The sequence below is a fragment of the Candoia aspera genome, chromosome 9 (genome assembly GCF_035149785.1).
Source record: "Candoia aspera isolate rCanAsp1 chromosome 9, rCanAsp1.hap2, whole genome shotgun sequence".
NCBI lineage: Eukaryota > Metazoa > Chordata > Lepidosauria > Squamata > Boidae > Candoia > Candoia aspera.
In genome coordinates this window covers 9,299,520-9,371,608 of record NC_086161.1, presented here as the reverse complement: position 1 = coordinate 9,371,608, position 72,089 = coordinate 9,299,520, and positions in this window count along the sequence as shown.

Sequence of the window (72,089 nt, the reverse complement as noted above, 5' to 3'; positions counted from 1 at the left end):
AAGGAAGGAAGGAGAAAGCAGATTGCTACTTTAATTTGTCTTTGAGAGAAGGTTTAATATTTTGGGATGATCTTTTGAAGTATCTGCCTGTTGCATGAAGGTTGAAGGCTGGGCAATCACGCTGGATCCTCTGTGCCCTTCTTATTTCTAAGAGATTAATTCTTCAACATTAGAGAGATGAATTTATAAGTTATTCAGTGAATTAAAGATGTGTCATGATTGCCGTTGCGATGTTTGTGACATCGTAATGGCTCGCATGACAAACCGCGGATGCGTGTCAATGGCTGGAGAGGTGCGGGCGATAAACCGGACAAAGAAGGTAATGGGGTTGGGAGATCTACTGAACAAACAAGGTCCCATCGCCCGGTAATTGGCCATTGGTGCCCCTGATAAAGAAAGGATCAGGGCGAGGTTCGGAAAGGCACGTCTGGGCTTTCGAGGAATATCGAGGTCTAATCGCCCGGTAATGGACCATTACCTTGCAGGAAGATAAACAGGGCGATGCCCGGGGCGAATGGGGCTGGACAACCTCTCACCTATCAAGTCTTGATGGCCTGTCACCCCGTGGAACTCGTGGGGCATACCTGGGGAGTGTGGGGGTGGAGCGCTGTTTGGCGCGAGACTGTTTAATTCAACTTTTGGCGTGCTTCCCTCACTCTCAGCTTTTTACTGGTGTGCATTCTATTGTCATGTTCACTGTTTCAATGTGCCTGGTACATCGTAACACTTCACATGTCATTTGCTAACCACGTATTTGATTTGTAACACTTCACATGTCAGTTGTTAATTGTGTGGTTGATTTGCAGGAAAGGGAGGCTGCCTTAGCCCGGACTATCTCTTGGTTGAGGGACTGGAATGTGTTTGGGTTTTCTCAAATGCTCAAGGTTGCTTTCCCAGGACTGGTGAAGACAGTTACTGGCACCTGGGAGGGGGGCGGTTAGAACGGCTGGGTGGGGGGAGGTCTTACATTTTGAGCCTAGGGTTCTTAATTTGTATTTGGTGCGCTTTTGCTCATTCTCAGCTTTCTCTGTACTTGCATACTAATCCTTCAATAAACCAGATTTCCTAGAGCCCACTTGTGAGTCTGGCTTTGTTAGGTTAGGCAACCATTACATCTATTCTAAATAAAAGCCAGAGCTTAAACTTGATTTAGAGTCTGAGTCTTTTATTTGGTCTTAGGCATTCCTTACATAAAGTTGAGAGTCTTTTAAGAACGAACTTCACTAGCCTCTACCAGGAATTTTTTTTTTGCGAGAGAAGCAACTAGCAATGACTGAACTGGGGAAGATCCTGGAGTCGGCGCTTCAGAGCAGAGATGCGAAGGACTCAACGTGAGTGGGGGAGGCGACCAGACAGCTTCTGGAATCGGCACTCCCGAGATGGGACACGAGCCCCCTCCCTACCCACACCACACCCCAGTTTGGAGCCTGGAGCCCCAGCCCGGAGTGGAGGGCCCCGATGGAAGAGGGAGTCATGAGTCAACAACACTTCAGGTGGGATGGCGTAGCGGACCCCCGGCCGGGGACATCCCACACCACTTGGAGACTCCAATACCCCTAGATGCCCGAGAGGGAATTCGCAGGACTGCTGATCGGGCAACAACCGGAAGCACCGAGGATGGACAATCCCATCACACCGGACAGGATCAGGGCTCTGGAGTCCAAGGTGCAATCATTACAACACATGCTGCGATCCATGTCAACTGTGGTGAGTGAGTTCACGAAGAGTGCTGCTGCGCAGGGCACAGGGAGGGGTCTCGGCATCCCACCCACCCTATCGCCGGCCCCGAGAGGAAGGGGCCAGGTGTGGGACTTTTTCCCAGGGCCCCGTGGTTTTATTCCGGTGGGGGTTACCCCTACTCACTCACAGGTTGGGGTTTCTCCAGTTGGTGGGATCGCTAAAGACTTTCCAGTAAAATTTGATGGCGACCCCACGAACCTGTCATTTTTTTTAACCAACGCAACAAATTACGTACAGCAATACGGACATTGTTTTGCATCAGAAGGGGCTAAAATCTCGGCTATTGCCACAAAACTTAAGGGCAGAGCCACGGACTGGTACGTACAAATGTCAGAGTCTGGAGCCCCAGCCCTGGCTACCTTCCACACCTTCCTGGCCGCCTTGAAGCGGTACTTTGAAGACCCCCTGGTGAAGGAGAGAGCTAAAGGCGCTCTTAAAGAACTCAATCAGGGGCAGAAATCGGTCGCAGATTACGCTCTAGAATTTAAGGTCTTGGCAGGGAAGGCCCCTGAATGGTCGGAGGCCACCCTGATCAATATGTTTAAGGATGGCATCAATCGAGAGGTGTTGCGATGGGCGCTGTACAGAGACGATCCAGACTCACTGCATGACTGGATCTGTCTTGCCAGGAAGGCTGAACACGCCCAGCGCACCTTCATGCTGGCGACTAAGAGAGACAGGCGCCCTCCCAGCAGGAAAGGGCCAGTGCCACAGTCGGCCCGACATGGGATGCCAAAAGACAACATCGCTTTGCCCGTGGGCAATGCATCAAGTGCGGTAAGGCAGGTCACCGTGCGGTAGAATGCCACAAGGCTAGGACGGCGGATCACCCACCTAGACCGACGCAGAAGGCTCCGCAGAAACCACCCAACCCTCCCCGATGGCTGACAGGGGCACTAGCAACCCCGGATGAAGAAGAGGACGTCTACCTCGCAGGGGACGGGTTGGCCACCCCGGAGCAGCCAGCGGAAAATGCCTTCCACCTGTCCTAAACAGCGCTGCTGGGCAGGTGGTGGAGAATGGGCGCGATACCACCAGGGTGAGTGCGGACTGTCCCATCCTGGCCATAAAAATTGAACTGAGCTACTGCTCCAAGTCCATTGAAGTCAGGGTTTTGGTGGACTCTGGGTGTTCCAGATGCCTGATCCACCCCAACCTAGTCACTGCACTAAATTTACCCTGTTTCCCTCTCCCAAAGCCGCTGATCTTCCAGCAACTCAATGGTTCCACGGCAGGGGGCGGGGGGACGGCCACCCAGGGTACAGGGAATGTTACCCTACAAATAGGCACGCACGGGGAAACCATAGAATTCGTGGTCACCCCAGTGGGCAAGCCTATAGTGGTTCTGGGAATCCCCTGGCTAACTCGCCACAATCCCTACATTAACTGGAGGACCCGTACGATAACGTTTGAGGATGGGTTCTACCAGGCCAGGAGCCTGCTAAGGGGAAATCCCTCACTTTGACTGTGGGGAGGGCTGAGATTGTCGACCCTCAAGTTCAGGCTTCCCCCATGGAGGAGTTGCCGGAACAATATGCAGACTTCACTGACATCTTCGGGGAGGAGGAGGCGGACCAGTTATCCCCCCCCCCATCGCAAGATGGACTGTGCCATTGAACTGCTCCCTCATGTCCCATTGCCTAAGCCAAAAGTTTACCCAATGACACAAAAGGAATTGGCAGCGTTGCGGGACTTCCTCGATAAAAACCTCGCTCGGGGCTTCATCGAACTGGCAAACTCGCTGGTTGGAGTGCCCGTTCTGTTCCGTGAGAAGAAGGATGGTACCCTAAGACTGTGTACAGACTTTTGCGGGTTAAATTCAGCCTCCTTGTCAAACAAGTACCCCCTCCCCCTTGTGAAAGATATGTTGGCACACTTGTCGACTGGAAAGGTTTTTTCCAAACTTGACCTCTGCGAGGCATATTACCGCATTCACATCAGGGAGGGGGATGAATGGAAAACAGCTTTTAACTGTCCCTTGGGCTCCTTCCAGTATAAGGTACTGCCTTTTGGTCTTGCAGGGGCCCCGGGGGTTTTCATGCAACTAATTAATGAGGTTCTGCATGACCATTTGTTTAAAGGAGTACTGGTTTATCTGGACGATGTCCTGATATACTCCAAAACTGAGAGAGAACATGAAAGATTGGTAAGACAGGTTCTCACCAAGCTCTGGCACACTAAACTTTATGCTAAGCTTTCCAAGTGCGAATTCCATAAGTCGCGCCTGGATTACTTAGGTTACAGGATTTCAGATAAGGGCATCGAAATGGATCCTGCAAAGGTTCAGGCTGTTTTGAGCTGGGAGTGCCCACGCACCCGGCACCAGCTCCAAAGTTTCCTGGGATTCGCAAATTTCTACAGATCCTTCACAAAAGGGTTCGCGGAGATTGCCCTGCCCTTGACTGATTTGTTGCAGACCAAAGGCATCAGGGAAACATGCAAGGTAAAAAACCCAGGGGCCGTGCTCAATTGGACTCCTGCCTGTCAGGCTGCTTTCGACCGGTTGAAAGCTCTCTTTACAGTGGAGCCAATTTTATCCCATCCCGACCCCGAACGGCCTTTTGTCGTTCAGGCTGATGCCTCTGATTTTTCAATTGGGGGTATCCTATTACAAAAGGATTCTGCCGGACTCTTGAAGCCCTGTGCCTATCTCTCCCAGAAATTTTCCAAGACGGAAAGGCGCTGGCATGTCTGGGAAAAAGAGGCATTTGCAGTGAAAGCGGCACTGGAGCCTTGGCATCACCTTTTAGAAGGGGCGACTTGCCCTTTTGAGGTCTGGACAGACCACCGCAACCTTGAGGCGCTCCGCACGCCCAGGTGCCTCAGCCCTAAGCAGATTCGCTGGGCTCAATTTTTCAGCCGTTTTAACTTTCAGCTGAAGTTTATTCCAGGGAAGAAGAATTTTTTGGCAGATGCACTTTCCCGACTGCCCCAGGATGCGGAGCCTGTCTCCGACATCGTGGGGACTGTGCTCTCTGAATCTCAATTGGGTTTGGCCGCTGTCACCCGGAGCCACGCTCAGGAACAGCCTCCCCCCCCCCCCCCCCGCGAAAGACTCTGGCGCAGCCCGCTCCGGGCCACAGGCAACCACAGATGCCGGGTGGGTTGCGTGCAGATTTTGCCCTCGCATTAAAGCCTGATCCCTGGCTCCTTGCTAACCCTGACAAGGTTTCCATGGAACAAGACCTCGCCTGGGTGGAGGGACATTTATACATCCCTGACTCGCAACAATCAACTATCCTCAGCTGGTCTCATGACAGCAAACAGGCTGGTCATTTCGGGTTTCTCAAATCCCTCCACTTGACCCGACACCAATTTTGGTGGCCGTCTCTGAGAAAGGATGTCAAAACGCATGTGGCATCCTGCCCTGTTTGCGCAATGTCTACGCGACCATCCGGTAAACCCCAGGGGCTGCTGCAGCCTGTGGCTAACCCTTCACGCCCTTGGGATGAAATCTCTATGGATTTCATCATGGATTTACCACCCAGTCAAAAGAAAACAGTCATTTGGGTAGTCAAAGACTATTTTTCCAAACAGGCTCATTTTGTCCCCTGTGCCTCTATCCCATCGGCGCAACAGCTGGCGAAGCTCTTTTTGGTGCACGTGTACCGCCTTCACGGCTGCCCCTCTCACTTGGTGACCGATAGGGCACACAATTTACCTCACAGTTTTGGTGGGCTTTTTTGAAATTAATTGGCACCGAGCAAGCATTGTCAACCTCCTGGCATCCCCAGACTGACGGATCTACTGAGATTGTTCAATGCCACCCTTGAACAATTCCTCCGCTCCTACATCAACTACCACCAGGACGACTGGGTGGATTTGCTTCCTTTCGCAGAGGTTGCATACAATAACACTGTGCATCAAAGCACGGGGCAACCCCCCTTCAGGGTGGTATTGGGTCGGGACTTCGTCCCCATTCCCGAGCTCCCACAGCCCCCGTCTCCAGTAGTGGTGGCCTGTGATTGGGGTTCTAAACTTGCAGACTCCTGGCCTGTCATTAAGGACGCCCTCAATGAGGCACAGACCTCATACAAACTTCAGGTTGACAAGCACAGGCACCAACAGCCACCTTTTCGAGTAGGGGACCTGGTTTATCTCTCCACTAAATTTATCAAGTCACCTCAGCCTTCCAAGAAACTGGCCCCCAAATTTATTGGCCCCTTTCAGGTTACACAAATTGTGAACCCGGTCACGGTGCGTTTGGATCTACCTCATAATTTGAAGCGGCTGCACCCTGTGTTCCACTGCAACTTACTCAAGCCACCCAGTGACCCCTCCTGGTGGCATCCACGCACTCCCCCCCCTCCACCCGTCATGATCAATGGACAGCAGCACTTCGAAGTCAAGGAGGTTCTCGACTCCCGCAAGCTTCGTGGCTCTCTCCAATACTTAGTGCGCTGGAAACACTTTCCCCACCCCGAGTGGGTCACTGCCCATGACATTCAGGCCCCCGAGCTAGTCCGCAACTTCCACATTGCATATCCCTCCAAGCCCTCGGCTTGATTTTCTTCAGGGGGTGGTATGTCATGATAGCCATTGTGATGTTTGCGACATCGTAATGGCTCGCATGACAAAGCGTGGATGCGTGTCAATGGCTGGAGAGGTGCGGGCAATAAACTGGACAAAGAAGGTAATGGGTTGGGAGATCTACTGAACAAACAAGGTCCCATCGCCCGGTAATCGGCCATTGATGCCCCTAATAAAGAAAGGATCAGGGTGAGGTTCGGAAAGGTGCATCTGGGCTTTCGAGGAATATCGAGGTCTAATTGCCCGGTAATGGACCATTACCTCGCAGGAAGATAGACAGGGCGATGCCCGGGGTGAATGGGGCTGGACAACCTCTCACCTATCAAGTCTTGATGGCCTGTCACTCTGTGGAACTCATGGGGCACACCCGGGGAGTGTGGGGGTGGAGCACTGTTTGGCGCGAGACTATTTAATTCAACTTTTGGCATGCTTCTCTCATTCTCAGCTTTTTACTGGTGTGCATTCTATTCTAAATAAAAGCCAGAGCTTAAACTTGATTTAGAGTCTGAGTCTTTTATTTGGTCTTAGGCATTCCTTACAAGATGGTACTTGCAACTTATAAATCAATTGCTTACAGACATAGATTATGCATGGATAATTATAGTGGAAAGGGACGTGGTGGCGCTGCGGGTTAAATCGCTGAGCTGCTGAGCTTGCTGATTGGAAGGTTGGCGGTTCGAATCTGCGTGATGGGGTGAGCTCCCATTGCTAGTCCCAGCTCCTGCCAACCTAGCAGTTCGAAAACATGCCAATGTGAGTAGATTAATAGGTACCGCTTTGGCAGGCAGGTAACTGTGTTCCGTGTAGTCATGCCAGCCACATGACCACGGAAGTGTCTACAGACAAACGCCGGCTCTTCGGCTTTGAAACGGAGATGAGCACCGCCCCCTAGAGTCGGACACGACTGGATTTAATGTCAAGGGAAACCTTTACCTTTACTAATTATAGTGGAATATGGTCCTTCAATAAGACTATTGTGAAAAACGTTGCTTATAAGAGAAGCCCTTTGCCATTGCAGCTTATTCAAGAAACAATGATTAAACAAACTAAGGCTTTGCATGATGTGGCAACCCAGTCACAGAAACATGAGTAATACTTTGTGGACACACTTACTGTATTTATGACCATATGGCAACGACTTCAATGAGAGGGATTGTTATCATGACATCCAGAGTGCTATCTTTACTAAGGCTCAGAGCTTCAGTATTTAAAAGAAAGTGCATTGAAGCACAGACAGATGTTTATCTCTTATCACTGTATAAACACTTCTCTTCTATGATAGGTAATTACAAAATGTACCCAAGACTACATGGCAAACTGATTTTGCAGACCATGTTGAAATTAAAGTAATGAGCACTCCAGGGTCATTCAGGGTCAGGTTGCTATGGCAGGAAGGGGTTGATCCATTATCGTCATATTGGTCTAATTGTCACCCTCCAAAGTTTCTACATTGGGGAAAACAAATGGATAAACACGATGTGCATGGGTTGGTTGGTTTTTGTTTTCCCCTTTTGGTGCAGGAATTACCCTCCACACACACACACACACACACACACACACACACACACACACACACACACAGAGTGCTTGTATGCATCTATATCTGTTGGTGTGGTGATGGGAAAAATTCTTCCTTTAGGAATCTCTTTTCTGATTCAACTTTTCTGTTCCCAGAAACTCTTTAGAGAGATGTCTGCTATTCACCCAAAGATATTTTAAGGAGGAATTTGCAAAGCCGCTCTGGGTATGTTTTCTTTGTAAATTGCCCTGAGTTTACAAGGTTTGATAAATAAAATAAAATAAAATAAAATGATAAGGTACGTAATACTGAATTGATCCTCTGTATTTCTGAGATCAGCCAAAGTTACATCACCTGCTTATTAGAGATACAGGAAGAACACAACGAGAAATTCCAGCAGTAGTAAGTTGAATGAACATGCTACTTTTTTAATACTGTCCCCAGATTGCACAAATATCCTTTCCCCAACTTTGACGCAGGTACATCAGTTTCCTAAGGGATTTCTCCTGTATCCCCCTCGCACAAGGCAAGATGTCAGATTAGATGTAATCGCTGTAAAAATCAAATTGGATTCATGAACTGCAACTATAGCATGCAACCAAGCAGAGGGCAGCATGGAGGAATCCAAACTTCACAAAAAGCGAATAGAAATGGACCCGATCTACACCTTGTGAACTACTGTGAATATGCTTATACTCATCTGGTTTTGTATTTCTAAAATGTCTTGATGCAATTCTTTGGATCAGCAACGTGTCCAAAATATATTTTAAAATCTGTGGAAATACTTTAGAAAGGTGCTAAATTCGGACTTACTTTTCATTCACATGCATGCAGCTGAATTAGTGGAAATGTCATTCTTGGCTGAACTGTCCCGGTTAGCCTGATTCATAAAGGAACTGAGGATATTTGAAACCGGGCAATACTAAAACTAGCTTGAACATGAAGAATAGACAGTAGCAATTGTGGAGATGCCACGTTAGAGGTGGCCATCAGCACTACCTGCCAAGTCCAATGAATTCTTTAGTGCTTAACATTTGATTGGAAATAAAAGTTACTGATTCACTCCCTGATAGCCATAGAAGTATGTGCCATTCAGTGCTGAAGATTGACAAACACTGGGGTCACATCCCCATAAAAAATACTGAAGGGAAGCCAGACTTGGAAATCATAGGCATTTTATAAGGATAAAACTCTTATTTCTCTGAGCTAAGACAGAGGTATTTTATCCAGTTCTGACTGCCTGAGTCCCATTTCTTTTATGTAGCTGTTTGGAGACTTGAGAATTTTCCTTTTATCCTAAGTTTGTTAGGATGAAGGCAACACATTGAATCATTTTAATCAGAGGCACACACATCTTCTAAAGTATATTTAATGAAACGGGTTAATTCTCAGCCAACCCCACCCATCCTTCATCAAATGATAGAGAACGTGATGGTGATCCCCATCATGCTGGAAAGGAGCTTTTCAGAAGTTTGAGAGCCGGTATGGAGTTTGGTAAACAAAACCCATCTCAAGTTGTTATCTTCAGCACTCGTCTACTCAATTAAATGGCACTTAATGGAATAATGAGCAGCTGGGAGCAACGTACAAGGAAAGTTCATTAAACCTAGTTAAAAATGAATATAATTCAGAATCAATTCCCATTAGCAAATGCACAGCTTTGCACATCTCTTTAGGAGTTTTATTATAAATCTGTGCATAGTCTGGACATAACGATCTTCGCTTTTGTTTAAACCCATTTTATGCCCTTCCTATTAAATAAATAAATAAACCAACAAACAAGGAGGATCCTGTCTCCCTTGACCCCTCCTCCTCTTTTCCTTCTTCCTCTTCCTCTTTCAGGTGCTGTATAAAATATTTAAATGATATAATTTGCTTCTTGTGGCTGTGCCCTTATTGTGTCAAGTCAAATTAGTTAAGTAGACAAATGGGAGTAAACAAAGGTGACAGATAAGTGAAACACAGGGGTTTGAAAGTGTCAGGAGTAGCTTTTGCAAATGATCTGTACATCAGCTCCTTGATGGTGGATCTGTACTTGCCATGCAAGGAAGCCAAGGAAGAGCATCAGACCTTCAGACATAATTGCTTTTTATACAACCAGACACGTTCCCTCCCTCTCCTCCTCTCCCCACTCTGTCACATAGGTTGCTGATCTTTCCTCCTCTCTTACAAACTTTCTAGTCTTATTTAAGAAGGCAGCCAGTGTTACCTGAAATTGAATAAGCGGTGGAAATACTAGCACAGATCTGATCTTTGACTCATTAGCAGTAGTGTTTGGAATACAAAACAAGATGGATTCATTAAGGGTTTTGTGGAAATCCCCAAAGAGATTGTTTGGGCTCATTGAAATATCCTTGGGCTTCTCAGCTTTCCAGAAATCTCCACCTTTTTCTGAAAATGCTGCTTCAGGCCAGATATGGTGTCACTGAAGAATACTTTAAGAATTCTGATACAAACTGATCCGCATCTTCCAGAGGAATGTGCTGGTCAGAACTTAGTTATCCATCAGCTTTGGCATTTCCCATTTGTTTTGACACAGTCCTTTGCACAGATTAAGTACATTTAATAGCATACGTATTGAGAGAAAGTATGTTTTAAAATATGCCTGTGAATGGAAATTTTCCTGAGGATGTATTAAAAATTGCTGATAAACGCATAAAAAAGATGGTGAAGAGAATATCTGAAAGTGATCCAGACTGGATGTCTCATACATAAAATGCACCATTTTATACATTTTACCTAAAATATGCAGTTTATCACAAAGTACACATTTCCGATATAGTTTAGCCTAAACACGTGCATATTTATGTGCATGTTAGCACACTTCAAAAACTATAAAAAAGCTGAGGGCTATATCATAAAACTTGGGGAAATGGAAAAACTGAAATGTAAGTGCTTTCTTTTAGTCTGAAAAGATCGATTCAGCTTGCTTTCACTTAAAAATGCAGACTGAACCAATATTTGTGTTTCTAAATAATAGAATAGAATCAGATCTTTTGCTGCTTCCAGGCTGGTTCCAGTTCAGTCCACTGATGATGAAGATCTTAACCCAGAAGACTGAGATATTATGTCCTTAATCTATCCTTTGACAGCCAGTTTGGTGTAGTTGTTAAGGCGCCAGGTTAGAAACCAGGAGACTGTGAGTTCTAGTCCCACCTTAGGCACAAAGCCAGCTGGGTAACCTTGGGCCAGTCACTCTTTCTCAGCCCTAGGAAGGAGGCAATGGCAAACCATTTCAGAAAAACCTTGCCAAGAAAACTGCAGGGACTTGTCCAGGCAGTCTCTGAGAAGTGGACACAATTGAATGGATTAAAAAAAAATCTATCCTTACACCAATAAACAACTAGGAGGACTAAAAAGATAGTCCTTTTAGGAAAGATACTAAAAAATACAGTTGGACTCCTATACCCACTTGTTCCTGGATCTTGCTCCTGAATAAACATGTCCTGGACAGAATTCAAAGGGAGTTCAGCAAAAATCCTTTGGTTCATAAATAAATCCATGCTGGGAAGATGGTGAAGAAGTATACATTATTCTTTCCAAAGGTCTCCAGGGAAATACTGGAATGATGTGATTTGTCTATCAGATCATAGTGGTAAGAAATAAAGATCTCTGAATGAAAACCATTATCCTTTCTGAAAGTAACATCCAAACTATAATTTACCATCACTTTCTCCTTCCTCTTCCCACCACTGCTTGCTGGTCCCTCTCATTGAGGTTGGGGATTGAGGCAGAGGGCTAAAAGAGATCATTCTGGAAAAAATGCCTTTGATCAAACTTGTATAGCCATTACACTTTAAAGTACAGTTACCAGTTGGGCTGTGTGGCTCTGAATTGAGAGAAACCTTACTTTCTTTGATGAATAATGTTTGTCAACAGCAATAGATAAAATAAAATACCTTATCTCAACAGATGAAAGGGTGATGGATCTATCCTTGCTCTGGAGCCTGTCCATGTATTATATAGAGGTAGCAAATGATAAATGGGAGGATTGAGCAATTGATTATAAGCACATTTATACTGACCCACTTGGATCTTTTTATTTTTTATTTATTTATCAAATTTGTCACCGCCCATCTCCTCCCATCAGATATTTACATGTTAAAAACTAGATTAAAAAATAATACACTGTTATATACAGATGGTTGCCTGATCAGACAACAAACCACTTTGTCTTCGAATGCCTGCTAGAAGAGCACCATCTTAACTTCCTTGTAGAGGGCTGATAGGGAGGGTGCCAGGTAAGCAAGTTTTCCAAAGCATGGGGGATAAAACAAGGAAGGCCTTTCTTCAGGTTCATGTCCCTTGAATTCTCACAAGGATAGACTCTTAGCATCCTCCCTCTGCAGGAACACACAGGCCCGGCAGACTGAACTTCGAGAAGACAGTTGGAGGAGAACAGCTCCTATTTTTCCTGCATAAACAGGGGAAGGTGCATGTGTAAAAAATGAAAACTAAGTCAGCAAGTTTTATAAAACAGAGACATGTGCATGAGAGTTTGCAACAAGTAGAGCAGCACTTGACCTTGAAGGGTAAGCAGGTTCAGATCTGGTTGGTTCTTGGATGATGAAAAGTTTTGAAGAAAACCCAAGGCGGTAGACTAGGCTGGAAGGGTGGAAAGGCAAAGAATGCTGATGGCAGGGAAAAACAACTTCAGTGTTGTTGCTAGGCTAACTACATGAATGTGTCCAGTTCAGATCCAGGGACTTTTTACTTTTACTTCCAGGGTGCCCAAAGTGATGCTTCTTTCTCCAATCTTCATACTGAGTCGATTTCAGAACAATAGCTGAGAGTTTTTATGAAGTCAAATCACAGTGAGCGCAGGAGAAAAAAAGTCTCCACTCTGAAATCTTCTGACTAAGAAGTGCTAAGGAAATGATTCTAGGTAACAATGGATGATTGAGAACTATCAGTGCCGCTGCTGCCAGGACTGTAGAAACAGGCGACCACAAAACAAAACAAAAACCTCTCAACTAACTTTTTGTACAAAGCCTTGGCTTCCAACTGTAAAAAACATTTTCAAATGAATGCTGAGAACTGCTTTAGCTTAGGAAGCAGATGGGTTTCACCATGGATCGATGGGCAAGGAGGTGACATCTCCATAATTTATTATCAAATTATGCCTGAAAGGAAATTAATTTGATGCAGCTTTGAAGATCCCTCCCTATCCAAAGCATCTGAATATTTCTTTTTAGCTTAACAACAGCAACAAAATTCAAGGCAGCATGGCATATCTTTATCCACACATCATCTATCTAACCTATGGCCTGCATCCCATACAAGATCCAATCAAGATCAGATCAAGGCTTCACTTTACTTTTCTGAGATCTTTTCTTCAGTATTACATTCAAATTTGCAATACAACGACACTGTAAGCAATTTGAAATCAGGGTATCTAGAAGAGGACTTCTCTTGTGGGTTTATTTATAGGCTGTAAACCGCATTATGTCCCTTATGGTGGAGGAGAAAAAGGCTTCTTATGTAATAGTGGTGGTTGAGTCAGTTTTCCATGGAGACCAGATGTATTTGTCCATCCCTGTCTTCTGGGAAGAGGAAAGCTTTGTTACTTCAAATACACTTATAAAGAAAACCATATTAGACTGATCTAGGAGGAAAACCTGGCTGTGATTTGCTTTAGGGATTGGTTCTGCTAACTGTTGTTTCACTGTGTCTTTGATGGCAATGATTGTTTTAAGGTCACAGGTTGGAATGGTCAGATATAAATATTTTGATAACTAAATATCAACCCTTTGGAGGTTGTGATCCTGGTTTATCCATTGAAGTCTGACTTTAAATCCTACTTTTGGGGTGCTGAATTTCAGTTGCCACTTGGACTTTTTCTTTTTCCCAGACAGACTCCACACCTTTAAAATCTACAAGGCAGGCAGGCATAAGATGTTCTCCCTCGATAGCAAAATCTGTATCAACTTAAATTGGCCAGGGCAGATGCATGAGGATTTTCTTCTTCTTTTCAAATAAGACTACCTTAGTAAAATGTGAGATTTTAAAACACTGCAACAGGGAGAAAGCAAAATATTCATCCCTGAATCCTTTTTTAGCAGTTTTCATGACAGTTTACTGAAGTGGTTTTGGACTTTCTAGTAAGTCACCTGAACATATATATCTTACTTATTTATCAGAAGCATTTTACTATACTCTTAAGGACAGCCTTTCTCATCTTTCCCTGGAGGAATCCTTGAAATATTTTTCAGGCCTTGGGGAACCCCTGCACATTCAGGCTCAAATATTGGCCAGAAGTTACAAAATTATTATATTCATTCCATATGTAGCCCTGTATATATGCATTAACAGTGTTCTTAAACTGAAAATAAAGAATGAAACTTACTTCTTTAATGTAAAGTTGCCTGAATTTGAAATATTTTTTAAAATAAACCATGATTTTCCTAGGAATTCACAGTGACCTCTCACAGAACCCTAGGGTTCCAGGGAAACCTGGTTGAGAAACTCTGCTTAAGGACAATTTACAAAGATCACCCAAGATTTTGAAGGCGCCTGGACCTAAAGTTACCAGACAAACCCTGGCATGTCTGACCTGTGGATTTCCAAGCTCCTCAGACTAGAATCTTGGATTTGCCCCTAGCCAGGGCCCAATTCCTCAAACCAACCTACCCCAATCTTAACACTGCCCAGACAGGGGAGAGCTGAAAGTGGTGATGGCAAGGGTGAGCAAGTGATGAAAGCAACATTATGCCATAATGCTGTAAGCTTTGCCCTTTTTGTATATGAATTATAACTTTGCAAGAATGTGCAAAAGGGAGGGAGCTTATGTTGTGATGGCATGTTGTGAAGCCTTTGCTTCCAGATGTGTAGATGTGAACTGATACACTTCCTGAACCATTCTGGGAATTGAAGTACATGTGCCTGAAAAGTGCCCACATTGGGGAAATCTCCTCACCCTGCCTCTTCAATAATCCCAGGTCATTATTATAGTATAAAGTCTTAAAATTAGGCACCATCCTATTCTTTCCCCTACTTACAAAAGTTGTAGAGGGATCTGTTCACAAGTTAGGGAAGAAGAAGGTATTGAAATGGGTTGGTTGCAGAAGAGTTGATTGTACATTTTTACCTCTGACTTGTCCCAGTGATTCTTCAAATGAAGATACAAAAATCCTCCAACATATTTTGATGATTGTAACATCAACCTCACTCAGAAAAGGTTTATCCTTCTTGATAATGCTGGCCTCTCTCTATGAGAAAGTTTCTTATGGTTCTCTCTGCAGTCCTTTCCTTTGGCCAGAGATCAAGGTTGACACACCGGTTCATTAGGAGTGGATATGAAGTGTATAAACAGAGAATGGTAATGGATGTGGTGAAATGAAATTGCTACATCCATTAGTATGAAGCTTTGCCAATATTTCCTAGCTTCCAGACTGGTTTTATAGGACAAAATAAAATATTTGTATTTTTTTAAAATCAAATTTAAAACAATCAATGAAACATGATCTTCTTTCTTGAACTATATCCATGATTAAAACATTAGCTCAAGTGTGGCTGCCTGGCATTTTTCTTCTATTGGGTTGATATTTGGGGGTGTCTGTGTCTGTGCAAGAATCAGATCAGAAACAATTTATCTCTAAATACCAACTTCAGGAGGGGGGTCTGCCATCAAGCTTTGCTTTGGGGTTTTCCAAAACTAAATGACTGATAGGCTGTGCAAATCTGTCAAAAGAGTGCTTTGCTTTAATGGTTCATATAAAGCATCCATCTGAAGTTGCTTTGTGAAGCAATTAACACACATGCCCCATGTTAACAGTGGAATAGCCATGGAGCATCATTTTACAAGAATAACAGTTTTTCGCTGTGTGCTGCCAACGCACAATACCTCCAACTAAGGAAGAACTGGAAGAGGTGCTTCACAAATCATTGTTCTGATTTCTCAAGATTTGGAGGTTCCATTTAAAATTATATCTATTACGATTAAGAGATATAATTGTTAAATGGAACCTCCAAAGCTTGACTTGCATTCTCTAAGCCCAAGAAAAGTGCTTTCTTCATGTCATGAGTTTGGAGATTATGTTCCTCCAGGTTCTTCAGCTAAAATAATGCCATAATCTCAAACTTGAGAAAAGGTCAAGGTCTTTAAAACCAACATCTTAATGTACTGATTCTATTGACTACCCATTACTGAGAATGTTTAATGAGAATTCAGAAGGATGACTACAATCTCAAGGATACTGTAGCATATCTACCAATGTTTTTAGGATGCAACTCCCATTGTTCTTCACCATTGGGCATCTAGGCTGAGTTAATGGGAGTTGAACATCAAAAGAGATATTTGTTAGTAATCTTATATAGAATCCTATGTATTGGATTCTAAATGCAGCCCTATGTATTGGGTCCAATTCTCTTTAAAGTAAGTATAGAATAGCAAAGTTAAGAGATTTTCTAAACCCTGAAAGTCATTCTTACTTGGTGGCCTAAAATGGAAGTATTATGCCTGCTTTAATATCACTTGTGACACAGCTTATTGGGAGGGGTGATGTTGCAACTTGCATCTTGATCTTGGGTAATGCTCAACGTGAAAAGCCTTTTCTAAACATTCAGCACCTCTTATAACAAAGTAAACATTGGAAACCAATGAGCAGTATAACCATGCCTCTAGCTGGCTGCTGTTTTTGTACACCAATGACCTGTTGGGATAAAGTCCAGTGAGTACAATGTAAAATAAAGGCCTTTAGAAAAGCGAACAATGATTCACTCTAATCTAAGAGCTTTATATGCACAGCCCTACTTAACCTACTGGCAAAAAATCATTATAGAGACTTGTTGGCACCTGGCTAGTAATTACAGTGATCAGAAGAATCAAAGTGTGTCTCTATCCCCTGCCCCATTGCTTTGTGCTCTTTATAACAAACAGCTACAAAATGGAATGATGTGACCACTGCCTTTGCCTTTAACATAGCTAGCGGTTCATTCTTAAAGTAAGCCAGCATGGGGAGTGTGCTACTTGCATTTCAGCAGGAATCTGGTTCTCTTTGGCTTCTCTATAGACTACTGACAGGCAGCTGAGCCAGATGCCAATATGCCTGAGTGAGTAGGAAATGGCATGAGCTCAATAGGCAATGCATTGGTAATTGTAACTGTGGGTTGTCAGTATACCAAAACCCTTTCAGGCACAAAAGGAAGAGGAAGGGAGCAGAAACTTGGCTCTGGAGATAAAGAGGCAGCCTAAAGCTTAGGCATTGCCTTGCCCTGTTAATGAGCAAATGCTGGGCTAGAAGGTGCATGGAGGAAGCTGTTATTAAGAGAGACACCCCCAAACTGAATAAAGGAATGAAAATAATTGGGGAAAAAAGCATCATTATCACCTCTTACTTTCTCTTCCATCTGCCAAGGTCACTGCATTTGCTGTCATTGAATTTACATACGATTCATGAAAACTAATAAGGAAACATGAAAGGTGGGGACCTCCAAACATCTAATAAAAGCTTGTAGTGCTGGGTAATAATTGCTTCTACTAGGGTGTTAAAGAGAGACTGCATCAGAAGAATGGGTAGAAGTTAGATGAATATTATTGAGAAACTGGTTATAATTTACCAAATTTCTGTGTTGCCTACAGGGTGGGAGTTGGATGGTGGGCCCATTCTGCTTCCACAGGTTGCTTTTCCTCTCATTATGTCAACTAGAAATGAGAGCTTGTGTGTATGATAAAAATAAATGAGACTATTAGGAACTGCAAACTTGCAAGAATATAATGTTAACGATTGCTTGTTTTTCCCCTCACCCCAACTCTCTCTTTTTCAATTGACTTTCACCATAATAAGTTACTGAATATGTAGAATTGTCACAAGACTGTTTTTGGAGGGAGGGGGGAGACCTGTGCAGGTGTGTCTGTGTACACACAAAGACACAGACATTTTTCTGCAAACCTTCTGTGCATGTGGTTATCCTCTCTGTATTTCTCAGGGCTCAGCAGTCTGAGGTTGGCTCCCTTCCAAGGGACATTCACCACCTGAGCTTACTATTAAAGGAAGAAATTTGAAACACTGGACAGCCTGGCTTTCCATCTGTGTCTTCTTCCAGATGTGCTTTTTTGCAAGCAACTTCAGTATCTAATAATGGTTTAAAGACTCTCGGGTGTTGTATGAGGGAAGCGGTATGGTGTGCATAAAACAGAATGATTTCAAAACTAGCCTCCCATCTTTTGGGGGGAAAGCATTGATGGTCCTTTAGTGTGCATTATTGTTTCCTGCCTAACTTCACTTGCAGATATTTTAATGATTACTCAGAACTTCCAGTCATTAAACATTATGGAAAGGATGAACAAGTCTCTGACTGGCTTGGATGAAACTGAGTTGGCACACAAGTGTACTTTGTCCTCCTTATTGATATAGGCATGGCTTTGTTTTTGCTTTGCTCAAAAGTTACTTAGGGAGAAAAGGCTTAAAAAGAATCACTTCTGGTCCTTAAGTAACAAATACAGTGTGAATGCAGCAGCTCCCTTCAAACTGATGACTCATTTACTACTTGAAATGAATTGAGGATTGTTAAAGGCTTTATAGAAAATTTCATTAAACATGTATTGAGCCAGCTTAAGATGGAAATTGTTATAAAAACTGGCAACAGTTCAAGCAGCCCAATGTTTTGGGGCTTTATTACAGAAATATTTATTCCTGCCTACAATTGGCCTTCTATTGAAATATGTAAGTCCAGAATAATCTGTACTGTATAGCTATAATTGCTGTAACTATGTGTGTGTGTGGCTCCATCTGGAGCTGAGGAAAATGTTGCCTGGCACTTTCACAGGAACACATGACAGGCACTACCATCTCAGGTTGAAAGTGGGCAGCCTACTCAGAAACCTGCTCAGCTTCATCCTGGTCTAGGAGAATGGATGGATGGATATAGAGCTGTGGGTAGGATACCGTTTCAGAATGAAAGTCAGGTGGGACAACGTAATTTCTCTAGACAGGTGCCAAAAATTCCTCTCTCCCCTGCTTCAATATTATAAGGTGCTAAGAAATAGTTCTCTTGGCAGTCTATTCTAGTACTTTATCTCACATTAAATAGCCATTGCAAATCTACAAGCTGAGTTTGTTTTGAAGTACACCCTTGCCAGAACATTGAGTCAGTTGACTCTCCTAAGGCTAATCTGTGTTCACCAGACCCTATAAAGCTTTAGCACAGAGGTAAGCAATGTGCCCAATAGGACTCCAGATCCCTCTTTAGTGCCCACCAGGACCCCTTCCCCACTGCTTTTTTTTAAATCAGTAATACTAATAATAAATAAATAGGAAGCTAGCATTCTACAGTGCAAAGCAAAGTGTCTTTAGCATCATATATATTTGCAGAAATGCCGAAAGTTAGATAGGAGACAACATGCTGGAGGGACAATTTTGTGGTAATGACTTTATGAATTGGCAAGTCTCCCATAATAGTTACTTTGTGGAGTGCTTATTTCATGCTATCAAAATGCCAAATGTGCCCCTAATCCAAAAAAATCTTGCCTACTCTGTTAGCATCAGAGGTTACATTTTAGTTTGCTCTCTTCAGATAGGAGGACATTGTCCGTGACTCTATTATGGCATGTGTTTCACTGAAGTATTCATCTCCTTTAAGAACCAGAAAATATAAAGCAATTCTTTTTCCATTAGAGTAGAGAATGGTAAAAAGTGTAGGTACAGTTGACCCATAATTTTCCTTATTTGCCTGAAGTCAATCCAAAAAGGAACCAACTGAGACGTTTAGAACTCTTAATAAATCAACTTGTAAAAATGAGTCTATTGTTGACTCTGAATGTTGGGGTCCCTTGGAGAATAGATTGACAAGATACCTTTCATGGTGCTTGCTCTTTGAAGTGACCACCAACTCTGCTTCCTTACTACTGTCTCTGCTGCCCATTCATTTATCTTTTCCATCAAGTTCTTACCTGCTAACAAGAAGATGGTTGAGCAAATGGAAGAAGCTGTTTCACCATTTTACTCTTTACATTGCATGTGCATTCCAAGAGAACAGAAAGGTGGTGAGTGGCCAGGAGAGAAACTGCACACCTAGGATACTCTAGAGACCAAGCATGGAACCTTACGAGTAGACCGGACTAAGACAAGTGCCTTACATTACTGATTTCTGCTACCACCCCAGAATGAATCAGCAAGACGCTGCTCAGGAACCTGACGCTTCCTTTATATACATTGACTACTTCTTACAAACCCGTATGTCAGTATTTACTATTGACATTTCTTGTGCTAACTGCTCCTCCTGTATTATGATTCCATTTGTTCATTCTTGGTCACTGGTTGTAATAAAGTCACTGATTGACTCATGACAATGGACTCTACTGCTGCATACAGACAGACACCAAAACTTTATGTTTCTCCTTTGATCATGTGTATTAATTCCAGTTTTATAGTTTTAATAATGTTACGTGTTTCAGATTCTAAATCATTATAGTTATAGTTTTACAGTTAATAATATCATATTATGCAACATTCACATTTAAAAAGGTACATTGAACTTGTGCTTTTTTTTTTTTTTTGCTTTGTATTTCTTTTTACATGTTTGCCCATCAGCCTTGCAAGATAGTCCAGACAAGAAGCACATCCAGATGAAGTAACTCTTACTTTATTTTAAGGTTACATTAACAGAATCTTGCAAGTCAGGAAGTACATTTCTTTCCTTTCCCCTTTACAGCCCAAGAAACTAGGGAGGGTCCTTCTAAGACATTTGCCATGCTCACATTCCTTTTATGGGCTCAGCTGCCTCTTATCCGACTTGCTATGGATGCGGATCTTCCCCCTGTCTCCCAAGGTTGCTCCCACATGACACTACATTGCCTGATGGTTCTTGTTTCATGCTGGGCATTGACCAAAATAAAGATTGGATGGATGGATGGATGGATGGATGGATGGATGGATGGAAAAACTGGCCAATAAGAATACATTTTGGGCTTTTGTAGAGATAAAAACATTGGTCTGGGGTGGTTAGGGTAGTTCTTTAACCCAGCTACATCAGAATTCAGGTAACAGAGAAGCTTGGTTAGGTCATGTATTTGAAACTACTCAGCTTGCCTTGCTTTTCCTGATCTCTCTTTCATTCCCCTTTTCTTTCTATTCTTTCCCTAGAATCCCATAGGTAGGAAAGTGAATTACTTCTGGGAGGAGATAAGAGTGGAGAGTGAAACCAAGGACATATTTTCATGGCCATGTTAAAAAAAATGGTTGATAAACAAAGATTTGATTTATATTTCCAAGTTCCAGCATTAATATTTTTGAAAGGAGCTCTCCACCCTTGTCCTTCTGCTATCTTATCTTCGTTCTGCTGGTAGGTGTGAAACTTCAGAACTTGTCAACAGGGATTGCATTTTTAATCCAATTAATTGCTTGTTCTAACCATATCAACCTGATATAATTCTATGTATGTGAGATTCTCATGTCAAACAATATATGCCAATATATAAATACCTATTTTTAAATTCTTTTTCATAGAACATTTTACTAAAAGAAGGTTCTGACATTTCAAAAGTTACCTTCTGTATTTTAAACACTGGCTATTCTAGAAAACAGCAAGTAGGACCTGTGGAATCTAAAGAATTGAGAATAAATGACAAAACAGCCTTTTCTGCAATTCTTCTTCTAGATAGTACACAAATTGTGGTCCAAGAAACTCAGCCACCTGTGCAGGGAAAGAAGAAGCTAATGCTGGTTTTGATTAAGGTGGTTTTTCTTTCATGGAGCAACAGTTGGACACTGACTTTACATTATCCTGCTTGGGGGCTGGTTTACATAGACTGGTAAAGACTTCCACCAGAGCAATTTGTCAAAAAATTACAGAAGCTAAAAAGCTTCCCTATTCTCTAAAAATTAGAATGCTGAAAAGGAGCTTGGAGGAGCACAGGTTGAAACACTAGGCATGTATATGGCACCCCAGAATCTTGGGGATGGCCCACTGTGCTCCTCTAAAAGTTTACTGCCAGTTGTCATTTTTTGTACAACCAAAGGAAAAGCAATTGTCAAACAACATGCCTTATTGACTGAAACCTGATTCAAGGCACCACTTCAATCTGGTTTATCAAAGGGATCTGATTTAAAGAAAAGCTCTGATTTGAAAGCTTTGATTTCCTGCAGTTTAATGCTTCAATTAGAAGAGATGAACTATGTTTATTTACTTCAATTGGGCCCTTTAGTTGAGAGGCAAAGGTCAAATCCTTTCTGTGAATTTAAGATGTAATTAAAAATTAAATTAATAGTTCTATATAAAGTTTCAAAGGGATGATCTGATGCAAAGCAGATTCAGCAGAACTGTCCTTTTGAACAATATTAAAAGGAAATCTTCTAGCTAATAACAAGTGTTGGAACAAATCAGGAGACTTCCAATCAAATGGTAACATTCCTTTTGTCCTGAACCTGTCCCAGATTTTGGAAAATAGTTCTCAACGTATCATTCAAAGGCCAGCTTCTAAAAGCTGTGCACCCCTGTACTGAAGGGAAAATCAGGACTGAATTTTCTCTGAATAAACTTGTGAGGTTGGTTGTTGTTTTATTATTATTATTATTATCCCAAGTCATATTCAAAACAATTTAAAAACTTTTGCTGGACATCACCTTCCTGTAAATTTGAGCTACTTGGACAGTCACAATGATAAAAAAAATGTCCTTGGAAACTTGTTCCCAATAGAAATAAATAGTTATTATCTACCCATTTCCAGACTATTAACCCCAGAGATTGAATAGTGCATACATATACACACATACACATGGAATGTTTTAGCATGAGTGCTGGGTTCCATTTATAAATAACCAGTGCTCAAGCTTTGTGTTTTAAGCGGAGTCCAAGGGTGAGTTACAGTCAAGATGCCATGTAACTGTCATCTATTTTTACCTATCTCTCTTCAAGGACAACAGCATCGTTCATAAACTGTGCATGGGTCATGATTGTGCTTAATGGAGAAATAACTATTGGTTAACAGAACATTAAATATATAGAAGTCCATTACTGTGAGCACCACATAGATCCAACATCAAGAAAAATAAATATTAATTCCACCTCCCAGAGTTTTATCAGAAACTTTATGTGTTGCTCCTATTCTGGAAAGTTGTAGGAATTAAATGATTCTGACTGCAGAAGATAACTTGGCCTGAAAAGCAGGCAAAATTAGGTAATATGGAGAAGATATGTTTACTAGGGAAAGCAGAGGTTTGAATCCCATTATTGGAATAATGTTTATTCAAGAAAAACATATGCAATGAAATCATCATCAGCATCAGAGGAACCAGATCAGTCCAACCTCCTGTGTTCCCCAATGGTCATGCCATCAGAAATTCCTTCTGTTCTCTAGCAATTTGTCAACAGCTAAGTCAGCATCCTGGGGGATCCCACTGAACTTTCAAGAGACCAAGAGACCACAGGCCTGTTAAGAAGCCAAGTGGTTTGCAGGTGAGAATCATATATATATATATATATATATATATATATATGTGTGTGTGTGTGTGTGTGTGTGAGTGTGTGTGTGTGTGTGTGTGTGTGTACGCGCGCGCACGCAAATACAGCACTGTTGTATCTAACAGGAGTTGAAAGATGTGTAGAGAGAAGGGATGGCAACATTTTTGCAGCTGGGGAGGGTGTATTTATTTATGGATCACCCCTGAGGACTAGAGTTGGCAGCTGAAATTGTGACCTTGGGGGGACAGATGGGGCCGAGGAAGACTTTAAGGGGTGAAAATGTTTTATTAAATGATACTTATGCCCCCATTTTAATAAAAGAATGAGAAAAATGGCATTTTTGCTTCTAAGTTTTGGCTGTGCCATCTGCGTTTCTCTGTGGAATGTAATGTATGTGGTCACCTGTATATAGAAAAATTCTACGTTGACCCAGGGTAATGTAAACCTCCATGGATGGATGGAGGTTTATCAGAATTTCTTGATGAATAATGTGTGAAATGTTTATTCTTATTTAAAATACACCAGATGTGACAACTCTTAAAACCTACTGAAAATGTATGGTTGACTGTGAGAACTGAATCCAGATTTGAACCTTAATAATCTTTTTATAAACCCAGCCTTTTTTTTTTCTGGAGATATATATTCAAGCTTCTTAATTTCTCCACATTTATCTCTCCCATTGCTGATTCTATCATCCAGTGATAGCAGCAGAAGGGAAACGTCGCTTTGTCACTGTTTCTCCACCCTAAGTCATCCAGCAATAGAAACAAAAGGGAAATCTTAAGGAACAAATTTCTTTTCCTACCAGTTATTCAGGTATTGATTTTCTCTCTTTTTAAAAGAGGGAATAATTAACATAGTTCTACAGATTTTCAGCGACTGCTGGCATACATTTTTTAATTCTGTTACTTGCCTTGAACTTTCCATGGAAAAAGAATTAGAATATAAATAATATTGAAAGAAAAGGACCACTGGTGGAATATATGCAATGCCTCATTTCCTTTTTTGAAGAAGGAAAATCTTAAGCACATATTCTGGTATTCAAGAGCCAGATATTTTGGGCATCTTGCCTGCCTACCACCTTTATTCCCCTTGTGGCCAACACCTTCCTCTCAACCTCCATCTGGTGATAGATGTCATTGCAAATTTTACATGGATAGGCAGGTAATGTATTATTAGCACTGAAGTGTCACATTCTGGGCATGCGGGAGGGGCTGAAATGGTGGGGGAGTAGTACACACACACAAATAACAAGCCAAGCCATTCTGTATTCTCCCACAATCAAAGGGCCTTTTGAATACGCAAGCACCTTTCTCAAAGCAAGAAGAGAATAGTGTTGGAATGTATTAAGCATGTGAAGAATTCATATGCAAAATATCCTTGGGTGTTAGAAGGAGAAATGTAGATAAAAAGATAAAGTTTCAAATGCTACTGACATCATTATCACGTTAATGAAGTTTTCTAGGCACTAATACTTTGAAGGCCCCAATGGTCTCCCATCCAACTACTAACCAGGCTGAATTCTATTGAACTTCCAGTCCGGACAACATCTGCTAGATGCTGTCATCTGCTAAGACCTTCTTTCTTTAAAAGATAATGTCTCACTCAAGTTGAGCTCAACTTTTCATAACTATATGGGCATGCCCATATAATTTTCTTGACATTATCTAAGTGGTTTACCATGGCCTCTTTCTGGGTTTTTCTTGAAGTTGTCCCATCCAAATAGTAACCAGGACTGAACCTGCTTAGCTTTCTCAGGATCAGCCAAGATTAGCCAGGTGTTGTGATAAATGCAAGCAGAGTTTTCATTGTACTGATTGTGTTGTGATGGTAACTTATCTCCACTGGGGGTGGAGGAGTGTTAAATGTTCTTCCATTTTTTGCAAATTGATATACTGTATTATAATACTGCTGCTACAGCATTAGCTGCTTTACCTCTATGTTATGGGGCTGTTTGTTTCAAGTACATTTTGTCTCTTCTTTGGAAAACAAAGAACAGTCTACCTGCATTAATAAGTGATGAGATGGAAACATTTGGACTGAATATCACATATCCATCAATGCACTTCACTGAAATTGCCTGGCCTGTGTTTGACTTACATTAGCTGAGAACTGGGCTCTGTGAAATTGTACAGAATAGAAATCTTGTAAGGTAAAGAGGGGAAGTGAGTCAGATATGTCACAGTTGTAGTAATAGTAGTAATAGTGATAATGTGTGTGGGGGGTTGCTGCAAGTAGGACATTTCAATTTAAATCTCCAACAAACCAGCTCTATCGTATTTCAGTTCTTTCACATATGCACAAAGTTCATCTCTCACCATTATAATTAAAGTTCCAACAATAATTTTAAATGCCTGGCTTTTATGAAGCTGGCAAGCAAATTTCTGATGCCTTGAAGACACCAACTTCTCAGCTCCATGCCAAATTTATCTGGAACATATGAGCATTCTATTTTAACTTAGCTGAAATGCGGAATTCTCTGTTTCCCCCTCCCTCCTTCTTTGCTAAAAACTATTGTCTTCTAAGCCAGCACTATTATTTGTCATCATACTTGGGAATATGTGAAGCATTTTAGCCTAAGGCACTGGGAAGCAGTTATCATGATGAAATCCAGCCTGCACATGACACATTCCATACTTAAACCCCCTACTATGCATGGAACAATGGTTCTGGTACGATGTGAAAGCTTCTTGGTTAGGGTTCACTGCAGCTTTGCTGATCTGGCCAGAGATTTGCTTCTCAGTTCCATCTCTCTTCAAGTCTTGTTGCTTGAAGGTGTGGAGAGGTGTGGAAGTGTGGGGAGACTGACAGACTTTTAAGTGGCTTTGTAAATAGTAGTGATTAAAAACGTAGCAAGATGCTTGGCAAGGAAGACTTTTGTGCCTGCATTCGATTGGGATGGAGATACTATTGATGAAGGGATGCAAGGAATTATTTTTCCTGATAGAGCATTTGTAGGTTTGCCAAGGTCAAGTATGATGAGTTTTCAAGCCTGGATTATCAGAGCTTCATTTTAACATTACTGTGGCTTCTCCCAGATATCTGGAGCAGAGAGCTGAGACCTTTGAAAGAAAGAGATGAGAAGAGAAGCAGGGACACATGAGGAAGAGGAAGATAGTGGTGGCCCTTGTGAAAATTACCATTCCATAAAAAGCTTAGAATTTTGTTGATGTACTTTAAAAGTGAAATAACTTACATACTAAGTATAAATGTCAAAACTGTAATTTAATTTATTATTATTCAAATGTCTATCACTACCCATCTACCCCCAAACAGGGGGACTCTGGGTGGTTAATTGTTTAATTGTTTATAAGCCCCTCATTCTCTGAGTTTAGAGGCTCAAATATAACTGTCCCCACTATACACATATTCTAGATAAAAGAATATACCTCTTAATGTGGATGAACAAGGAGAGGGAATGTTCTTAGTCTCCTAGAAAATTGGTACTACAAATTTTATTCCCCATGATGATGCCAGTGATGATGCTGTTAGATACAGTTACCAGTGGTGGCATTTTCTTTAGGTTTAAAGTCTCTGAATGCTGAGGTTTAAAAGGTTTTGGAAGTTAAGAACAAAATGTTTCTATTTTGAGGCACAGGGTAAATTACCCTTCTCCCAACTGAGACTGTCCAGAAAGTATGTTAGCTAAGAATTTTGAGAATTGCAAACTCAAGTCATCTGGAGAACCATCAAGTTGGGGAAGGCTGATCTTGGTTCACATTGCACCTATGCTGGCTTCTAGTCTGAATTTTCCTTAGTTCAACTCTTACCAAATTCCTGCTTGAGTCTGATTTCTTCCTGAGCTTGAGTTCTACGTGTAAGGCGCCTACACTTTGATTAAACTTCTAGATGGGCTTGCTTCTCAGCATGGCTTTGTTTACCATCTAGAACAGGATGCTTTTTCATCTTCTAGCTTTTCAGTCTGAGAATCACATTATACTTTCCAAATTTGGAATCCATTTTCCATTAAAAACATAGAAAATATAAATATTAGGGGAAACTGCTGACAAAAATGCACATATTGAGGAAAAGAGCTTGGGGATATATGTGGATAAAGAAAAACCATGCACAAGCTAGTATATTTTTTTTCTTAATTTTCAAAAATGAAGTGCTAAACATGCATGAATTTAGGAAACATATATCCTTGGCTTCCAAACATGCCTTTCTGCTTAGTTGCCTGGGCTTTCTCCTTTGCCTAGAACCCTTGAACTTAGAGTAGCTATGTGTCCAATTTACAGAGAAAGCTCCTCAACCTGAAGGCCTTTCAGAGGTTTATTCCATTTGATGATGTTCTCAATTTACATATGTTCCATCCAATGGTCCAGTGGTAAATATAGGATGGTATCCTAGCATCCTGCTGGCATAGCTGTATCCCCCCAAACAGTCCAAACTGCAGGTAGTCATATTGATCAATTATATCAAGCAGCAGCCATTTGTAGTTTAATATTGACATTATTAGGACCAGCCAACACACAGACAATAGTAAAATGACAAAATTAGCAGATTGGATTTTGACTGGGGAGACCTAGGAACATATACTTGATCAGCAGAAAATTCACTGAGTCTAGTGCATATTTTGTAGCCTCTAAGTCTATAATGCTGGGATATATTGTTCTAGATTACTCAAACATACTTGCTATAAAAATTACCTGAGCTGAGTTTGTTGTCTGGTCCAAGGTCCATTTTAAACATAAAGAAGCATGAGAAGAGAGAGAAGGACCTTACAGTCATGCGAATCATTAAATTAAGGTTGATTTCAATCATCTTATTAAACTATCTTTTAAGGATTATTTATTTAAGAAGCCATTGTTACATCTTTTATTTATAACATAAAGGCCTAAAACATGGTTTACAAACCACAGTAGATGGGCTTACATACCACACTTAAACCAAAAATCAAACAAACCATATTTTGGCTTTCTATGATATATTAACAGGAACATTTGGTCTATGGTTAGTTTTCCTGGTATAGTCTGATGCATTTCTAAAGTTGTAGCAATACATGAGTATTTACGCATGTAAATGTTATGCAAACCATTCTCTTCTTTAGCTTGCCCCTTAAATTATACTTTCCTTCTTCTCTTGCTGATGGAAGAAAATGGTGAATCCTGCCAAGAATCCTGGCATATCTGTTTGGGCATTGGACAGGATTCTGGGAACAGTTTTTCAGCAGCATCTACAACACATGGAGAATGAGGGTCAGGTCTCATTTTTGGGAGACGTGATTTAATAAACAGGCTTCCTAGTAATATTATTTGAAATCCACAGATCCAGGGAACAGATGTCATGGAGAAAACAGTAAATATAATGGCTTTATGGAAAGGAATCCTAGGAAATATATTTGTCTGGGAAGTGTTATAACTAGAACTATATTGTATTTTTGTTTTCTTTTCTTTGAGAATAAAATGTGTTTTGTTTGAATTGCTGTAGACCTGCAGTAAATGTGGGGATTAATCAGTGGGAGATTCTTGGATATCAATGGAAAATGAATTGATATTTGTAAAAATGAAAAAAGGGTAAGAATCTGATCCATCTGGCTAATTATTTCAATGCACAAGAGTATATTAGTAATCCTGTTCTTTAAAACTTTTTTTTTAAAAAAAACTTTTTTCCTTTTAAGTGGGCTCTCACCTTGACTGAACAAAGGACATCATTTTCTATTGTTACTCCATAATTGTTTTCCATCATTGAACTTGAAAGCCCGAACATGACAAAGAATAATGTGAAGCAGGGTGAGATTGTGCCCTTTTCATCCCCATCCTCCTTGCACTCACACTTGTCAGACACTATAGATATAAATAAATGCAAATCCTCTTGAGTGTGCATTGCCATTGGTTTCAGTAGTTTTGAGCTCCAGAAGTTCAAAGGTTAATGTAAAAGTATGAAGTGAATGCAATTAATTCTAAATTGCTTCACTTGATCCTGTGACCTGGGAGAAGTATCACTCATGATGACCCTGGATCTGTAGCAGTCAAAGGCAAATGGGTAGAACTAAACAACCATAAAAACTGGCAACGTGTTTCTCTCAGCTTTCTTCTCCTTGTATGTGCCTCTCCTCTCTGGAATATTGTCCTGTATTTTAGCGAGCCCAACTAGCAAGCTGTACAACAGCTCCCAACATGCTAGTAAATTCCCAGAGGCAAGGGGAAAAGCAGGTGCACAATTCTGCAAGAAAATGCTTCCATATCATTACTGTCATGGACTTGAGGAAAGAAGAGATGGAAGACAAGTGCAAATAATAAGGTGCCACATAACTTTAAGAAAAATAATTGTCAGAAAACACAAAGCAGCATCCTGTTCTTAAGAATGCTTAGGAATATTCTAATAATGCCCATTTCTCTCTTCTAACTTGACCCAACCAAATAACTCCATTCTGAGGTGTTTTCCTGACCTTCCTTCCTTCCTTCCTTCCTTCCTTCCTTCCTTCCTTCCTTCCTTCCTTCCTTCCTTCCTTCCTTCCTTCCTTCCTTCCTTCCTCTGACCACATGTCATCCCTGGAGCACTTTTATAGTTGGCAAAGTCTCTCCATCCAAAGGCTGCCTACTTTTATATAAGTGAATAACTAATGGGCAAGTTCCCAGTGTCAACCAACTGATGTGCAATCTAAGAATCAGCCCCAAACACTTTAAATTATAGCTCCTATGTGCTAACTGATCTGAAGCTGCTGCTTGATCTGGTATTTCTTTGACCCACTCTAACACTTCACAGGTGGTGCATCAATGGCATAGTTCTACTTAAGTTTCATTGCTTCTTCCAAAATTGCTTGTGCAACGAGAAGTTGGGTTGCCAAGATGGTAATCTTATCTTGAGAATTTCAACCATATATGACCCTTATTCAGCCTAATAGAAAAAGCTCTTTGTAAGCAGCTTAAATCTTTATGAAGAACGACTTAGCTCTTCTCCTACATTTTCTTTTGTTAGGTGGAAGAAAACAAGAAGTCAAACAAATGAGGATTGAAGAGAATCAGCTCCAGCTCATATTGGTCCTTATAATAATTACTCTCTGAAGTTGTGGAGCTCCATCGAGGTAGACCATATGAAAAGTGGAGACACAGTTGAAGATGAACTGCGATGAGAAACCTGTGGGTTGACCTATAACACCCATTATCTCTCACCGTTGGCCACACTGGTTGGGACCATGGGGATTCAGAAAAGTTTAAAAGGCCACAGTTTGTGGAGTCCTTGGTGGTCTGTGAGCCTGGTTGTTTGCTTGCAGATGTTTCATTACACAACTATGATGTTACCTAGCTGGGTAAAGAAATGTCTGCAAGCAAACAACCAAGCATAGAGCGCACCAAGGATTCCACAGTTCAGTCATGAGCTACATATATTCTCTTCTATTGAGGCCACAGTTTTCCCATCACTAGAACTAACAATACAGAGCTGACTGTTTGGACACTGACTCATCATAAATTACTGTCCTCCTATATTCAAAATGTAAGAAATGCAGGTATCCTTCACGTTAATATCCCCTCTTATAATGCCCTCTAACGTCTAAGTAATGCTCAGCATCACTTCATTTGATATTGCTAAATTTATGACACAGCCTGACTCATTTGAAAGAAGGTCTTCTTCATGCCAATGTTAGTTGAGAGTAAGGTGCAATGCCCCTCATTGCAATATTATGAAACATGCTTAAAACATGGCTAGCACTAGGAGAAAGAACTTTCTCTACAATATCACTCCTTCTGAGATGGGGGAAGGGATCTTGACAGCCTGATTATTAAAAATGACAGGAGCTGACTCTCAGAAAGTGCTATCAGGAACTGCTTCTCAACTTATATCTTCTTTTCTCATGTGCAAAACTGAAGAGAAGGTATGCTTGAGGCTGATTTCTTCACACCAGTTGTTACCTATCAATAGTTGGCAAAACCCTTTTTTTAAGTGACCTTGAACAGCCACCCACTCCTTCAGAAAAAGGGCCAAATTACTGTATGTAGCAAAATAGAGCTGCTTCCGCTGGAAACTTGCTGCAGCTATTTGAATGTCACACATTAATTAAAATTGCCAAGTATTTTGAGTGCCAAGAATTATAGGGAAGTTTCATCTTGTTTGCATTGACAGGTAGCTTTGATCTGGAATGGGTAGATCTTGACAACCAATTATAATAAAAGGACATCTAAAAGTTCTTCAGTCGATCCAGCAGGGATTTGAATAATCTCTAGTTTCATGGTTCAGCTGCAAGGGGTAGGGGTGGGTGAGTGGGTGCGATATCAATTTTTCCTTCACGTTTAGACAAGAAGAGTAAAGGCTCAATAACCAAAACTGTTATAAGGATATATTTATATTACACAGGAAAGTCTTCAAATTTTAACACTGGGAAAAATCAGGGTGTGGAAAACATTCCATAGTACCAATTTCCAACGCTGAATGGGCCTGTTCCTACCTCAAAGCAAGCATCTTGAATATTCCAGAAATGGATCAAGCATAAAACAGGCCATTACAGTCTCAAAATTAGTATTCTAAGTATTCTAAAAAATGGTCTAACTGTTGAGGGAAAGTTCTATATCAATTTGAAGTATGATAATTTCTCATTCTTAGTATTTCTCATTGTCCAGATTCAGTAGAAACAAAATAGTTGAGCAAAGCTACTAGATAACTTGCTTTAAACCTCTGTGTGTCCTGGATATGTGAGAGAGTAACAGAAAACATGGTTTAAATGCAAAACAAAAAGTTATGCATAAGAGACTCAGGCAGACAACTCCCTAAATCATATGAGTAGCATGTGTGGGGAGGGAGTGTGTTGGGGTTGGCAGGCAGTGAAGCACAGTCAGCCCTGCAAGATTCTGTTTCTATAGCCTATATTAATAAAAGTAGTTTTAGCCTTCTTGTGAAGTTGATTTCTTGATTTGGTCTACATATGTGTTCTGCGTGTGTGTGCACGCATGCTTTTGAGTCAGTTTTTATCTCCTGGCAACTGCCTGGACAAGTTCCTGAAGTATTCTTGGCAAGATTTCAGAAGTGATTTGTCATTGCCTCCTTCCCATGGCTGAGAGAGGGTGGCTGGCCCAAGGTCACGCAGCTGGCTTTGTGCCCAAGGTGGGACTAGAACTCACAATCTGCTGGTTTCTAGCCTGATGCCTTAACCACTACACCAAACGGGCTCTCACATACTGTATGTGTCCTGGACCATCACAATTTCTGCCACCCAGAGTAGCTGATGATCCAAAAGAGTTTGAAATAGGTAAGGATCCAGACAGGGTCTTAGGATTCAGAATTCTATAGGATTACAGTTGGAAATGGCTGGTGATGCTTAGAAGTGGGACAGGTTATAATATGAGCCAAAGTCAAGGGAGAAAAAAAACCCTCTCAGTGCTGATTTCGGTTGTTTTGTTTTATGTATTTATCTGTATCATATTTATATGGCCACCCATCTCATGAAACGTGACTCTGGGCAGCGTACAATCAAGACATGGTGCACCCGTTGTAACAGCATCCAAAAGGTTAAACAATTTAATAGATTTAAATCAGACTGAATATAAAACACTGGTTTTGTATTTTAAAACTTGCAGGAAGAAAGCTAGGTCAGTTCAACCTAACTTCTACAACACATCTGCCAGTTGATTACATCAAAGACATTATATACAATACAAAAATTAGACAATAATGCACACTATAAAAATAATTTAAAACAAAATATTTCCATTTAAAATATCTCCTATAGCACCAATGCAGTTTGACATGCACGCCAAGCTAAACATACTGCATTCTTTAGTATAGTTGTTCAAGTTCTGTTTACAACTTGGCCAACAAGAAAACATGCCAACCATTTATTCTAGACGAATTTGGGATTAAGGCACTGGACCCTCCTGGAGATCCCCTGGCAAAGGTACCTGCTTGATGTCTTTCATTAACTGCTAGCCAAGCTAGTCAGAAAGGAGAACCAGGGTATGACTACATCTTCTCTTGAAGTTACTGTCATTCATTCAAGGACTCTGCATGTGAGTATTTCTAGAGTCTAGAGCAAGTATTTTATGACTGTGGTTCACCAAGTCATTGGGCCCATCATCATGGTCCTTACCACCATCACCATAAGTATCCTCAGGAGTGGGACAACTGATTAAATGTGCACTGTCACAACACAGGTATAAAAGGGTAGAGCTTGCTTGGTGATGTTACAATGAATGTGTTGCCATTTTGCCACCATTGTCATTATTACTTTACTATTGTTTATTTTTGATGTTGTGTAGATATGTTGAGAGCTCTTCCACCGAAGTCAAATTCCTTGTATGTCTAATCATACTTGGCCAATAAAGTATCCTATCCTATCCTATCCTATCCTACCCTACCCTACCCTACCCTACCCTACCCTACCCTACCCTACCCTACCCTACCCTACCCTACCCTATCCTATCCTATCCTATTTGGAATGATACCTATGGCATCACAATCATCATGAAAAAACATAAACATAAGCTCTCCCTTTCTTTTAGCACTCTCCAGAATAATCCTTGGAGAAGTTTTGTTAAGACGTAGAAACAGGCCATCAAAAGCCAGATCATTAATCATTTTTAAAAGCCTATTGTGAAAGTTGCTTTTGTCTCAATTGCAGGGTTGGCGCTCTGTGGCTTTGTCAGATGCCACCTTGGCTCCTGCTCGATGCTGAGCATCTGCAAGCTTTATTTCCACTGGTTCTGTCCTGTTCCAAATAAAGTCATTAGCAATTCCATTTCAGAGGAATAAAGAATGCAAATGAGGTGATTATGGTTCCACTTACCTTTCTCAGCCTTGTACATTACATCTGCATTAATGCCTTGTGGTGTTATCTGAACTAGAAACATTGGGCTTATTGGTAGAGGGAAAAATCTATGTGTAAAGACAATCTTGGCTTATGGGAACTTGGGGGAGATGATTTGGAGATGGAAAGAGGGAAGAACATTGACTTTCATTTACCGCTGTTAATCACTTACCAAGGCCTTAGTCATCAGGCAGGCAAATCACTCCTCAGAGCCACTGAATACTTTGCTTATATAAAAGCTAGAGATTTGGGGATAGTGACAATATATTGCATCCATGTATACCCACAGAAGTTCTGGTTTTACATAATGACCCAGACTGCTAGCCCCAATGAGAACACCTGGTTGGATGAATTCATAAGCAATTATTTGGCTCCAGTTTCCTTCTGTTTTTATCAGTGAAATAGGCTAGCTGCCAGAAAACAGCTACTGGGACCAGTAGGCTCAAATGGCAAAACATAAAACCACCATCACTACAAAGTTGTCTTTCTATTCTCTTATTTTGAAAGCCAACTTACACATGGAGTCCATGGCACATAGCAGTAAGGATATGAAAGTCATTACAGAATGGCTACATTCTGGACAGAATGGACAAGGGATGGGAATCTTGACAGAGGGAGCAGATTATTCATATCCCATGGGCTGTGCTATATCATGGGTGAGATAAGAGCTTAGATTTGGCAGGGAAACCACATTCTCTTCCATACACATTTATATGTTCCATTTGCACACAAAGACTTACTGTTCAGACAGGTGACAAATTAAGAAGCATAAAATAGTACAGGACAAGTGGGGCTTCAGAGAATGTATGGGGTGAGTTTTTTCCAGGGCCTTGTGTGCCAAACTCAACCTGCAGCATGGACATTACCTAAGCCTGAGATAAACCAATTTCTATCTCAGTAAAAGTCAGTACCATTTTTTCTATAGGCATAGACTAACTTCCCTATGTGCAAGTTAGAAGTGCTGACAAGCTTCTCGAGTCATAATTACTACTTATTTGGACAGAATAACTTTATAGAACATTAAAGGAAATAAATACATTTTATAACATTTTATAACAGAATAACTTTATAGAACATATAATGGAAATAAATACATTTTGTGCAACATATACACATTTTGAAATTAGTAGAGTAATGGGGCAAAATAGATTTGTAATATGGAAAAAAATAAACATTATAGGAAATGAGATATAGGTTCACCCACCTCTACTTAGTAAGACTCATATTGTTAATATATGTACTGCTGAAGAAAGAAGGCATAAGAACTCTAGGTCTAAAGAAAACAGCCTAAAACAAATCCAGTCTGCTTCTGTAGCAGAGAACAGATGGACACTATTCTTCCTGCTCCAAAGCATGAATCCTCTAGCCCACTGCACCATGCAGGCGGGAGAAAAAGATACTAGAATTGAATCTAAATTCTACTATAAATAGAGCTTGCATTTTAGACTCAGCAATTATTGGAATGTTCTCTTAATGAATTTTTTGGTCCTGCAATAAACTCGGTTATGAAAGATCTGTAACCTGGGAAACTTCGGCGGGAAGGTAACGGCGTTCCGAGTCATGCTGGCCACATGACCCGGAAGTGTCCATGACAACGCCGGCTCCAAGGCTTAGAAACGGAGATGAGCACTGCCCCCTAGAGTCGGATTCGACTGGACTTTACGTCAAGGGAAATCTTTACCTTTACTATGCTTTGATGAGTATTATGACCCATAAAGCTACCAAGAATTAAACGGTAAAAGTATAGCTGATGCACTGGTTAGGTGGCACTCTATGTTTTGATTTCATGTGAAAGTGGAAAGGTCCCCTGTGCAAGCACCAAGTCATGTCTGACCCTTTGGGGGGACACCGCTTTCATGATGTTTTCTTGGCAGACTCTAGTGGGGTGGTTTGCCATTGCCTTCCCCAGTCGTCACCTTCCCCTGCAAGCCGAGGACTCATTTTACCGACCTCAGAAGGATGGAAGGCTGAGTCGACCTGAGCCATCTATCTGAGAATCCAGCTTCCGCTGGGATCAAACTTGGGTCGTGGGGAGAGTTTCGGTTGCAATACTGCTGCCTACCACTCTGTGCCACACGAGGCATATTAGATTTCACACAATTATACAAATCAAAGTTTCTAGTTATACCCTTTTACCTTAACCCCTTAGCTTGCAAAATGGAAAGTAGGGATCCATTATAAAGTTTCACTTGTATGGCTGATGTTATGCAAAGGGCAAGGGATGATAAATATTGGGGGGGGGGGGCACTAAAATGTTTGATCTCAAAACAGATGTTTTGAGCATCTGAAATTCAAAACAATATGTCTGTGTACAGAAAGCTTTGTTCCAATCTTGGGACAATACCAGGCTGTTTAAGCATCATTTTCCAAGTATCATGAGAAGTAGCTTCAAATCGGGCTATTTTATTTAAAGTTTGAAACAAAACATATTTCTTGTTTTATATGTGCCCATCCTGATGTAGTAATTCAGTATATCTGAAAGTCTTTGCATTGCCCATTTCTTTACTAACTGTGTAAATGTCAAACTACTGTTGATGAGTTTCAGAACAACTGGAGTAATGTTGGTCTTTCAAGATCTGGAATATGCTATACTCTAACATCAGTGTATCTGTGTTTTGCCTTTGGCATAACTGCTTGTAAATATGTAACAAATGTATTAATAGACATTGTGTTCATGTTGCACTCATGTTATTACTGCATAGCAGCTGATTCTTTTTCTTCTTGGACTTCCTGTACATCCAGCTGTCACAGGAAGTAGCTGATACAGCAGCAGGACAAGTTACTGTTAAATGGGAGGGAGGACAGGAGTATAGGCAGGGAGGACAGGGAGGATGGGGGGAGGATGGGAGGACAGGCAGGGGAGGATGGGAGGATGGAGGGAGGATGGGAGGACAGGCAGGGGAGGACGGGGGATGGGAGGAGGACAGGGGGGCAGGCAGGGGAGGATGGGAGGGCAGAGGGAGGACGGGAGGACAGGCAGGGGAGGACAGACTTCCTGTCATCCAGCTGTCACAGGAAGTAGCTGATACAGCAGCAGGACAAGTTACTGTTAAATGGGAGGGAGGACAGGAGGACAGGCAGGGAGGACATCGAGGGGAGGACGGGAGGACAGAGGGAGGATGGGAGGACATCGAGGGGAGGACGGGAGGATGGAGGGAGGATGGGGGACATCGAGGGGAGGACGGGAGGGCGGGGGAGGGCGGGAGGACATCAAGGGGAGGACGGGAGGACAAGGGGAGGACGGGAGGACAGAGGGAGGATGGGAGGACATCGAGGGGAGGACGGGAGGATGGAGGGAGGATGGAGGACATCGAGGGGAGGGTGGGGGAGGGCGGGAGGACAGGCAGGGGAGGACAGAGGGAGGATGGGAGGACAGGCAGGGAAGGATGGGAGGATGGAGGGAGAACGGGGACAGGCAGGAGAGGACGGGAGGACGGAGGGAGGACAGGGAGATACTTCTGTTCATCATGGCTATAAAACTCTTCCCTCCTTCCCCACGCTGACTTTTTTATTTATTCCAATAGGGTACATAATCTGGAAATTCTTGGGGTCAGGGATCTCTCTCTTTTTGCTTGAATTTCTTTGCAAATAAATGCGTTCATGCTTAAAGAAATAAAGTCATGCAGGGCAGATAGACAGGAAGCCTCTGCTCCAAATGGCTTTCAAACACATACACTTTTTGTATGCTGAGGACAAATATAATGGGATCCTCATGCACACCATGGGCATTTCCCCCCCTCCCCAAATTAACTATATCTTGTGAAGAATTGCACAACAACCCTGCAAAATAGGTTAGTCCAAGAGACACCCACCTGCAGTGAATTTACCCAGATACTGAAGAACAAGGGGAGATATAGCTGATGGAGCTGGATGGATTAATTTTAGAACTACAATAAAGCTACAACTCTAAAGCATGTGTCAACTTGGTCAGGATTGGACTGAAAGTGGGGGCAAAGTGATTGGACGAGTGGGACAGCTGCTGTTGGTAATGTACATGAGACACCATCTTGAATCAGTGCCCTTGTTTTGTGTTATGACATGGCCTTTCCCAGCTGTTGTCCCTCAAGAATTCTGCCGAATTCCAGGCACTTGACTTAAAGAGCACAAGCAGGAAAGCCATCAATTCAGAGTCTAGCAACCCTTCTAAACTTTGACTAGATCCTTCCTGGGGATGAACGTTCCATTCCAGGCATACATGTCCCATGGCTGAGTCACTGCCTCCGCTCCCATGAATTGGATCGATGAGCCACACAAAAGAGGAAACATCTGGACAGCTAATAACTGGGATCCGGCTGGCTGCATTGATGAAGACACAGGGGGCCAAGAGCTTCCAAGCACACTTTCCAACAGATACACACACAGCTTCTCTTGCAAGCTAAGCTGAAAGGCAACATGGGTGACCATCAAGTCCTACACTTGCAAGCTCTTGCACTGTCCCTAGTACCTAGGACAACTTATCCTTGTCACGTTTCTACACTTTGCTGCTAGAGCCTGTGGCACCTGAAATCCAAGTTGTGTAAAAGGCTTCAGGTGGGAAAGGTTGCCTTACACGCTGCCATGGAAATTTGGAGCTTAGCCCCAGTTCAATTCTTGTATCTCCAGCGAAGGCGAGAAACCATGTCCAGTCACTGCCAACCTTGTCTGCGAACCGATCTCCTGGGCTACTGCAGGCATGGATGCCATCAAGCAAAGTTCAACAGGCAGTGCTAGCTCTGCCTTTTCCACCCCACCCTCCAAGGAAACATCTGTAATGTGGTCTCAGGATACCTCGCTGCTTTTGTTCCTATTCACAAGGCACCAGCCTTTCTCCACCTTTTGTCCCTGGAGGAACCCTTGAAATATTTCTCAGGCCTCGGGGAACCCCTGCACATTCAGTCTCAAATGTAGGCCAGGAGTTCCAAAATTATTCTATTTGTTTCATAGGTAGGCCTGTATAGATGCACTCACTGAGTTCTTAAACTAAAAATAAAGAATGAAACTTACCTCTTTAATGTGAAGTTGCCTGAGTTTCAAATAATTTTTTAAATAAATTGTGATTTCCCCTAGTGACCTCTCCATGGAACCCTGGTAGAGAAACCCTGATCTACAGGCACAAAGCTTAGAAGTTTTGCAAGCAAAAGAAACAAAAGAGAAAAGGCAGGTCCAGGTATGAGGACAGAGAAAAGACCAGGACAAGAAAGGAGAAGTTTAGCAAGTTCCCCAAGATTGCTAGCAATTTGCTTAGGATGTCTTCCTTACAGACATTTTCACTGGAGCATTTTCTGTTCTGAAGTACTGCTTCTACATTAAAGTATTCTGCCAGATGAATTTTACAATTTTACAATTTCACCATTGTGCCATGTTCTTTCTACAGTCTCAACTCTCAACAATGTAATAGCTTCAGCAGCAATTGAAAAATGTCTTCATCACTGTGGTGGGTAACTGACATAAGAATGGGAAAATCTATTTTTCTCTTTTCCCCATAATTCTTCCTCAGACAAATTCCAAATTATTGGGTTTCATAATTTATAAATAATATGAGAAAAGTACCTATGAAAATGCAGGTGTTTGTGCACATTTCTCAAACATATGTCCTTCCTTCCTCTCTCTGCTTCTCTTTCCCTTTAATTTTTGGTATGGCACATCCTACTGAAGTATTTCATCTTCCACCTTAATTAGCAATCACAAAGGAGAAAGATGACTCTTAGAAACACCCCAGATTTCTGTACCTGCATTTGCACACATTAGCTTTCCCTTGTGGTCTTCTTCCTCCTTCTACCAGCCCTGTTTGTCCTTGGTGTTCATTTGTAAAACCCTAGACACTAATGTCACCATATAAATAAAAAGTAATGAATAAATACTTACTGGGTCAAAATGTGAACCTCCCTTCTTGTATTTGTCTCTGACTGGAATTATATTAATTCTGATTTTAAAAAGAGACTCTGAAATCAATACTAAGACAAGTCAGTAGAAAACTTTAATTATTGGCTTGTTTTTCCGTCTGTGTGTGTGGAAAAAAAAGAATGCAAGAAAGCAATCTGAGAAAGCTGCTGCTGTCCCAAAATGTTTAAAATGAAGTTGATGGAGGGAGAGATATTATACCCATGCTCTTCTGAGCTTTGTCTAATTAGATTTCAACAAGACTATCTGATAAAGAAACATATTTTGACTGCCTTAGAAATAAGGTGCAATGGAGAATTCAAGAACATGTGCTGTTGATAGATCATTATGGACTGCAAGAGATTAACGTTAATGGCTAAATTATATCCTGGTCCAATCAGGGTTACTGCTATTCCCAATATAGTGTTTAAATGACTTAGAAGATGAAATCAGCAGCAGGATTGCTATCTTAATTTGCTAATAACAAGAAAGAGGGAATAGAGGATCAACCTGCCTAAGTGACATTGGCTGGATTCAGCAGGATTTAAGCAGATTAGAAATTGCAGCCATTGCGTAGCAGATGGCTTTTTTTTCCCCGACACACAGCATCGAAATGTGAGGTTAGTTAATGAATTTCTGACATGTAATGTCTCTGAAAAGCTATTCCCGGTAAGTCTGGGGTGAAGCAGAGCAGAAAAACACAAATATAGCAAAGCTGAGATGGATCAAGATCTACTAATCCTCACACACTTTTGCAAATTTATTTCTCGAGAGAAAGAAACAGCTGCTTTGATCAGCCCAAGATAGAACAGAATCATATGCTGCTGATCCACAAGACCCATTATTTTATTTGGGACCTAAAAACATGTCCAATATTGTGAGGTATGGGTGTTGTTGTTTATTCGTTTAGTCGCTTCCGACTCTTTGTGACTTCATGGACCAGCCCACGCCAGAGCTTCCTGTCAGTTGTCAACACCCCCAGCTCCCCCAGGGATGAATCTGTCACCTCTAGAATATCATCTATCCATCTTGCCCTTGGTCGGCCCCTCTTCCTTTTGCCCTCCACTCTCCCCAGCATCAGCATCTTCTTCAGGGTGTCCTGTCTTCTCATTATGTGGCCAAAGTATTTCAGTTTTGCCTTTAATATCATTCCCTCAAGTGAGCAGTCTGGCTTGATTTCCTGGAGGATGGACTGATTTGATCTTCTTGCAGTCCAAGGCACTCTCAGAATTTTCCTCCAACACCACAGTTCAAAAGCATCGATCTTCCTTCTCTCAGCCTTCCTTATGGTCCAGCTCTCGCAGCCATATGTTACTACGGGGAACACCATTGCTTTAACAATGTGAACCTTTGTTGTCAGTGTGATGTCTCTGCTCTTAACTATTTTATCAAGATTTGTCATTGCTCTTCTCCCAAGGATTAAGCGTCTTCTGATTTCCTGATGGCAGTCAGCATCTGCAGTAATCTTCGCACCTAGAAATACAAAGTCTTTCACTGCTTCTACATTTTCTCCCTCTATTTGCCAGTTATCAATCAAGCTGGTTGCGATAATCTTGGTTTTTTTGAGGTTTAGCTGCAAGCCAGCTTTTGCACTTTCTTCTTTCACCTTCATGATAAGGCTCCTCAGTTCCTCTTCGCTTCCAGCCATCAAAGTGGTATCATCTGCATATCTGAGATTGTTAATGTTTCTTCCAGCCATTTTAACTCCAGCCTTGGATTCCTCAAGCCCAGCATGTCGCATGATGCGTTCTGCATACAAGTTGAATAGGTAGGGTGAGAGTACACAGCCCTGCTGTACTCCTTTCCCAATCTTAAACCAGTCCGTTGTTCCGTGGTCTGTTCTTACTGTTGCTACTTGGTTGTTATACAGATTCTTCAGGAGGCAGACAAGATGACTTGGTATCCCCATACCACTAAGAACTTGCCACAATTTGTTATGGTCCACACAGTCAAAGGCTTTAGAATAGTCAACAAAACAGAAATAGATGTTTTTCTGAAACTCCCTGGCTTTTTCCATCATCCAGAGGATATTGGCAATTTGGTCCCTAGTTCCTCTGCCTTTTCTAAACCCAGCTTGTACATCTGGCAATTCTCGTTCCATGAATTGCTGAAGTCTACCTTGCAGGATCTTGAGCATTACCTTACTGGCATGTGAAATGAGTGCCACTGTTTGATAGTTTGAACATTCTTTAGTGTTTCCCTTTTTTGATATGGGGATATAAGTTGATTTTTTCCAGTCTGACGGCCATTCTTGTGTTTTCCAAATTTGCTGGCATATAGCATGCATTACCTTGACAGCATCCTCTTGCAAGATTTTGAACAGTTCAGCTGGGATGCCGTCGTCTCCTGCTGCCTTGTTGTTAGCAATGCTTCTTAAGGCCCATTCAACCTCACTCTTCAGGATGTCTGGCTCTAGCTCACTGACCACACCGTCAAAGCTATCCCTGATATTGTTATCCTTCCTATACAGGTCTTCTGTATATTCTTGCCACCTTTTCTTGATCTCTTCTTCTTCTGTTAGGTCCTTGCCATCTTTGTTTTTGATCATACCCATTTTGGCCTGGAATTTACCTCCAATGTTTCTAATTTTCTGGAAGAGGTCTCTTGTCCTTCCTATTCTATTGTCTTCTTCCACTTCCATGCATTGCTTGTTTAAAAATAATTCCTTCTCTCTTCTGGCTAACCTCTGGAATTTTGCATTTAATTGGGCATATCTCCCCCTATCACTGTTGTCTTTTGCTTTCCTTCTTTCTTGGGCTACTTCTAGTGTCTCAGCAGACAGCCATTTTGCCTTCTTGGTTTTCTCTTTCTTTGGGATGTATTTTGTTGCCGCCTCCTGAACAATGTTGCGAACTTCTGTCCATAGTTCTTCCGGGACCCTATGTACTAAGTCCAGTCCCTTAAATCGATTCTTCACCTCCACTGCATATTCCTTAGGAATATTAGTGAGCTCATATCTAGCTGATCTGTGGGTCTTCCCTAATCTCTTTAGTCTGATCCTAAATTGTGCAAGAAGAAGTTCGTGATCTGAACTACAGTCAGCTCCAGGTCTTGTTCTTACCGACTGTATAGATGTCCGCCACCTTTGGCTGCAAAGGATGTAGTCAATCTGATTTCAGTGTTGTCCATCTGGTGAAGTCCATGTATAAAGCCATCTCTTAGGTTCTTGGAAGAGAGTGTTTGTTATGCAGAGTGAGTTGTCTTGGCAAAATTCTATCAGCCTATGTCCTGCTTCGTTTTGTTCTCCCAGGCCATGCTTACCTGTAATTCCAGGTGTCATTTGACTGCCCACCTTAGCATTCCAGTCTCCCGTGATGAAAATAACATCTCTTTTAGGCATGTTTCCAGTAGGTGCTGCAGATCCTCATAGAACTGCTCTACTTCAGCTTCTTCAGCATCTGTGGTTGGGGCGTATATTTGGATCACTGTGATGTTAGATGGCTTGCCCTGAATTTGAATTGAGATCATTCTGTCATTTTTTGGATTGTATCCAAGCACTGCTTTAGCCACTTGACTATTAATTATGAAGGCTACTCCATTTCTTCTGTGGTCCTCTTGTCCACAGTAGTAGATCTGGTGGTCATTTGATGTGAAGTGGCCCATTCCAGTCCATTTCAGTTCACTGACGCCCAAAATGTCTATCTTTAATCTTGACATCTCACCAATACCCACATCCAATTTGCCCTGGCTCATAGATCTGACATTCCAGGTTCCAATGGTGTGTTGATCCTTAGAACATCAGATTCACCGTTCACTACCAGCACCGTCGGCCGCTAGCTGTCCTTTCGGCTTTGAGCTAGCTGTGTCATCACGTCTGGGGCTAGTTGAACTCATCCTCTGTTCCTCCCCAGTAGCATTTTGACCATCTTCTGACCTGGCGGTCTCATCTTCCGATGGTATACCGACATATCTCTGGTTGTACTGATCCATTTAGTTTTCACGGCAAGAATACTGGGGTGGGTTGCCAACACCTTCCCCAGGGATCGCATTTAGTCTGACCTCTCTGTCATGACCTTCCCATCTTGGGTGGCCCTTCATGGTTTAGCTCATGGCATCATTGAGGTGCTCAAGCTCCAGCACCACAACAAGGTAATGATCCTTTGCTGAAGGAGGTATGGGTGAGGTTGTACCTATTTTTGCAGAGAACACAATATTTGGTGTGAAGCTCTTAAGAAGAAGGAGATGGACCATGGAACTATGAATTCTTTCACCCTGCCCCTGTGCTTCTCAGGACCCACATGAAATGGTTCATCCCAAACCAGATTATTTACCCATCTATATTACATTGATTGGAAGTGGCTCTGCAGGATATCAGATAGAGATCTTTCCCTCCCTCTCCTACTTGATCCTTTCAACTAGAGGTGACATAGATTGAAGCTGGGACTTTCTGGGTGCAATATCTGAATTCTACCATGGAACTGTGCTTGGGGTTTTGGCAAATGTCCAGTTTCAATGCATCCTGGGCACATCCTAAATGAAGATATGCACAAAGGCGGTGCTAGAGACTGGTGCAATATATCACTTTCTACATAGAGGTGTATTACACTCCCCCTCCATACACTTCCATTCTTAGATTGCTATTTCAACATAGGAATGACTGGTTATCCCTCATTTCTACAAGGTATTTGAAAAGGAACCACTCAAGGATCCCTGCAGTGGTGGTAAATACCTGTGCTACTTTGTTCTAGATATTAATTTTTCTGAACAAAGATGCAGATTTGTCCTTTGTTCATGGTGACTCTTTCTTATTTATATGCATGCATGCATTCACATATTTATTAAATTATTGTACTATTGCCTTTTACTTTGCCTAAGTTGTCCTATAAAACATAATGGCTGTGTTTGCATGAAGAAGCAGACCAAGCCATCCCCTTTGTCAGCTTATTTCACCTCTATGTACTTGGCATTCAGGACTACCAATGACAATGTCAGGTGGGGAGCAGCATATTCTAAGTCTTCCTAGCCAATACAAAGGGAATGGAGGGCAGTACATTTTATACATGCATAAGGTGATAATTGTGTGAAGTCCTCCCTTTGAATGCTTTTGAACTGTGGTGTTGGAGGAAAATTCTGAGAGTGCCTTGGACTGCAAGAAGATCAAACCAGTCCATCCTCCAGGAAATAAAGCCAGACTGCTCACTTGAGGGAACGATATTAAAGGCCAAACTGAAATACTTTGGCCACATAATGAGAAGACAGGACACCCTGGAGAAGATGCTGATGCTAGGGAGAGTGGAAGGCAAAAGGAAGAGGGACTGACCAAGGGCAAGGTGGATGGATGATATTCTAGAGGTGACAGACTCATCCCTGGGGGAGCTGGGGGTGTTGACGACCGACAGGAAGCTCTGGCGTGGGCTGGTCCATGAAGTCACGAAGAGTCGGAAGCGACTAAACAAATAAACAACAACCTCCCTTTGAGCATTCTAGTCTTCTCCTGCCAGTCCATTGCCAAAGAAGGTCCCAGTCTGAAGTTTTATGAAATAGATAAAAATCTTCCTTCTATTTACTGTTTAAATACTGTACATTGGGTGATTTTACAAGCCTCTCTTCCCATATGTCATCTTCTATTTCTCCTAAAACTAGAATCCCAAACTGTTGATCCGAACAAATCTCAAATTTCAGCAAGCCTTCCTTTTAAAAAGTGGGGGCTCTTTAGGAGTGATAGCCTTTAATAAATCTGGCAGGAGTGGTACCTATTATTTATTTAAGATATTCTGATTCCTCTCTTCAGCTAAAGGACCACCAGATTAGTTCACATTATATCAAGTGTGTGTTTGGTGAGGGGGAGGACTTCCCATGTTAAAAAAATATGTCATACAAAGAAAAAGAGAGGGAGAAAGAAGGGGAAAAAAAAGGATCAGACATCAATCTAGTTGTTAAACATTGACCAGGTGGAGTGATTTCAAAGAGAGGACTGTGAAAGAGATAATTATTGTGCAAGGTCATTGGAATGCCCATGATTTAAATCTCATCCCCCCACCCCATGTTAAATATTTCTTAATAATAACAACTACTCCAGGCAGCTAGCATACCTGGCAAATGCCCAGTATCAAACAGCTTTCACACTCTGAGACAGACACAGATGTTCCAAAATATTCCCCCACCTATTTTCGGTAGAAAGGACTTTCAGAGAGGAAAAAAAAAGACTTTTGTTATGTTCTAAATGCTTAAGCTTCTCCACCCCCACCCCCACTGACTATGCACTTCAGCTCTCTTAAGCAACAACAACAACAACAACAAAGATATTTCATCTAGCGGGCTCCAGGAGGCAGGCCTTCTCTGCACCGGCGCCCACCCTTTGGAATATCATGCCCCCGGAGTTGAGACGCATTTCCCCGCTCCCAGCCTTCCGGAAGAAATTGAAGACCTGGTTCTGCCGCCTTGCTTGGGATGGGGAGGGAAACAGCTCCACATGGGGTGGTTGGCGCCATAGCACCCCCTATTGATTGTGATTCCATCTCCTCTTGGATTTTACATTTATTATCTTATTTATATTTTTAGATTGTAATTTTAGGTCTATACGTTTTTATTATACTTTTATTGTAAACCACCCAGAGTCCCCCGTTGGGGGGAGATGGGCAGCGATATAAATTTAAATAATAAATAATAAATAAATAAATATTAGACAGTACCAAAAACATATGACTTTTTGCAGGTAAGTGCATTTAATCCAGGTGTTCTAAACAAACACAGTACATCCACAGCTAATAACAAAATTAGGGAATATTCAGTGTTACTCTAATAGCAAACTCATGCTTTTTCCTCCAGAGTTAAAGCTTAATCTGGCTTTTTTTTTTTTCCTGGCTTCATGCCACCCCTTGTTACGAACCCTAAGCAAATTTAGACAGTAGTGAATATGAAATAATGGAAAATTATAGTCAGTCACACCATTCAGAGTGCTTAGTCAGAACAGTTTGATATTTCACAACTGCCAATGTGTTCCTGAACATCTTTATTATTCAAGACTCCCACGCTATGTTTGAAATCAAATATACACATTCTCCTCTGTTGTTGGCAGAAGATATCATAAATAGGATGCTTAATTAATAAGATTCTTCTCCTACCTAATGATTTCTTCTGGCCTGACTCTATGGAGGCAGGCATGAAAATGGGAGGATCTCCTCTTGTTAAAATAAAACAGACACAGAAACTAACAGGAGTGTGATAAAGGACTTACTGATTAACATAATGGTACCCCTTGGATCTGTCATCAACTTGGGAAGACTTATGGATGAGAAGGGGCTTTAATTCTCTGATTCGCATGATATATATTCTGTTATTGTGTTAAATGGGAAAAGGTCTTCCATTAACCATGCCATGGAATCCAAGTGGTTATGAAAAGAAAATTCCATAGTAACAAAGGTATCTTGGAAATGCGGGTGAGTAGGGAGAGGGATAAAAAACAAATCCCCAAAATATAGCTGCATCCCATATTAGGTAGCCAGACAATAATGTATATCTCATTAGAAGCCTTTTAAAGCCATAATCCCGACATTTAGTGAAAGACTAGAGGAAAGAAGGTTGGAAAGGAGAGCAATCAAGTGTACCCTGTGCCATAAATATCACAGAAGAAAACAAATACATAAACAAGGTTCTTGAACTCATTCAAGAGTAGTACATTCAGCTGAGTAGCAGATCACAATCATTTCCAGGATATGCAACTGTGTTTCATAACAGTAACTTGGCATCAAAGAGTACAAAAGTCAAAATGAAAGAACGTGAATGAAAGAGCGTCCAGACTTCTAGAGACAGTTGATTGCTGGCTCCTTTCTCACTTTTATCAGCCAGCGACAAGATACAGAAGTAACCATAAAGAATATCCATTGTAGACAATCAGCAACTGTCCATAATGTTGGTGTCATCAAAAGACACAAACAGTTCAAATAGGAAGCCGTGTATAGAGTTGGCTAAGTGCTTAACTTCATCCATCACTTTGTAAGAACTTAACATAGTTTGAAAATGCATTGAGGGGATTGTTGAGAGTTATACGTTTGAAACAAACCAAAATAACACTTTTTTTTTGTTTTCTTTAGAGTTCATGCAAAATAAAAGAAATATAGCAGGTTTCACTTGCAATGTTGTTGTTGTTGTTATTTCTCCCTCACAGAGACATACCAGGCATGGGGCAATGGGGAAGATGTAAAATGTTGGTACTGATGCATGTATCAAGCCCCAAACAAAAAATAGACTACTAAAAACAAAGAAAAAGAAAGCAGGCATGGACTGCCTGCGGTATGCATGAAATCTGCCCCTAAGAAATTGTTCTGATGTTATTCCCTTTCTATTCAGCCAGATTGCTTTTCTCTTGTTTTGGTTATGGGAAAGAGAGAGGCACTGAAATCTTAACTCTGTTCTGAGTCATTTTGCCCAAGATGCTACTGTTCTGAAGTATGTCAGTCTGACACAGAAGAAGAGGATGCAGGACAAATCCAGTAGCTGCGTCAGTTCTCTTCTCATTCTTCTCACTTGCTGCATATGGAGGGTGACCTGCCACAGGGAACATCTGTAAACCCCTCCCCAGTGATTTAGAATCCAGGGTTCTAAATCACAAGCAGGCCAACCAGAGGCATCATCCTCTCTTGCTTTTTCATGTATATTGACTAGGTGCATTTTAATATTTGTTGTTGTTTATTCGTTTAGTCGCTTCCGACTCTTTGTGACTTCATGGACCAGCCCACGCCAGAGCTTCCTGTCGGTCGTCAACACCCCCAGCTCCCCCAGGGACGAGTCCGTCACCTCTAGAATATGCATTTTAATATACAGTACATATATACTGTATGTATGTATGTATGCATGCATGCATACACACACAAACACAGAGAGAGAGAGAGAGTATATCATAGTATTTTTGGTTTTGGGCCATGCTGAGGGGTAAGATACATACAATAAAGGTGACATTCATTTGTTCAATCCATAAATTGAAGAGGTAGATTGGTCCTACTTTACAGTAACAGGTTGATTATGTGCCATCAAGTCATTGTCAATTCTTAATGACCACTTGGATAGACTTTCTCCATGGCGATCTGTCCCTAACCCGGTCTTTGAAAATGGGTGCTGAACCTTTCTCCTTCTATCCTTCCTTTTTTGTAGTTGTAGTCTTCAAGTATTCCTCTCCCTTCTGGCTCCGATAAATACTGGAAATGGGAAAGGAGACTACCATTGCAGCTTGTAAGCTATGGCAGTGCATAGATCTAGCCATTGTTGCCTGTTCTCCAGACTATGGTCAAAGCATAGTGTGATATCTGAAACAAGCCATAATTTGGATTGTGGTCATATACAAAGAGACAAAGAGTGAGTTCTGAATTTTGGCTGCTAGATGGCACAGTTCAGAATAGTGATAGCTTCCAGAAGGTAGAGAATGGCATATCCTCAGCACATATCCTTGTTCATGACCTCTTGTGCTTTTCAGTGTTAGACTCTTGAATTCAACAAGAGACCTGGGTCTAAGCTGTACTAAATGCAGGGTAAGCTGTTAAGCTTGGTTTGAAATGAGTTGTTTTTTTATTGAAAACCTCACTTTCCTTTACCCCAACCAAAGTTTGCTGTAGCTCCAATTAATCTGAAATTAGTCCTTAGCACCGAGTTAATAACAAGATTTAGAAAGCAAAAAGACAATAAAGCTATCTCTTTTTGTATTTATTTATAGGTAACAGATGAAAATTATTTCTTGAAGAATATGCTTATATGAACATTTGTGTGTTTTGTTGTTGCTGTTTTCTTTCAATAATAATCAAAACCCAGGGTTTTAGGAAATATCCTTGTTTGGTTAATTTTTGCAGCAAAGAACATCTCCAGAGAGAGGCAGATCATACTTATTTTTAATCCTGTCCTTCAGAGTTTTTCAAATTGACTATCTCTTGAAAATCATTGCTGCACATATGAATGTATCTTACGTTATTAACTCCTAATCTTTTAATAATATTGTAGATTGAGAGGGTCAAAAGGAATCTAGAAGGCCATCTAAACACCCAGCACCCCTGAGAGTTGTGATAGCATCCCACCATAATCTCTCTTCAGTATTTCTGGAGAAGAGTCTACTCTTTCTGATCAGAGAGCAGCTACAAATATAGTGGTGAGGGTATAAAAAAATCCAATTAAAAATATTAAAGAAGCTGAGTATGTTTAGCTTGGAACAGACAAGACTAGGCATCTGTCCTCAAACATATGGTAGTCTGTCATAGCAAAGCTGGAACAGAGTTGTTCTCTGTCGCACTAAAAGGTGGCAGAGGAACTGATGGGTAGAAAATTCAGGGATGAGATCACACCTAAAAGTTAGTGGAAACCTTCTATAGTAGAGTAGCTTGGCTGTGGAGTAGAGGTGGGAGGACTATCTGTAAAAATTGCTATAGTTGGACTAGATTAAATCTGGGAGAAAGACCTTTCATCAGAATTGTATCTTTATTAATTAGCACTAGTATTTTTAAAGCAACCCTGCTGGATTTTATATTTTCTACTGTACATTTATTTTATTTTATAGAGTATTTATATTGTAACTTATGTGTTTTAACTTTGATTGTAAACTGCCCAGAGTCCCCTTTTTGGAGGAGATGGGCGGTGATGGAAGTTTGAAATATAAATAAAATAAATAAATAAAATATAACCCCCCAGCAATTCCACCAAAGGCAAAATCAAGTCACTGTTTTAAAAGAGACCAGAAAATGTAAGCTGCCTAAGAAATCAAGAAATGAAACATTGATCAGATATTTAAATAAACTTCCAAAGTCAAAAAGAAATTAGCTGTCTGAGTAAAATGCTGAATTTAAGGATAATGTGCAGGTCACCGAGGAATGAAGTACTGCAAATGTGACGACATTAGTTTTAAAAACGAGTGTGAAAAAATAAGGCTGATTTATAATCTAAATTTAAGAGTCTTTTGCTGATGCTCAAATAACATTACTTAGTATCAATTATCATTCTATTGAAGTCAGAGAGAGGTGGAGAGGCAAAACATTTTTATCTCATCCGCGTGTCCTTCCTTTTAACCATTTGCCACATTAGATACTTTGATCCTGCCTTTGCTTCTGTGGGGTGACACCAAGACCAGGCAATCTGCTATTATGTCCATTAATACCAAGGCAGCCTTCTTTCCCTCACTGGTTTTTGTCAGTCTTCGTAGATTGGACCCAGGGGGCTGACTTTCAACTGCCTGCCCAGCCCAGGCAGAAGTGAGAGTTGTTGATCTGACGGAGCCCAAAATACAGAGTTTGCAACTGCTGCTGAAGAGATGTGACACATGAATATGTAATCACAAAACTGGGAAAGAAGCACGGTGTGGATTGAGTTTTTGGGGGAGGGGGAGGGGGAGGGGGGAGGAGGAGGAGGAGGAGGAGAAGAAGGAGAAGGAGAAGAAGGAGAAGGAGAAGGAGAAGGAGAAGGAGAAGAAGAAGGAGAAGAAGAAGGAGAAGAAGGAGGAGAAGGAGAAGGAGAAGAAGAAGAAGAAGGAGAAGAAGAAGGAGAAGAAGGAGAAGAAGAAGGAGAAAGCCCTTTGCTGTTTTTATGGCAATTGTGCCATTAATTTTTAAAAAGGCATGGCAGAAAACCAAGTATTTTTCCCTTCCTATTGATCTCAACACTCTTTCATGAATCTTTAAATTGTAGATGACTGAAGAATGATGAAGAAAGCCCCCATGCTCCAGGTGGAAACTTGCAATCCAAAGCTGCTCAATACAGGATGGTTGCAGTGCACCTACAGATCGTTACCAGGATTTGTTGGGGTGGTGGAGGAAGTGTCTTTGCTGCTGCAGAGATTTCAGCCTAACATTGCATCCCTCAAAGCAGCTGATGTGATTTTTCACAGGGTGGATCCCAAACATTCTTCCACAATTTACGCTCAGCTGTTCTCTATGCTTACACACTGGGATCTACATTCAAAACCAGAAACACATCACAGCAAAGTTACACACCCTGGCTTTGCAGTGTAACTTAAATGCTTGCTTTCTACATGCGGTAAGACTGATGGAGCTGAGCTCTTTCGCTCAACATTTTAATTTGTGGTGTGAAGAACTTTGCTGTCCCATTCTCACTGATGTCCATTCACTCAGTTAGCAGATGAGATTGCAGGGGCCCCCTGGGGTAAGAGAGGGCGGCTACTATCACAGCTTCTTGGACCAAGGAAACATGACGTGATTTTTTTTTTCAGGATACCTAATATCTATGTTGGCATTAGGTGACTTAGGTTTTTTTTTTTTTTTTTAAGAAAGGGTCCCAATTGTCTGGGATGCTGCCATGACAATATTCTTCACGAAGCCCTTAACTTAATGAGAGAGAAAGAGTTATCATCGTAAGAGAATCCCAAAGCATGTAGATACAGCTTATTTAGCAATTCAAGGCAAATAACAATCTTTAACAGGTAAATTCTATGAATGCATTTCCTCGTCTGGTTATAAAAAGGGAGACATAAATGAAGAGGATGATCATCACTGAAAGGAACAGTGTAAACATGAACAGCAGTTGACTTTAGTTTTAATGGAAGCGGGCATTAGGGCTTTGACTAGATCATGCTTTCTCATTCTATGAGATAGCTGATAGAATAGACTTTAAAAGGAGCATAAAAAGGTGTCCAGTGTGAAACACGTACCTGCTTTGCTCCATATCACAGCTGCGGGAATAACATTATAACTCAGCCATCAAAGTGAATGTATAGAGAATAAACAAATAGAATTGACTGTGTTGCTTAATAGACTCTCTCTCTCTCTCTCTCTCTCTCTCTCTCTCTCTCTCTCTCTCTCTCTCTCTCAATAGTTCTCCTATCTCTCCCTCCATCCCCCTTCCAGCCAAACTTGGATCTCCAGGTCAAATAAGACCATATCAGAAGTTCTGATCTTCAATTAGTTTCCAGCATTCAAGAATCCACATGGTGTAGTGGTTGAGGTGTTGCAGTAGGATCATGGAGACCCAGGTTCTAGTCTTCCCTTAGGCACACAAGCCCAAGATAAGAGACCTTGGTCTTCCTCTGAGCCCAGATTAGCATCAGGCTCTGCAAGAAGCCAGCTGAGAAACAGAACTGCTCATTGCAACATGCTTTAGTTGATAAGCTTTGCTGTAAGAACTATGGTAGGTGACTGCAGTGCAAAACAGTTTCTTCCCTGCATTCAAGTGATGTAGTGGTGCCTCCTCCCTGAGGTCCAAATTATGCCATGAACAGAATAAAAAGTCCTCAGGAACAAATGCTTCCTTAACTTTTTAGTCATGCTCTCACCTTACAGTACAGACAAATGTTTGCATGGTTCCAGCCCGATAACAGGACAATTAGCATTCATTAAACACAGCCATAAATCTTCCTTTTCTGAAACCACACTAATACAGTCTTCCAGCCATCAGAATAAATGCCACACTTAATCTTCCTCCTTTGCAACCTCCTCTGTGCCTCATGTCCTGGAAAGGTGCTAAGCATGCAAAAAGGGATGGAAGCAATGTTCATCATGCAGCTAAGCCATGAAAGTTAACAAAAGGAAGCCTCTGCTAAAAAAGGTATACCATCATACCAGTGGGCATCAGAAATGCAGGTCTGTTCACTCCACCAGCTTATGTTTATCCCACCTGAAGTTTCAGAATTCAGAAATAAAAATAAAAGGGGAATTATCTAAATGAAGATTAACCTTGGTAACTTCACAAAACCGACAACCAATTAAGAGATCATTTAAGCTACAAATACTTCCATATAAACCTTTTAGATTCCTTAGACATGCCAGATGAGCTTCCGTCTTTCTTTCTCTTTCCACCAAGCTTGCTATCCACAAATTATTATTTAGTGGTATCAGTCTTTCTAAGTTACAGGAGTTGGTGTCACAGCTCAAATCTAGCCCTCAATCACTTTCTATATAATGAGACGTTTATTTATTATAAACACAGAAATTACTATTCTTTATTTGACATCTACATGTATCAGTTCCAACTCAACCTTAGGTGGGTTTTAGTCCTTTAAGAAGCTAGAGCTGCTTGGTGGTCCATCTTTAATACAAGGACTTGAAAAGGTGAAATTATATGGATGAACCATTTAAGGAATCTCTACAGGACCATGCCATTGCTAACTACTAAGTCAGCAGATTCTTAAGTGACCCTCTTCTTGGGAGCTGGGCCCCACTAAAGTGGGGATTAAATGTTTAGCAGCACCTCACTGATCTCAGTGGAAGAATTTAGACCATCCTTTGGTCTCTGTCTTTGAAGGCAAGGAGACTTAAATAATGTTGTGACTGGGCTGCATCACAACCATCATTTATGGACCTGAAAACATCACTGCGACCCTAACCCTAAGAGGCAGCAGTAAGACACAAATGTTATAATTTGTTCTAATTCTCCCTCTGGTCATGTCCAGATGGCTTCTACTCATCATAGGTAACTAGAGGAAGGTTGCTTTCCAAACTTGCTAAGGGTAAAAAAATACCTCCTACACCATCCTATTAGGTTTAGGAACTGGAGACCTCTCTCTTCAACATACACAATACAGGAACTAGCATTCCTCTTCTGGTCTTCTATTTTTTATGGTTATATACTGTGTGTGTGTGTGTGTGTGTGTGTATACACACACACAGTATATTCATATTCTCATAGGATATGAATTTTCTTTTAAATAGCTCAAGTAATTGTACTTCAGGGTTGGTTTGTTATAGTCTTTGTAGGGTTTAACACATGCCTATTTAATGTTGTAAAAGAAGAAAGGCGGCGAGCAGGGAAAAAAGCTGTTTTGTCTTCACCAAGGAGCACTTCATAATTATTTCATTATCTACACATTATTTTTATCACCAATCTATACGCCTTGGTTTTATTATCCAAAGCTCTTATGAGTGTACATAATAGGTATACTGACAAGCACAGGAGCAGGGGGAAAAAAGCATAAAACCTCTTTCAGAATGAATTAAAAATAAATCCAAGTGAATTTATCAAGCAATATCAGCATTGCAGTTCTGCCTGGAAAATTAACTTGTCAAATCCAGGAAACATTCAGGGGATATGCCTGAGGGTTCTTCCTTCCTTCCTTCCTTCCTTCCTTCCTTCCTTCCCTCCCCCCCTCCCTCCCCCCCTCATAATTTGCATTTCATTAAGAGTGAAATATTTAGCAATGCAGTTTTAGCTAAAACATCTAGATAATTTGCAAGGAACCAAGTTTTTTCAAGGATTATGGTAGAAATCTATTTTGCAAAGATGGTTTTATTAACTCAGAGAGAGATAATTGAGTTAATATACTGAAGTCTTCAAAGTTTAGCTTATTCATAAGAAAGTGACTTAATGACATTACAGTCATTTTTGCAATGCTTGAAGGTTAGATTGCAAAGTCGCAAAATGTGAGTTTATTAGGGTTTGATAATCATAATTTCCTGCCAGACCTTTTCAGATCCCCAAACTCAGAAAGTTCTGAACTTTAGAAAGTACAATTCTAAAACATTTCTCTGTATCAATTTTCCTTTCTCAAAACAGTTCTATGCATGCTATCAGAAGCTACTCCAGAGAATCCCAAACTTGCAAATGGTTTGTGTATGTGTGCATGGTTTGTGGGTGTGTGCAAGAGAGAGAGAGAGAAAGAAGAAAATGAGTTGAGATAGGTGTAGATCTAGAATGTCCCAATTGCAATTTGAATCCCAAACACCACTCAAATATTATTTAAAGCTTTTAAAACTTTTAGAATAATGTCAACCTTCTTGTTACATTCATTTCCAGTGACACATCCTTTTCTGTCTTTGAACTGGTGATGCAGGATAGGAATGGGGGGGAACAGATAACAGTGGCTGGGAAGGAGGCTGATGCTCCCTGCAAGCAGCCATCAGTCCTTCCTAGAGCTTCTGAGGATGTCTTTGCACAACTCATACTACCAAGAGGTTTGCTCAACATTTATAATATGTCTTTTGTTCCTTATTTCTTCTTAATGTTTTAGATCCCATCTTTCTAACTAGTAAGACAGTAAATTGGATCAGTCCAGGAAGGTCTTGGAAAAGGTATTCGAATGCCATGGTGTGCCTATATCTACAAAGAGCAGAAACATGCAAACCTTGGTATTCCCTGTGACACTCTATGGAAGAAAAAGTTGGACTTTGAAGAAGCAAGATAGGAACAGTATTGATGCCTTTGAATTTTGGTGTGAGAATGAGAATACCAAGGACAGCCAAAGAAAACCCAAATTGATGAATCATTGAACAAATCAATCCAGAGTTTTCACTCAAGGCACAGATGATGAGGCTCAAATTATCCTACTTCAAATACATTATGTAAAGACCTAGCTCTCTGCAGATGGTTCTAATGCTACAAAAGGTGGAAGGAAAGAGAAGAAGAGGACAACCAGTAGCAAGATGGATGGACTCAGTTATAATGGCAATGGGAGTTTGGGAGTCCTGAAAGCCCAGGTTAGGGATAGATCATCATGGAGAAAATCTATCTATGTAGTCACTAGGAATAAAAAATGACTTGATGGCACATAATCAATCAATCAATCAATCAATCAATCAGTAGTCCACATATTTTGGCTTTTTGGTCAGACACACAGGCCAAGTTCAACATCTGGTCCAAGTGGAATCCGCCCCAAAATCTCCCACAGTTAGTATAGAAGGCTACCAATAATTATCATGGATTCCTTTTTCTTTAAACAAACAAACAAAAAAATCATGGTTAGGGACACAATTTTGTTTGCATTTTAATAGCTGATATTCAATAGCTAAACTTAACCCTACCTGTGATAAAGAGGATAAGAAAAAAAAACACCACATAGACTATTAGTCTTGACACCTCAGTCTTCCATTAATAAGTCCCTTTTTAAAACTGCTTGAACTGGTGCCCATCACTACCACTTAATATTGGCAAATTCCACAGTTTAACTATACTTCGTACAAAGAAATCCTTTCTCTTATCTGTTCTGAATCCCTCCACATTTAATTTTAATGCATGACTCAATCTCTATGTCAGATCCTGCCGAATTGTTGCCAAATTGTTTAGGACCCTGGGAGGCCTAAGAATCCTACTGCATCACATTTATTTGTTTGTTTGTTTATGTGATCGATTTATATTGCTGCCAATCTCATATATGGGACTCTGAGCAGCTTGCAATAAAAAATAGATAAAAGCTAAATAAAACATAGAGAGCCAGTCTGGTGGAATGATTAAGGCATCAGGCTAGAAACTGGGAGACCGGGAGTTCTAGTCCTGCCTTAGGCACAAAGCCAGCTGGGTGACCTTGGGCCAGTCACTCTCTCTCAGCCCTAGGAAGGAGGCAATGGAAGCCACTTCTGAAAAACCTGCCAAGAAAACTTCAGGGACTTGTCCAGATAGTCTCCAAGAATCGGACACAATATATCACACACAGCAGCCAGAATAATAAAACAACTATTAGCACAGCCAGGAGACAGACTCTGTCACACACCTGGGGCCCAAAGGTACAGGCAGAAAACCAAGTTTTCAAGGCCTCATGATTTGATATCTGAAGCTTTTCTATGAAGCATAGTCTCCTTTTTAGTGTTGGCAATGCTAAAAGCTTGTATGAAATGATCTTCTTGAACATGTGCTGATCATGGAAGTCCAGTTTCTTACATGATCTTATCTAATGGAATCACACAGACTACAGCTATAGATAAAACATTGGGGGTGGGGGGGATGGGATGAGCCCTTCTACTGTTCCTTCTTCTTTACGTCTCAGCTTGGAGACATAAATATTTTCACTAAAATTGCTTATAATACCCAGATGTGTCTCAAAGATTCAGCTTAGAGTGAATCCTAATTCAATATATTTTTTTATGTTATATCATGTTTTTTTAGATAAGTTGTAAGTACTGTTGACCTGCCAGGTAAAAATGCTTCAGGTTTTCTTCTGTTCTGTTATGCCCCTCCCTATTTTGCTAAACAAGAAGAGCACATAATTCATATTAAATTCACTGTATTCATTAAGTATTAAAGTTTCTGTAGCATTCTCCACACAGAATGTGGATGTTGAAATCTCTTCTCCATTGTTTGGGTAACTGAAGCTAGAATTGTTATAATGTTTCGTCCCCTTTAAATAAATAGCAAACAGCAGAAGTGGGCCACTGAGCTGATCCAAAAATACATGATTTAAGCTGTCAATTTATCCATCATTTGTCTCCTTATGTGCTTTGGAAGATTGATACACATGCACAGAGAAAGGCAGAAAGAATAGCATGTGTTTTTCTCTCAATTTAGTCATTTCTTATTCTCAACATGTTTTAGCACTTTCCTCCATTTCCTAGCATTATAATAACTAAATAAAGAGCAGATTAGAATAATTATTTTCTCTTACCCATTAAAATCCTGGTCTAAGCATACAGAAGACTTACAGGTTTTATGTATAATCTCTCAGACGGTACCAATTCAGTTTGAAGGTAGAGAGACTTCAGTTGGAGTCCTCAAGAAACAACTGAAGCTAAATTTAAGCAGTAAATAATAGAAAACCAAGTTTACTAAAAGTTTATTATGAAACAAACAAGATGGAAAATACCTACCACTGTCAAAAGCGTTCTTACTACATATGTTTAATAGAATGAATGGAGACAGCTAGTATGCATCCTTGATCTACTGAGGTGAGAAATTTTGCTTGATGGCCATTAGCAAATGACTAATTTGCATTTTCCAAGCCAATATGTGGACCACCGAATAATTATCGTTCAATAGTCGCATTTTTCTTTATTTTGCAAGGCAGTTTTCTAACCAAAGCAATTATAAATTATGAAGAACTGGTAGAACTATGACCACAGGTGAAAATTGCATTAGAATACATTTTGCTGGATCAATTAGCTTGCTAACATAGAAAATGAGCATTCCAAATGCATATATTAAAAATCACATAAACGTTCTCCTCTGGATGTTAAAAGCAGACAAACGTATGCAGAAGCAGGAATATTTCTGTATTTCTGAATTTGCCTATTTATTTGCTTATGGAATTTATGTCCTGTCCTTCTACCAGCTTGGGAAAAAACTGCACAAAATGGACACCAATAAAGCTAAAAAAAAATGTATGCAATCCATTCTTATCTCAGCAACATACTGTTACAATATAATTTTCATAAGGCTTTGATTATAATATGCTCAAACCCTTAGCCTGTATGGAATACTCATCCACACAAATAAGGATTCAGTTTTGAATTTGGAGCACAATTTTTATGGATGTTTTCACCACCCGCGCATTCAAAGCCTGTTTTGAAATGGCTCTAGAAACTTACAAAATGGGCAAAGAATTCCTTTTCAAATAGCTGACTTGCTCTCCAGCAGTTTCTATGCCCTGCCTATGATGGAGCATCCCCTGCTTCACCTTCTATATTGTATTGCTGTTGACAGTTTCATCCTGGGAATGCATCGTCTCTCAAACTGATCACCAGCCATGAGGCAAAACAACAGAGAACCCCAGAAATGTGCATTCAGATATCCTGGAGTCACTATATTAAGAATTATCTGAATGCAGTGCTGGCAAGTGAGCACAAAAAAATTAATCACAGTGTCCTGTTTTAGCATTGCTGGGAGCAACGGGGTCATGGCAGTTTCACAGAATTGATTAACTACTTATTAAACAAGAGCAGCAGTGACAGAGCTTTAAAAAATATCAAATTAAGACTGGAGTAGCTCCCAGCAAACAAAAACCACAAAAGACAAATGCACGTTAACATCTGCCTCAGTCATAATGTGACAAAAAAAACCACAGGAGGTTATCAGTGGCAGAATTCAATTTATCTGCTCTATCAGGTTGCAGTTGTAGGCAAAGCTGAAGGCCTTTTCAGGCAGCTAGGCATGTAAACAACACAGACTATTAATGCTAAATGATTAGTGTAATAATAATAATAATAATAATAATACTACAAAAAAGTCTGGATAGTGGTCATTGCAATACCTGGAGACAGCAGAATAGAAGAGAAAGAACTGGAGAAAATCACAAAATATAAAGACCTGCAAATAGAAGTAGAATGACTGTCAAAAGAAAGCAAAAATAGTCCAATAGTAATAGGCCCTTGGGTGCAATTCCATCAGAAGCACCTCTTGAACACCATCAGCATTGACAAAATCACCATCAGTCAACTGCAAAAGGCAGCTTACATTCTGCGATAATATCTTTAATATTATTAAACAGCAACATCTGCCTATTCCAGGTCCCTGGGAAGGACTCGATAGGTGGACAAAAATGCCAAATTCAGTCTAAACATCTGGCTGACTGTGCAACCAACAATAGCAACACCATGTATGCATGGTTGTATGTGTATAAAATAGTCTGGTTGCTAAACCATTTGGCAGCCTTTGTTATGTGTATGATGTAAATTGGCTTGAGATGATGGCAGGGATTCGAACAAGAGCCGCTAATGTAACCCAACTGTTGATAGGTATTTATGTTAATATACATATCTATGAAGTGAGGACGTTTTGCCCAAAGTACACATTTCTTATCATTTGACATTTGCCTACATTTCATTCCATTTTCCATTTTAAAGCCTGCTGCCTTCATCTGGTGGGATGGAAGACTTCTCTTCAACTACTCCTTCATAGAGTGAGGTTAGAAACTGAAGGGATTTGTCTGTGTATGTCCCATCTTTTCCTTCTTGGTCCTTCTCGTTTTGGGTGAGGGAATCTGAAGGACAACTCTGCATACACATCATCCAAATGCATTCAGAGGAATATGTGAAGATGGTTCCTGGTAGATACTGTACAGAAATAAGAGAATAAGAGAAATAACTAGTCAACAGGTGACCTCTTCAGATGATGTGAAATCCTGGCATTTAAAGGACAATTCCAATAGCCCAGGAAACACACAAATTAGACTAATTTCCACTCCACAAATGTTTTGTTTTGTTTTGTTTTTGTTCGACTAATTGGTGTGACCTTGGATATTTCTGCCTTTTCCTAGCTCTGGTGTTCATTTGCTGTGAAGATGAATTAGTTATTTAGGCAGCAATCAGCTTGTCTGGTTTAGCCAAAGTGCAGCCATTTCTCTTCGAGCCTATTAAGGGCGGACAAAAGTTTGCATCTAATGCACATTACAAATACAAAAGCATTCTGGGAATGTTAGGCTCCTAAATATTTCGCTATTTGTTAATGAAAACATTCTTTTAAGACAAGGGCAGAAGAAGGGAGGATGGGGAAATCAATAAAGAACCTGAGTTCCAATTAAAAAAGCTTAGTGCTCTGTCTGTTTCTATCACACTCTGGCTTTGACTTACACCATTGAGGTCAGTGAATGGCCACATGTAGGTGCTGTGAATTGCACTGTGGATGCAAACAATGGCAATGTCAAAGTCCCTTGGAGGGCATAAACCTTTAATGGATGCTCAAGGCCTGGAAACTATGAAGCCATTAGTGTTGCTAGAAGATTCTCTGTTTTCTTGTCTTGATATGTGCGTCTTAGCATGGGTGGGATGAATGTGCTCACAGAACAAATCAGGCCAATTATGGAAGTTGTAAGCTAAAGGAAACTAGTACAAATTTTCACTCTCTTTCTTTTCCAACCCTCAGGTTTAAACAAGGGAGTTTAAGGGAGTGGTTTGAGCTTTACTACTACAATGCAGAGCAATTTGAAAGGGTAGGGTCTGGGAGTGCCATCTATAGGACTATCATATATTCATTTGAATTTGAGACAGGTTTTAATGTTCTGGGGAGTCCTTATTCTTTTGAATGACACATCCACTTCATAGAAAATGGTGACTGGACAGTGGAAATGGATTCTCCATGCCCTTTTTCTTGCTCAAAGATGTGTTCCACACCAACAGAAAGATAAAAGTCTGGCCCCAATTACTGAATGGACCAACATCCAGTGTTATTTGTGGCTTATGAACAAGTTGTTTACTTACATAGATAATGTATGGGTTGTTATAATGAAATATGATTACCCTCTTTAAAAAAAACTTTTGTGTAAAACTCTAAACACACATACATGTGGTTGAGATGCATATACCCATGCCTTCCAGAAAGGGGTGAAGACCTAGCTCTGCCAACTTGCATGGGGTGTGAGGAGGGGTAACCAAACCTTGGGGTGGTTAGCACGCTGAAGATGCTCCCATAGATCGGGAACTTTTATTTACCATTTATGCCTTGGAATATACCACTTATTTAAGAATATTGTTTTATTGTATTTTAACAAGAATTTTAATTCTTGTTTTATTGCAATCTATCCAAAGCTGCTGTTTGAGTGAGATGGGTGGTAACTAAATTTGAAATATAAACAAACAAACAAAGAAATAAATATTGCCTCCCTCCCCATCTGTTCTGTTGGGTTTAATTAAATAGAAACGTATGCCTATATCTATATCTGCTATAAAAATCCAGAGATCTTTTGTAAGAATCTGACACTTTTAATCCCAATAATGGTCCAACTCATGCACAGGTAAATTATGCAGATTTCAGATTTATTGAGAATGTGTACAGATCAAGAGAAAAAGCTGCGATTAAAGATTCCTGCCTAAGCTACCTAATTAAAAGCAAGCAGTCACCCCACTCCGCCCTTCTATCTATTCTTCCTGCTGATTCTAATGGCCATGCATGCCAAGTCCAGATGTCTTCAGTTAGTACAACCTTGACTTTGTTCAATTAGTCCAAACAGCATGCTTTCTCACTCCTTGATGCTTCCCCTCCCTACTGGCTCTTGACACATGTTGCCTCATCATGGCAGCTGAACAAGGTCAAACGATTCATCAATCCGTTGATCATGGATTCTGACATCTTTACTATCAGCTAATGGTCATCTGGATGTTTCCACTCTGCCATCGAGTTAAAAAGCTGTAATCAATATAAAAAGAAACAATATACTGATTTATATATGTGTGAAGTACAGCTTTGAAGAGAGAAAAGACTCTTATTTTGATGTTTTCAACATGTCACAGCTGCCATCAAATTAAGACAGAGATTCTGCCATCACCCCTTCTAAATAACGTCCCAATGCCATCAATCCAGTCTTTTATGACTTTTTTTTTCACATTTGTAAGGTTGAGTAATAAGGCACTTGCAAAAGTTATGGATGAATGATCTTTATTTTAAAAAATACATCTTTACCCAAAATCATGCATTCTTTCATAAATAGCAAGTGACAAATTTGTGTTTCAAAAGTAACAAATGTAGAAAATTAGTCCAGCAGATAGATGGCTTGGATACCTGTTGAAAGGCTGAGATTCAAATCCAAAGTAGCTAACACGTTTCTGTTGCTGATTAGGGGTGAGTGTGTGTTTTGACAGTTTCCTCAGTTCTGACAGCTACATACCTTTTTGTGCAGTTATAATTTGAATGTTACCTATAAAATACTCTAAGTACATGTCTACTTATCTACCTACATATCTGTGGTGGGTTCATGTCACATTTAACCCTGGATTATTAGAAAAGTCACAATGGCTGGATTCACAAATTACACTAACCCCAAAATCATAGTTTGCAAACCATACTAACTGGGGTCACATATCATACTTAGCCCAAAAGCAACAAAAAACACGGTGGCTTCTCCTATTTGCTTCCAAGCTACAGAATGCCCTTTCTCAGGAGTTGCATTTACTCTATTCTTTTCACTTTTAATAAAAGAGTTATGGCCTTCCTCTTCAATCAGGATTTTTCAGTTTGAGATAGTTTGTCATGATTTTAATAATTTTTATAATACTCTCATGCCCACCTGGATTTTTCCTCAAAGGAGGAGAGGTCAAGAGAACAAGGAGACTAGATTACCTATTTTGTTGGAACAGAAGGGAGTAGATTTTCTACTGAATCCTTGTCTGTGAATTCTTCGTATTCAACAGCTGCATACTCTAAGGTCCAGCATCTTCGGGACCTTAGAACAGCACCACTGCCATACTGAAAGAAAACTGAAAACTGAAAGGCAGAGAAGCACTGGATTGCAGTGTTTGGCTCCCTGAGTGAGAGACCATTTTTGGAATCAGGATCAAACTGAGTACTGTTGATCCTGGAAGGAGCTTGCTGTTGGCAGAGACATTTGCTGGAGACAATGCTCATTTCAACCCATCTTGCATGCCTACATTGGAATCCTTGGGAAAAAAATTCCTGCAAATCTGTCTTGACTAGACTACAACTACATATCTAGTCTGACCTTTCTAGTATATGGTTGTTCTTGATTTGGATCCACAGAAGTGGCCTGAATAACTCTTTGGCTCTAGCATTGCATAGAACTGATTAACTGGCTGTCAATTCAGCTGACCATCATCTTTCTTGCTTCTGAGATTTTGGAAGCCAAAAGTACATATTTTAAAGTTTAACTTTTAGCTGCCTTGAGTACCCTATAGACAAAAAAAGTCCAGTCTTTCTACGAATGGTTGAAAAAAATACCTAATCTGATTCAGGACATAGTTAATATAAATACAGCTACAGAAAGGAGCATTCACAGAGATACAGTTCGGTGGGAAGGAACACCCATCTCAGGATGACTTTTGCAAATGACACAAATGGTCTGCTAAATGTTCCCTTGCTGTGGAATGGTTTAATCTACCCAATAATACATTTGCAAAAAGAACTAGAACAGTGACATTCTGCAAAGGCGAGAGTTGCCATGTGACTTCCAAGCAGGAAGATCCAGCCAAGTCAGATAAAGAGTATCTCTTCTTAGCCATTCAGTGAAATGACAGGACTCCAGATGGCTGGATTGGCCTTCTGGCTGAAAATTTGTTGTCTGTAAGAACTGATTAAAAAAGAAGAAAGTGCAGGGTTAAAGGAGCACAAGAGGAGGGTGCATGGAATCAAAAGTGGGACCGAAGGCCTGAAATATTAATTTGAAGAGAGGCTTGGAGAAAGAGAACAATTTCTCACAAGCTCTCCATGGCTCACCAAGATAACTGCAGGCCTGGCAAAACTCAGATCTAGAGAAATATACTGTTTCCCCCCACCCCTGTTTTTTTGCAGTTACTTTCTATATGCTAGACCTCATCTAGTTCCCTACCCCACCTCATTCATCCATGTATTTCCTCAAAAGATGCTTTGGGGAAAATGCATTAGCTTCCTTCCTTTTAGCAATTTGTCTATTTAGCAACCAAAAGATGCAGTTGGTGAATCTGCCTCTTGGTTTTGTAATTTTTATTCTATCATTATCTTTTTGTCAGGAATAACAATTAGCCTTGTTATCAAGATGACCTATTAAGGTTTATATTACACATTGGCTGATCAATAACATTCCAAATGTATAGCTATATTTTTGTCAGTGGCCATAAGAACTTGGAAGCAATATAGGAGTTGTTTCAGTGTATGACTTGTTTGTATATAGTGCTATTAATGCCATTCCTTGCTTATAATAAAAATGTGAGTTTTTGTTTGGTTTTTCTTTCTGCTTTTACTGACTACAATTCCTTTAAATTGATAGGATTGTTTCCCTTGTAAGGTATGTCCCTTTTAATAGGAAAAAAATAGATCCTAGAATGGAAATGACATTGCTATAATTAAATTGCTGCTGCTATTATTATTATTGTTATTATTATTATTCATCCTGGTTGCCTGAATGACTCTGTTTCTCAGACACAGCAATGAGTTTTGGCCTCACTTAGCGCATACCCCTTTTCAGGAAGATGCAGGTGAGGTCAGCTGAGATATTATAGACTGTCCTTAGCAACCAACACAAAATAAGCAATAAACATTGCTGCTGTATGTTTAGTACATGCACTCATTAACATATGTGATGCCTTTGATTGAGTCAGACTCCCCTTAGATACTTTGGTACCTAAGTAGAACACTGTTGGTGGATAGAGGTACACGGCTCCTTTGGAAGTCTCATAGCACTAAGCACATGATGCTTGGACATGTGGGATGTTCCCTTAAGAGAAAAATAGGGAGCTAATCTGCTGCCTCACAGGGATTCCTGCTGTTGGCTTGCACTTATGTCTGACTTGCAGATTTATGAAATACGTTATAATAATAATAATAATATTAAAAAGTATTGTGCCTTCTCCTAAAAAAGAACTAAGTTCAGTAGCACCGGTCCAGGAGTTCCTGGCCATCTGGGAACATTGAGGTATCTGTTATACAGATATGCTTTCTTTTCTTTTCCTTTTTTAAATTTGCCACCTGGTTAACTTAGCCATATAACTCATGGCAGAATTTTAAAAATAGAAATGGTTCTGCTATCTGCCCACGCAAACAACTGCTAATACTGACAGCTCGTAGAGTCACAAAAGGTTGCCTTCCTCAAGTTGCCAGGGTGAAAGGACTAGGACTGGAATCAGAATTAGATGAGATTTTTTTTTTTATCAGGATCACTTGTTCCCCCCTTCCCTCACCCCCAGAAAAGCCTTGGATGCCATTATTACCACCACCTCCCAAAATTGTCACAAAACTGTTAATGAGACAGAAAAGGGGGGGAGTTGATGTGTAGGAAATGATCAAATTAATGGTATAATTTAATTTTGTTCTAATTAAATATTTGTTTGTTTGTTTGGTAAATCTATATAGCTGCCCATCTCACATATGTAACTCTGAGTGGCATACAAGGTTAAAAAAAAACACAAAATAATACAACAGCAACGAAACAAAAAACAAAAAAGCCAAAAAAAATAACAACCATTAAAAACCATTAAGAATAATAATTTTTTTTAAAAAACCATAATCATTGGGAGAGTGCCATTCATTTTTCTCAAAGTACTTATAAAGATTTTATTAGAGTTTCAAAATATGGATAAAATACGAAGTGTAGAAAAGCTTGAGGAAAGAGCTAAAAGAAAAAAGAAAAACTAAAAAAGTGCAAAAATAACTAGAAAGAAATATATTTCTCCTGTATTTCTTCTTCATTTTCCTAAAAGTATGACCACTTAGCAGGCTCTCCGCCAACATCACTGGGTCCCCAGGCCAGATGAAAAGCCATTTTCAGGCCTTCCAGAAGACCAGCAAGACTGGGGCCAATCTGACCTCTGAGGGAATTATGTTCCATAGGGTGGGTGCCATGGCAGAAAAGGTTCTCCTCCTGGGTCCCATCAGATGACATTCCTTTGTGGACAGGACCCACAACATGCCCTTCCTGCCAGATGGGATGGGATGGGTAGATGTGATTGGGAACAGGCAGTCCCTCAAACAACCTGGGCCCATGCCAGGTAGGGCTTTATAGGATATTACCAGTACCTTGAATTGAACCCAGAAGCAAACTGGTAACCAATGTAGCTCATGGAACAATGTTGTAATGTCTGCTGATATAAATTTAAATCCTTTGGGGTGCATTTATGTTATTTATTTATTATTAAATTTGAACACTGCCTGACTCTTTTTATTTTGTCCTGGCTCCACAATTGGCTCTGCCTGTTTTGAGAGGACTGCAGCTTCCAGCAAACCATTCAGATGCCGAGCACAGCCCTAGCTCAAAAAAGTTGTGCTTTCCTACATTGATCTTAGATTTCCCCTATACATTTCCCATGCTGCTTAGCCAAACAGGTTGTGCCCTGTGCTCCAGCAGCATAATGATGTTTGGTGACAAGGTTCCTTGTTTATTTTCACTCAAACTGTGATGGTTCTCTCTATCTCAAGAAGACCTTTTGGGTGCAAACAAAACATCATGTGGATGTTTTAAAACCAAGCCTTGGAGCAAGTGTTAAGTCTGGGTTTTTGTGTTTTTTGTTGTTGTGGTTGCTTCTTTCTAGACAATCAACCAGGAGAAGATGGTTTTCAGAGAGGTTCCCAAGGCAAACAGCCTGATATTTCTCATGTTATGTCAGTCTGGAATGAATAATTCTATCAAATTCAATGGAATTAAGCTATACTTATTGCATTTTGAAGCTTGATGTTATGTAGTAAAGTAGAATCAGCTCATGCCCACAAGGGAAAGAGAGAGAGAGGAGAGAGAGAGACCTTGTTTAGCGCATAAACAGCTGAAGGAAAATAACAAATGTTGACACTGAAGAAAAAGTGTACTCTCTAGGATCCATTATCAGATTAGCTACAGCCTTTAAATGGACAGGAAAGCCTATGGCATTTATCAGTGAATTCACAGCAATGGCAAAAAGAAGAGAAGATGGGTTTAAAAAAAACAGTTTTCTATTAACAGCAGAAATCTGAAACAGGGGGAAACATTTGGATGCCTGACTCTCCTGCAGAGCTTATCTACATTTCCCATACTGGAGGGGCTTCTGTGTGTTTGTGTGTGCACTTTTGTATCTATAATGATACCCAAACTCTTCTCCTAGACATGTACCCCTAGTTCATTTATTTTTTATTTCAGGACTAGGTGAAATCTTTTGATGTAATAATAGAGTTGGAGAGCAGGAAAGGAGAGTCCACCCTGAAAGTTTTCACTGCTCAGAAGACTGAAGACTAGAGGAGATAGTGGGGAAAATATACAGTATGTTGTCCAAGTTTGACAATTTATTTGACTTACGAAATGAGTAAAATATGTGGAACTTAAGAGGTAGAAGCCATTGGGTCCAATGAAGTTGTTTTTAATTTTGTACTCAACTGAAGGAGTGTGATGGGGGAATTTAAAAAAGAAAACTAAAATGGACTAGACTTTCCAGTTCCTGCAGATAGTAGTCCCCATCCAGATCCCTGAAATGCAAGTAAAAGTAAAGTTTCCCTCAAGTTGAGCATGTCTTGAATTCATCATCATGGAGTTTTCTTGGCATTAGTACAGAAATGATTTCTCACTGCCTTTTTCTGATATATTTCTGACTTCCAAGTATAGCCTACAGCTTTGATGATCCCTGGAAGTCTCTCACCAGGACAGATCTTGCCGAGTCTCCAAGCCCAGCTGTTGGCCAGAGGTTGCTACCCACTGTAACCTGTGAAGCAGAAGGGGGCAATATTATGTGAGGAACTTAAGCATCATAAAGCTGATCAGTTATTCAAAAATGTTTCTGTAGGGTTGTTTGAGCTTCAGAACATCTTTCTGCTATTCTTTAAAGTGCTGGACAATTTTTCAGGCTTCTATAGAAGTCTGGAAAAAAGGTTGTGGCTGCATTAAGGAGTCAGCTCATTCAAGTCTGTATGATTCTTAAAGCAATGCTATGGTATGGACTATGGAGCAAGAAAAGTTGAAACTCATATACCACAGAAGGGGCCAGCAACTATAGCTCAGTTCTCCACTTTATATGTTCTCTATACATGCAATGGGGTCTCTGGTGAACAAGCCCCCAGTGTCTAGGAGCAAGAATGTGGCCACTCACCTTCCCCTTCCCATCAGAGTATGCCGACTTTGATATGAAAATTGACAAATACCCTGAAAGGCATGCTGTGTTTCACTACCTTAGAGAAACAGGCTTCACTTCAGCCTAAAACTGTGCAGATCTTGCTAAATGAAGATCTTGCTAAATGAATTTGCAGCTGAAAGTTTGGTCTAAGCAATCCATTTCCCCAAATTTGGTTTCTTTCTGCTCAGACGACTGCAGTAGAATCTTGGCCAGGGTGAACCTTGTGCCAAGGGGAGACCTAAGCCTCAGCGCTGTGCTCTTACAAACCCAGGATCAGTGCAGAGGCCACATGGAGAGAAAAAAATAATTACCATTTGAGGTAAAAAGAAAAGAAATGAACAGGAGGGAGAAAAGTCTGCCAAGTCGTGTCTGTGCTGGCCTGTTTCCCCTGCTTCCCAGAGCTCTGAGCCAGGCTCCTTCACGCAATGATGCCTTGGTCAGGGTCCATCAGAATTCCCTGTCTACCTCTCAGCACTCTGCTGTCACTTGGCATATTTACCCTATAACTTAGGCATGTGAACAGTCTAACAAAGATACTGAGGGGACTTTTCAGGAAAGGGGATGTCAGCTTTGGCAGATCAGTGTTATTTATTTCATTTTACTTTTTAAAAAGTTGCTCCTCTACAACCATTAAATTGTCAAACTCCTTCCCCTCTTGGTATTCATCTGCAGATGTGGCTGCTGCTTCAGTAAGGCTCTAGTTCTCTCCCCCTCTCCTCTTCTTAAACACACACACACACACACACACACACCAATTCCATTTGAAAGTAATGAGATATAATCTGTTTAATTCTAGTGTTTAAACTCATTCTGCAGCCCACTTTTTGCTCCTCTCCTTCGATTTTTTCTGTTTCCATTTGAAAAGGAAAACTTCGTGGTCCTGTTAAAAAAGATTCACTAATCACTGACTCTAATTACAAAGTTGAGCAAATTGCTAGATTTTTTTAAGTGAAAAGAGGGGGAAAGGGGGGAGAGAAAAATGTGTTATAATTAAAGATCATATGGGCAGCTGTGGATATGTCTGTGCTGGATATAAGTCAGGCCACTGGAGTTTGGAGGTACTAAAGATTAACAACTGATTAACCTTTATCTGGATAGCTGCAGAGGTGACAGAAGAATCCATTTTGAGCCAACAGCCTGGAACAACTGAGCTGGACTGGAGGTCATGTGGAAATTGTCCTCCATGATCCAGCAAGCAAAAGTGACAACTTTTGTGCTCACATGCTTGATTGTAAATAAAAACCTTGTGTTCTGACTGCACATGGATTCCTATCTGGCACTTCTCTGTTAAGACAGAGATGTGTCTGTGTTTCCAGATGGGCATTCAAGAGGAGAGGTTTTGCACTGGGATGATTAGAGCCAGAGCTCTATTTAAACAGGGTGTACAAGCATGGCAAGTGTATCACAAGCTTGTCTAGAAACTAGAAAAAGCATCTTGCTCAATCAGGGTAGGCCAAACACACTACCCAGAGACAAAAATGTGCTCTTCTTGCTTACATCCCTTCTTCTCACGACATTTAGTGCTGAGGTCACCATATTTTCCCCAAAGCCAAGATATTGAATGTACTGTTCAGGAAGCCTCAAAGAAGTCCTTTTCTTGCCTGTGAATCTCAAAGGCTTTGAAAACAAATTGTGTGAATGCCATTTCTTCCGCACTGGGCTAATAAGTGGTCATCAGTGATTATACTTACCCTTAATTTGTGTATTTCCCTGCTGTTGTGATCAAGCTGTTCTCCGAGATGAGATGCCATCCTGCATTAACAGTCGATTTCCATCATGTAGGCAGAAAATCCATTTCACTTCTGCTAACCTGATTCATTGGGGACGGAGAATCTTACTGAGCCCTGAGGATAACTCCTGGTGTTGTATATCCTTCTGTAGCTTGCTCCATCATTTTGTGACTCAATACACAAGCATCCTTGCTGACTCAAATGTGTCTCACCAGGATTGGCCTTCAAGGTTGACTCCTTCCAGTCACAGGAAGATCCTAATTCTATCTATAATTCAACATGAAAGGAACTGAAAACTTGCAACAATTCTTAGGTATTATAAGTACTGTTGTCCTTGATGCACCTTAACAATCAGCCAATTAGGTAGATGGAAAGAGGGCCTACCCAAGAAGGCTTTCTCCTGAACTAGACTCACAAGTCTGGGCCCAGCTATATTTAAATAGTGTATAAAAAGGATGGAAACATGCTGAAAATAATATTAACTTAACTGTTAAAATTATTTTTGTTAGCTAAATGCAAGAGCCAGTTTGGGGTAGTGGTGAAGGCACCAGGCTAGAAACCAGGAGACTGTGAGTTCTAGTCCCACCTTAGGCACGAAGCCAGCTGGGTGATATTGGGCCAGTCCCTCTCTCTCAGCCCCAGGAAGGAGGCAAGGGCAAGCCACTTCTGAAAAACCTTGCCAAGAAAACTGCAGGGACTTGTCCAGGCAGCCTCCAAGAATCGGACACAATTGAATGGATTAAAAAAAAACTTCTAAAAATAGTTTTGTTAGCTAAATCTAGAAAATATAGAAGAAAAAAGCTTGACTCTTAGTGATGTCACAGATCTTTTAAAAAACTTTTATTTTAAAATATTTGTATGGCCACCCATCTTAGAGCACAACTCTGGGAGGCTCACACCAACAGTAAAACTATAAAACCATAAAACCATACAAGCCATAAAACAACCCTATATGTAGTTTTCTTAGCAACAAGACAGAAGTGCCATAGCTTTCTTTTAGGCTGTGTTTTTCCGCTCCTAGGATCACCTGGATGTCTTCCATCTATGCACTAACTAGGGACAACCCTGCTGAGCCTCCAAGCAGATGATACCAACTATTTATTTATTTATTTATATCTCAAATTTGTACTACCCACCCATCTCCCCCCAAGGAGGGACTCTGAGGTGTGGAAGGAGAACTAGATGTTCTCCTTCCACACCTCAGGAAGGCTTGCCTGGTACTTACACTGCCATATGTCTCCTATATTTTATCTCTCCCTTCCCTCCAACTTCACCATTCAGTTTCCTCAAAGAGAGATTCTGGGTGGAAGGGTATACAATGTGAACCTAATCACCATGATTAAGCCTGCACAGATTTAACAGGATGCTTTACTTCAATGAAGATTTGACCAAAACACTTCTTGAAAGGGCTCCTGTGAAGCCCCATGGATCCTCACTTCTAACTAACAGAGCGAAGTGGCTATGATGGTTCACTCCTCAAGAGTGGCTCTTGCACATGAGCAGAAATCACTTACCTTTAGGTG